The sequence below is a fragment of the Pinus tabuliformis genome, chromosome J (assembly GCF_031772625.1).
Source record: "Pinus tabuliformis cultivar Carrire ecotype Pingquan chromosome J, CPIR1, whole genome shotgun sequence".
Classification (NCBI taxonomy): domain Eukaryota; kingdom Viridiplantae; phylum Streptophyta; class Pinopsida; order Pinales; family Pinaceae; genus Pinus; species Pinus tabuliformis.
This window is the reverse complement of record NC_142295.1, coordinates 1,050,161,328-1,050,233,416: the sequence shown is the minus strand read 5'-3', so window position 1 is coordinate 1,050,233,416 and position 72,089 is coordinate 1,050,161,328. Positions and strand designations below refer to the sequence as shown.

Here is a 72,089-nt window from a genome sequence, read left to right as displayed (position 1 = left end):
TGAGTCCGCCCGAAAACCACTGTCACTATTTCAAACCTGCTTTTTGGAATATAACCACGTGCATTCACTCTTCATCCGTATTCTTGATTTCTGCCTATATTATATACTCCTCCACTCTTTTGGCTCCTCTGTTGACTTCTTTGGATCCCGATATGGCTCCTCCTCAATCTCCCACTCTTACACTTACTTGGCTTTCCTGTGGCTTTCGATACCGCTGTTTATGCTTCTCCGCTACGTGTTCCTCTTTGTTTCTTCCGTTGAACTTCTTCCTCTGGCTTTTCTTTGACTGCTCCTGTTCTGAGCTTCCAATGAGCTCTTCTGATGGTTTCCAATGTCTTTCCAATGGCTTCCCATCATTGTTTACTCATCCAGAATATTGCCATATTGACATCAATGACAATCTAGGTCAACAATCTCCCCCTTTGTTATTGATGGCAATATTCTTCCTCTCTCCCCCTTTGACATCAATGGCAAAGGAGTGCTCAGGGACTCCCCCTATCGAACTACTCCCCCCGTTGATGAGCCCCAATTTTGGTACAATTTGGGCTCATTTTGGCCTATTCTACTTGCTCAAACCATTCATTTTTTACTGCTTATGCATGCATTTCTTAGTTTATTCATGTTGTTTGTAGGAAGAAGGGTAGGCACTCTATCTACGTGACTAATGCATTGTGATTCCAGGTTTTGGCATTAAAAGGGAGCAAAAGACAACGAAAAAGGAGACAATGAGACAATGAGGTGGCACTGCTGACTTTTAGGAGAGGATGTCCACGGTCTTGGGGACATTCCTCGTGATTCCCACCAAGAACTCCGAGCTCCAATCCATCTCCCCTCCGAGCTTAGAAGTAGCCAGCTGTTCTACAGGAACAGCAGTTATAAACTGCTCTACAGGAACAGCAGTTATGACCGTCCTACAGGATCAGCAGTTAAACTCTAGTTGGACAGCCGAGCTCCTAAAATCAAGGGCACTTGTTGGATCATCGTTTTTGTATAAGTGTAGAGGCCTTAGCCTTGGATAGGTTGTTGAAACTCTCGTATTGCTATTGTAATTTTCGAGCACAGCTCAGTTTTTGTTCCTTTTTGTAAGCCAATTTGGCATGTTATCAGATTATGAATAAAGAAGGCAGATTCTGATCTAGTTCTGAGTTTTCTTAAGGAGACTATAGCTCTCAGGTTAGGGCCCAACCTGAGAGCCATAGATCCCCTCTGCTGTAGTGTTGTTTCCATTTCATTTCAGCACTTTGAGCTTTTCATTTGCACATGCAATTCGAATTACAGGTTGTTAAGTTGGTCTTTTTCATGAGTTAGATAGGAGTTGCTTATGGTGAATTTGTTTCGACTTGCTTAGCGTAGCAGAGGATAGATATAATCGATTGGAGCTCCAACAAAAAGGTTGTTAAGGCTCACTGCCACCTCATCTGGGATTGGAGTGAAGTCCATGACTAACCACCAAAAATACGTATTTCTTTATTCCATGATTGCTGCAAACACAGTCACGTTATGTTAGATGTTGTCGCATGATTCACACCTGCACCACACTCCTTTACCACGGCTTCATGCACATTCTCCTTCGCGTTTAGATTGCTGTTCATTGAATTTACAAGCACAGGTAGTTTAGGGTGATGCATCTTCGGTTTGGTGATAGTCACAAGCATTTGTTCCATTTACACTGCTTTCTCTCGTTCCATTACTTCGTCCTCCATCTTGATCACGCATGCAAACACATCTTTGACCCCTGCTCTACTCTGTCATCTCCCAAAGTCTTTCACTCCTCACGTACTTCCATTCTCTAGCCCTTTCGTTGACATAGCCCTTTACCTTCCAACCTACTCCCTACACTCACTTCCCATCCTATTCTTCCACTTCTACAACCATCACCAGCCTCATTCCTACCTTACACATCTCCCTCTACCATTTCATCATCCCTCCATCACGCCAAACACTCACGGTAGGTCATCCTGTAGCCATTTGTAGACATCTTATAGAAACCAGAGTATCATGTAGGATCCCCTGCAGCCATCCTGTAGGAGGCCAGTCTCTCGGTTGCTGAGCATCTGAATGCGAGGAACCTCTGTGGATGGATGTTAAGGATCCCTAGGGACCTCTCCTAGCCTTCCCAACCTGTCACGCGCTTTCCTTCCTTCTCCATCCCATCTGCACAATCAAACCCTAGTTAGCACAAAATCACAATCATTCCACACACTTAAGGGAAAAATACAAAAACATATCTTTCATGATGCAAGTAGTTTAGATCCATGCATTTGCACTTATTAGAGGTAACAGCAGCATTGGTAGAAGTTTCATTCACATGTTTTGCATTGTAGAGGTTAGACTAGTTAAATTAGGGTTTCCTAGGTTTACATGCTTTGATTTGCTTTCAGTCCATTTTGTCAAGTAGAGTAGTTTTCCTTTGAGAATAGCTTTCGTCCATCAATTAGCAAGCTTCTTCTGAGAGCCTATAGAAGTTGGCTTGAGCCCTAGCGGACTTGTGCCAGCTGACCAAGTGACAGCTGCGACAAGAGCTAGTACTTGTGCATACAACACCGTCGCTTCCAAGTTTGTACGAACTACCGGGTTGATAAAATGAGAGACAGGAAGCCCCAGGAGTTGTAGCATTATTGCTACAATACTGGAGCTCACCACCCGTCCTGCAACATCTTTATGAATCAACTTAAATGATGCTAAAGAGATAACTCCCATCTTTTGATGAAGATGTTCAAATGCTTCTCGAGGAAGAGGTTTTGTGAAAATATCAGCTATTTGCTCCTTCATATTGATATATTCCAAGATGATGTTTTGTTCATCTACTTGTTCACGAAGGAAATGATACTTGATTGGTATATATTTGGTCTTTGAGTGCATCGCTGGATTTTTGGTGAGGCTGATCGCACTTGTGTTATCACAATAGATGGTAGTTGGTTGATTTGTACCTATGTTGACATCTTTTAGAGCTTCCTTCATCCATAGTATTTGAGTAAAACAATCCGCAGTAGTTATATACTCAGCTTCAGCTGTAGATAGTGATATGGATGTCTGTTTTTTTGCTGAGCCAAGATACTAAACAGTCTCCCAGGAAGAATGCATTTCCACTAGTACTTTTCCGATCATAGACACTTTCGGCCCAATCAGCATCGATGTATGCAGTCAAGGTAAGAGTTGAGCTCTTAGGCTACCAGAGGCCGAAATCAGGCGTTCCTTTCAGGTATCTGAGAATTCTTTTCACAACCAACAAATGGGATTGTTTAAGAGTTGATTGAAATCTTCCCACCATCCTACTGCTTGCATGATGTCGGGTCTCGTAGCAGTTAAGTACAAAAGGGCTCCAATTATTGACCTATAATGAGTTGCATCTACCGGAGGGGAGTCATCATTTTTGCTCAAATTGAGACTTGTGGTCATAGGCGTGCTCATGGGTGCACAGTCTTCCATTCCATATCTTTTAAGCATGTCTTTAAGATATTTGGCTTGAGATATAAACATGCCTACCATCGTTTGAGATACTTGTAGTCCAGGGAAGTGAGATAACTCTCCTATCATTGACATCTCGAACTCTTTTGACATATTTTGAGAAAACTCATGGCTCATCTCATCATTATTACTAGCAAAAATCAGATCATCAACATAAACAAGTGTGACTAGTAACTTATCCTCATTTGTCTTTATGTAGAGATTACTTCCTGCCACCCCCTTCTTGAAGCTTCCTTGTTGTATATAGTGATCCAATCTTGTGTACCAAGCTCTAGGAGCTTGTTTCAACCCATATAATGCCTTTTTCAACTTACAAACAAAGTCTTTTCCTTTTGTTAGATTAAACCCTTTTGGTTGCTCCATGTAGACTTCTTCCTTGACTTCCCCATTCTGAAATGTTGATTTTACGTCCATTTGATAGATTTTGAATCCTTTTGAGCAAGAAAATTCCAAGAACATCCTAATAGCTTCCACACGAGCTACTGGTGCAAATGTTTCTTCAAAGTCAATTCCTTCAATTTGTGAATAGCCTTAACAAACAAGCCTTGCCTTGTTGCTAATGATTTGTCCATCTTCATTCATTTTGTTTTTGAATACCCACTTGGTTCCTATTATGTTTTTCTCCTTTGGACAAGGTACCAGCTCCCATGTCTCATTCTTCTCAATTTGAGACATTTCTTCTTCCATGGCTTTTACCCAATGAGGATCCTTGCTTGAGTAAATGTTTCTGGTTCTATCATGGATAGAAGAGAAACATCACTTTTCCTTGGTGTACTTATCATTCTTCTTCGTGTCTGCATCCCTTCATCTACATTGCCAATAATCTGCTCTTCTGGGTGATATTTTTGGAGAAACTTCATCTTTGAGATGGTTCTTTTTCCTTGAGTTTTTCTTGATCTATTTCTTCTTTTTCAGGTTCTTCTTCTTCAATGAGAGGATCAACTTCATGTTCTTCAATTTCTTTTTCTGGAAGGTCTTCATCAATCTTTAAATCAATGATTTCCACTATTTTCCGTAGTTGATTATTGTAGCACTTGTAGGCTTTGCTCCGTGTAGAATATCCAAGGAAGATCCCTTCGTCAACCCGAGAATCAAACTTTCCTGGTGAGCCATCATTGATTTTTATGAAGCACTTGCTTCCAAAAATCTTGAAATATTTTACTGAAGCAAGTCTCCCTTTCCATAATTCATGAGTCTTTTCATTATTTGGTCTTAATTGAGTTCGATTCAGGGTATAAACAGTTGTCTCGACTGCTTCTCTCCAGAATTTTGGTTGTAAGTCAACTGCTATTAACATTGTTCTAGCCATTTCTTGAATTGTTCGGTTTCTTCTTTCAACTACCCCATTTTGCTTGGGTGTTCTGGCAGCAGAGAGTTCTCTTTTAATTCCATGTATTTTACAGAATTCATTAAATTCTTTTGATGTGAATTCTCCCCCTCTATCTGTTCTGAGGCACTTAATCTTTGAATCCTTTTCATTTTCTACAAGAGCTTTAAGATTCTTAAAACACTCAAATGCTTCGGATTTATATTTTATAAAATATATCCACATCATTCTAGTATAGTCATCAATAAATAAAGCAAACATTTCTCCTTGGAGTGTTGGAGTTCTAGTTGGTCCACATAAATCAGCATGGATGATCTCCAAAGGCTTTGATGTAGAAAACTCCTTGGTCTTGTGGTTGGTTCTAGTTTGCTTTCCATGTTGACATGGACCACATATTCCTTGATTCGGTTTGAATAACTTTGGAATGTCTCGTACTGCTTTAATCTTGTTGATATTGATCAAGTTATCGAAGCTTGTATGTCCAAGTCGCTTGTGCCACAACCAACTTTCATCTGTTTGACTTAAGTAGCATTTGTCTTCTTGAATCTTGTTCAGAATGTAGATGTTGTCTGGTGTTCTAACCCCTTTCGCCACAAGTTCCCCTGAGGAAGAGTTCCTTATTTCACAGTCTTTGGTGCTAAAGACAACATTATGTCCTTGATCACAAATTTGGCTAACACTCAGGAGGTTGTGTTTGAGCCCGTTTACTAGCAAAGCATTTTGAGTTTTTCCTTTTCCATTAATAAGAGTAACAGTTCATTTTCCAGTAATTTTGGCAGATCCACTTCCAAAGGATGCATTTCCTTCCTTTTTATTCAATGAGATAAACTTCCTTTTGTCCCCTGTCACGTGTCTGGAGCACCCACTATCCAAAAACCAATGATTTTCATTATTTTGAGCACAAAGAGCTAGGCCACATTTATCCGTGTTGGGGTTCTCACTTCTTGTTTTTCCTCTTTTGAGTGGGCAATTTTGCTCACTGTGTCCATTATTATTACATAATGAGCAAATCAAATCAAATTTGGCCAAGGGATCAAAAGGATTGTAGGTCTTGACCCTTTGGGGCCATATGGTTTGTTTATTTGATCCTTCAGTTTTGGTGTTTCATTCTTACGAGCCATGGAATGTCTAGCTTGATGACCAAAATTTTTACAATAGAAACAATGCCCAAAAAAGATAGTTTTGTACCTGTTGTAATAGCCATGATTTGAATTAACATTCTTCCTTGGAGTTACTCCCGCTTCATTCTTTGAATTTAAGATGGGCCTTTGATGAAATATTGTTTTGTATCTATTGTAACACCCATGATTCGAATCAACATTATTCCTTAGAGTTACTCTCTCTTCATTCTCTGGATCTAGGATGAGCCTTTGATGAAATAATCTTTCTTCTTTTGGGTTGATGGAAAGTACGTCGGCATAGCTTTTCGCATTACTCTTAGTACTTGATGATTCTCCTCTAAAACCTATTCCAGATTTGTCATGTTGAGGTTTTCGATTATTTAGGATAGTGTCAAGTATTTGAGAGCTTTTCCAACCCTTTTTAACTTGCTCCAATTCCTTCCTCGGAAATACTATTTCAACTTCACGTTCTTCGCAAGCTTCTTCTTTTTCTTTTAGCTTATTTTTCAAGAGATCTTCCCTTCTTTTTATTTCCTCGTTTTCTACCTTGAGAGAAATAATTTTATTCCGTAGTTTCTCATTTTCTTCAATGGCGCTTATTAACAATTCATCTACATTTCCATCTAGCCCTGAGTCATCATCATTTGTGAATGCCATGAATAATACTTCTTGGCTTCCAGCATGGTCATTTTCTTCATCTGATTCTTCACTACCTCCTTTGCGGTGAGGGAACTGGTTAGTTGATTTCTTTTTGTTGACTACAAATTCATCTTCATCAGACTCGTCTTGCTTAGAGAGGAAATTCTTCTTATTGAACCCTTTCTTTTTGTATACCATCCTTTTAGAATTTTCTTCATCATCACTGTCATGCTTATGAGGGCATTTTGCAGCATAATGACCTATTTTTCCACATTTGAAACAAATAAGAGGGTATTTACCTTTTATCTTAGATCCTTGCTTCAGCCTTCGTACAAATTGCGCCAATTCGGATTCAACATTGGAGTCATCACTACTGACATTCCCTTCTTTCCCCTTTTATGATTTTGAGGCCTTGAATGCTGCATCTTTGGAACTTGGGCAACCTTTTCTCATCTCATAGGCAATGAGGATTCCATGGAGTTCATCCATCTTGAGAGTATCTAAATCCTTCACTTCTTCTATGGCACTTACTTTGGAGTCAAATATGTCTGGGAGAGATCTTAAGACCTTTTGAACAATGGTGCTTTCTTCAATGTTTTCATCCAATCCTTTAAGAGATTTGACCACGTCAGCGACTCGGAGAAAGTCTGATGCAATATCTTCTTCATCATCCATTTTCAGACTTTCAAATTTCCTTCTATGTGTTTGAAGCTTTGCCTTCTTGACTTTGGAGTCCCCATCGTATAAGCTAATTAGCTTATCCCATACTCCTTTGGCAAAGTTACAATTCATGACTTTTGTAAATTCAGAATCAGTGATTCCATTAGTGATGGAGTTTAAGGCTTTTGCATTTGCAACGTAGACTTTCCTCTCGTCTTGATCTGTTGGAAGAGTGGAAGGAGCTATGTACTCATTTAAGACCGAATGCCAAACCTCAGGTCCAAGGGACATTAAGTAATAGGACATTCTCTTTTTCCAGAAACCAAAATTTGTGCCATCGAACAGAGGAGGTCTTCCTGACACTTCTTGATTTCTCGTCATGACTAAGAATCCTTCTTCAAGCTGTTAGGCTGATATGAAGAAGCCCGCTCTGATACCAATTGTTGGAAATACTGAGAGGGGGAGTGAATCAGTGTTTCTTTTCAATTATTATGTATATCAATTAAAAACATTTATATTTGGAACACAGAAGTAGATAACAAGAATAGATGCTTTTATTAATGTGATATTTGCAATAAATCAAGTACAATATATATATATATATATATATATATATGGTTTCAATCAGTTGCCAAGCACCAAATTGGACTCTTTGTGAGGCTCCAACCTCCAGAGCACCAATTTTGTCTTTTCAAGGCACCAACCTTGAATTTAGGAGCACCAACTCCCAAGGACACCAATCCTTTCAATTATGAGGCACCAACCTCAAGGGCTCCAACCCTCTGCTGTAAACAATCTGGATCTGTTTGGTTGTAATTCTCTGCTCCAAACCCTGTTGGGCCTATGACTTACTTATGTCCTCCTGTTCCTTCCACTTCTGCCAGAGCTTCAGCTTCCTTTATTTTATTACAGTTTGCCAGTAACCCAAAACTTTCCTTGTTCTCTGTTTTATATTCTTGATACCCCTAACTTTTGTCTTCCTTTCTCCGCTGGATCTTCGGCTTCCTCAACGCTCGCTTGATCTTTCAACTTCCCCTGTGCTCACTCTTCGGCTTCCTCTATCTCTTAAAATCCATCGATACACACAGGACATGTTAATGTGGAAGAGAGGCCGAATTACAATAGTGTTGCATATTAAAAAATATCAGAGAGGCCCTTTTTTAATATTCATACAATATACATAAATTGTTCACGGAAACCATATAAGAGAGACTATAGCCATATAAAAGGTCCCACATGCCACGTCATCCTTTTATCGCAATCACCGCTTCCAGAGGTTCGCACATAACATAGCTGTTGAAATTTGGTACCGAAGGACAGGTGGTTCCCTTAGGCTTTGATCTTTGGCCTAGGGAAAAGTGTCCAAAAGAATTTAATTTTTCTCCTAAAGTGACTTTATAATTTTATAAAGTTAAATCTAATTTAAAAGTGACTTTAAGTGATAAAGTTACTAAGTCTAATTTTAAAGTGACTTTTATAAAGTCAATGAAAAATTAGAAAGGAAAAGTGACTTTGGAAATCAATGACTAAGTGGGTCTTTATTAAAGTGGGGTGAATTAAAAAATAAAAAGTGAGATTTAAATGAGCATTTAATCTCAGCCATTGATCTAAATCTATTTCAGCCATTGGATTTAGAGATCACCCAAAAGTCACTTGGGTCACCCAAAAGTCATTTGGAGTTATATTAAGGGAGGAAAATGAGGAAAAGATCACATTCGATTCAATTCTTTCATGAGCAGATTGGGAGAAGGAGAGCAAGAGAGCAAGAGAAATTTCTGAGCAGGGAGGAGAAGGAGACAATAGCTTGGCACACATTCCAAGGCAGCAGTTGAGCATATTTGTACAGCTGATTCAGCGCACAGTGAAAAGCAGATTTTGGCACGATTTTCGAAGAGAGGTTTGCACAAAAATCGAGGAACAGTTTGCTGGTTTTTCTACATGCAAAACGAGGGCCATACAGCAGCATTTAATGCTGAAAGTGGGCACGAAAATCGAGGAGACCGTACAGCATTTATTGCTGTCATGTTTGCTGTAATTTCCAGTTTTCTGTGAAGCATGGGAAAAGAGATAAGTTGTAAATTTGCTTGCTGATTTTTTTGTTGAAAATTTCTCACTGTAAAAGGCAACTTTCAGAAATAAAGAAGAGCTCTCAAACTGGTTTTCCCCAAGAGTTGTAGGGAATTTTTCCAGGGTCACATTGACCAAAAATCTCAGTGTTTAAATGTGTTTTAATGGCTGTTTATTACTGCTGATTTTTATTTCTACAATTTCCAGCATTCTGTAAAATTTCCAGAATTTGTGTTTTCAGCAAATTTATTTTTTTCAGCTTGTTAAATGTATGGTTATGGGAAAGGGCATTTAACTATATGGGAAAAATAAGGAGAAACTGAAAACCGGGGTGGGAAAACAGAAATTTCTACATGGTATCGGAGGTTGAGTGCTGAAGGGCAGTTTGGGACAACAAAAAGGAAAAATTACAGTTGCTGATTTTTCACTCAGAAAATTCCAGCAAGCTGATTTTTTCATAAACAGCAGTTTTATCTTTACTACAGCAGTGCTATTTTTCAGTTTTAGGACAGCAGAATGTCATTGGGATTGAGGGTGGAGGATAGGCTGGATGGGCATATAAATTACAACGTTTGGAAGGAGAGAATGCAGAGTATCTTTGAGGAGGCAGAAGTCTGGGATATCATGGTGCATACCACACAGAACCCTGTTGTTGTGCCTACTGATGCTACTCAGTTGACAACTTATAATAAAAAGAACAACAAGGGTAAGAGGCTGATTCTAGACGGAATCAAAGACCATTGCATTCCTCATGTGAGAGGAAATAGCAATGCCCATAAGATGTGGACAGCATTGTCCAATCTCTACCAGAGTACCAATGAGAACCGAAAGATGGTCCTGAAGGAGAAGTTGAAGAACATTAAGATGGGTAATGATAGTGCAACTGAATATCTCACAAAGATTACTAATGTGAGAGATGAGTTGGCAGCGATTGGAGAGGCAATTCCACCCACTAAGTTGGTGCGGATTGCAATGAATGGCCTCCCCCGTTCATGGTTGAACTTTGCTGATGGGGTTTGTGCACGTGAGACCCTTCCCACATGGGAGAGGTTTTGGGATGATTGCATTCAGACAGAGATTAGGAAAGGTCAGCTTGGGGCAGCCAAGCCAGTTGAGCAGGATGAGGATGTAGCACTGGTGGCAGGAGGCAAGAAAGCCAAAGGGAAGAAGCAGGCTTCCACAAGCAGTGGTGGGGGCAAAGGCAAAGGTAAAGGTAAACAGGGGAACACACGGAAGGACTATTCCAAGATGAAGTGTTGGAATTGTCAAAAGATGGGACACTATGCAGTTGTGTGTCCGAAGAAGAAGAAGAAGAAGGGGAAGAACCAGGACGTGGCAGCTTCAGCAGAGATTGAGGACTTTGCTGGTCGTTTTGACCGAGAGTTTGCGTTCACTACGTGTGAATCCTCTAGTGCAGGATCACCTGCCACACAGGTTCAGAGGGAGCATGCTTTTCCCTCGATTAGCAGAGCATCTTCAGGTATCTGGTATGTGGACAGTGGGGCTTCACGTCATATGACAGGAGTCCGTGAGTACTTCTCAGAGCTTTCAGAGAGTGGTACTGATATTGAGGTAGTACTCGATGATGACAGAGTTGTTAGAGCAGTCGGGGTGGGGACAGTGACATTTCAGAGGGAGTCCAAACCTCCCTTGAAGGTGTCAGAGGTTCTTTATGTGCCAGGGATGAGGAAGAACCTCATATCCGTCTCAGCTTTGGAGGACAGAGGATATGAGGTACTGTTCAGGGAAGGACAGGTGTTGATGTATCCCAGGGGCACTCCAGCTGATTCAGCTAGAGTGATAGGTGTACGCCATGCAAAGGTGTACAAGTTTGCATTCTAGCCCCTTTTGGCATTGAGCAGTAGTACCGACAGCAGAGCTAGCAGTTCTGAGCTGTGTGAGATTTGGCACCGCAGGATGGGACATATGTATCATGGAGCCTTGAGGACATTGCGGGAGATCACTACAGGTGTGCCAGATTTCAGTACTGATCACTTTGATACTTGCAGAGGTTGTGCGATGGGCAAATTTGCCAAATCCCCTTTTCCCAGCAGTGACAGCAGAGCGACGGGGATACTTGATTTGATTCATTCCAATGTGAGCGGTCGGATGTCTCATGTTTCCTTGAGTGGATATGAGTACTATGTTTTATTCATTGATGATCACTCCAAGAGGACCTAGATTTATTTTTTGAAGACCAAGAGTGAGGTCTTCAAGCGGTTTCAGGAGTTCAGAGCTCTTGTGGAGACTCAGACAGGTCGAAAGATCAAGTCCTTGAGGTCGGACAATGGAGGAGAGTACACCCTTGGAGAGTTTGTTGACTATTGTGTGGAGGCAGGCATTAGGAGGGAGTTCACTGTTCCTTACAACCCCCAGCAGAACGGGGTTGCGGAGAGGAAGAACAGATCTATCATAGGGGCTGTCAAAGCCATGATACATGATCAGGGGTTGCCATTGTTCTTGTGGGCAGAGGCCTGCAACACAGCTGTTTACTTGCAGAACAGGAGTCTGCATTGTGCCTTGGGGCACATGACTCCGGAGGAGGCTTTCTCTGGGAAGAAGCCTGATATTGGTCATCTTCATATCTTTGGATGCATTACATACTCCTATATACCCAAGGAGAAGAGGACCAAACTAGAGCCCACCGCAGAGAAGGGTATCTTTGTGGGCTATAGTGAGACCTCAAAGGCCTTTCGGATTTACATTCCTGCACAGAGGAGAGTTGTTGTCAGACGGGATGTGAAGTTCGAGGAGGACAGGGCCTTTAGGAGGTCACGGGAGTTAGAGTATCTGGATCAGCCAGACCCTCAGCAACAGTTGAGTCAGTCGCAGGGATCCAGTGGGCAGGGATCAGGAGGATCCGGAGGTACATCTATGAGGATGTCAGGTCCGTCAGTGAGCAGTGGCTCGCCGAGCCAGAGGGGTGGTGCTCCGGGCAGCATGCAGAGCAGTTCACTAGGGAGTCCACTGATGGACAGTTCACACGGTACCTCAGCTTCTACAGGTTCAGGTGCAGGCAGGAGGACAGCAAACAGACAGTCAGGAGTTCAGGCTACTGATGGTGATGAGGAGGAGGAGTTTCATTCTCCTATGGGAGAAGCATGCTAAGGGAAGAAAAAGCCCAAGTGGCTTCAGGACACCTTGAGAGATGCCACATCTGTTGCTGAACCGAAGAGGCCGGTCAGAGAGAGTAGACCACCTGAGAGGTTTTGTAGCTATATGGCGATGGTTACCAGCATCCTTGACTCTGAGCCTTCTAGCTATGAGGAGGCAGCTAGCCAGCAGGTCTAGAGAGAGGCCATGCAGGAGGAGTATTCTTCTATCATGAAGAATGATGTTTGGGAGGTGGTGCCGAGGCCTGAGGGCAAATCCGTGGTTACTTCCAGATGGATTTACAAGGTAAAGCATGCTGCAGATGGCAGCATTGAGAAATTCAAAGCGAGGTTTGTGGCTAGAGGGTTCTCCCAGGTAGAGGGAGCTGATTATGAGGAGACCTTCGCTCCCGTGGCTCGATATACTTCGATCCGCTCCATTATATCGATAGCAGCAAAGATGGGTTGGAAGATCCACCAAATGGATGTGAAGACCGCATTTCTCAATGGCTTCATACAGGAGGAGGTGTACATTGAGCAGCCACAGGGCTTTGACGTGCAGGGAAGGAGTCCCATGTGTGCAGACTGAAGAAGGCCCTTTATGGCCTGAAGCAAGCTCCCAGAGCTTGGTACTCCAGGATAGATACATATTTGCAGGGGATGGGTTTCACAAAGAGTGAGGCAGACCCGAACCTTTACTTTATTGTGATTGGTGAGGAGCCTCTCATTCTGGTGTTGTATGTGGATGACTTGATCATTACAGGTGCAGAGAGACTCATAGAGTACTGCAAGAGAGATCTTGCGACGGAGTTTGAGATGAAGGACATCGGCTTGATGCATTACTTTTTGGGTTTGGAGGTGTGGCAGGAGGAGGGGCATTTCTTCCTGGGGCAGGGGAAGTATATTGTGGACATCTTTAGCAGATTCCACATGGAGGATTGTAGATCCATGTCGACACCAATGATCACCAACTGGAAGAAGCTTCATGCTTCGGATTCCGAGTTGGTGGATCCCACATTGTACAGGCAGCTGATTGGTTCCTTGATGTATTTGGTCAACACTAGACCAGATATCTGTTTTGCAGTCAACACGATGAGTCAGTTTATGTGTGAGCCTAGGAAGGTTCACTGGGTGGCTGCAAAACACATTTTGCGATACTTGCAGGGGACAGTGGATTATGGTCTGGACTACAGGCATGGAGATGGAATGAGATTGGCAGGATACACTGATTCTGATTGGGCAGGTTGTGCTTCTGATAAGAAGAGCACTTCAGGGTGCTGTTTTGGGTTGGGTTCAGTAGTAGTGTCATGGTTCAGCCGGAAGCAGCAGTCAGTAGCACTGAGTTCAGCGGAAGCAGAGTATATGGCAGCCAGTCTAGCTAGTTGTGAGGCTATCTGGCTTCGCAAGATGTTGTTTGGCTTATTTGGTCAGCCGTTGAGACCTTCAGTGATTTACTGTGATAATCAGAGTTGCATTAAACTCACGGAGAATCCAGTATTTCATGACAGGTCAAAGCATATTGGGATCAGATATCATTTCATCAGAGACTATGTTCAGAAGGGAGTTGTGAAGCTTGAGTATATTTCCACTGATGAGCAGGTTGCAGATATCCTTACCAAAGCCTTACCACGGGGCAAGCATGTCTACTTCAGAGACAAGATGGGTGTGGTGAAGAACACCTTCCTCGGTAAGAGGGAGTGTTGAAATTTGGTACCGGAGGACAGGTGGTTCCCTTAGGCTTTGATCTTTGGCTTAGGGAAAAGTGTCCAAAAGAATTTAATTTTTCTCCTAAAGTGACTTTATAATTTTATAAAGTTAAATCTAATTTAAAAGTGACTTTAAGTGATAAAGTTGCTAAGTCTAATTTTAAAGTGACTTTTATAAAGTCAATGAAAAATTAGAAATGAAAAATGACTTTGGAAATCAATGACTAAGTGGGTCTTTATTAAAGTGGGGTGAATTAAAAAATAAAAAGTGAGATTTAAATGAGCATTTAATCTCAGCCATTGATCTAAATCTATTTCAGCCATTGGATTTAGAGATCACCCAAAAGTCACTTGGATCACCCAAAAGTCACTTGGGTCACCCAAAAGTCATTTGGAGTTATATTAAGGGAGGAAAAGGAGGAAAAGATCACATTCGATTCAATTCTTTCATGAGCAGATTGGGAGAAAGAGAGCAAGAGAGATTTCTGAGCAGGGAGGAGAAGGAGACAGCAGCTTGGCACACATTCCAAGGCAGCAGTTGAGCAGATTTGTACAGCTAATTCAGCACACAGTGAAAGGCAGATTTTGGCACGATTTTCGAGGAGAGGTTTGCACAAAAATCGAGGAGCAGTTTGTTGGTTTTTCTGCATGCAAAACGAGGGCCATACAGCAGCATTTAATGCTGAAAGTGGACACGAAAATCGAGGAGACCGTACAACATTTATTGCTGTCCTGTTTGCTGTAATTTCCAGTTTGCTGTGAAGCATGGAAAAAGAGATAAGTTGTAAATTTGCTTGCTGATTTTTTTGCTGAAAATTTCTCACTGTAAAAGGCAATTTTCAAAAATAAAGAAGAGCTCTCAAACTGGTTTTCCCCAAGAGTTGGAGGGGGTTTTTCCAAGGTCACATTGACCAAAAATCTCAGTGTTTAAATGTGTTTTAATGGCTGTTTATTACTGTTGATTTTTATTTCTGCAATTTCCAGCATTCTGTAAAATTTCCAGAATTTGTGTTTTCAGCAAATTTATTTTTTTTCAGCTTGTTAAATGTATGGTTATGGGAAAGGGCATTTAACTATATGGGAGAAATAAGGAGAAACTGAAAACCGGGGTGGGAAAACAGAAATTTCTACAATAGCCAATTCCCAACTGCCGACCGGAGCGGATGCGATATGGTGTTAAACAATGATAAATAATTATGTCGGATACGTACCCTTATCGCAATCACCGGATCGACATTCCTTTGAACATTGCGATTACCGCGGATGCGACATTTGATTTAGCCATGCTATAATGGTGTAGTCAGGTCCGCAATTATATCGCAATCGGCAGATTTTAATGTGGCAAAACTTCAACAAGGCTTGCGATATTGCGACGGACGCGATATTACAATAAAGCATGTTATTACATCGCAACGGGTCCACATACGTATCGCAAATCGGTGGTTCGGGGGTGACAACGCTTTATAACTTGCGCTATGAGAATCCCTATAGGCGGATGCGATATGAAAATACAACATATTGTAATGGTCTCGTGGTTCCATATATATATATATATATATATATATATATATATCACAATCGCATATTTTAATGTGGCAAGGCTTAAAGCCGGAATACAAGGATACATATGAAATACACTGAAAACCCCGCTCCGAAACACTTAGCTGGACTTCAACTATTTATACACCCAGACATATATATCGTCAGGTCCGCACATGCACATTTTCTGATGTTTGCCTTTTTCGGATCAATCCTCCACCGTAGATCTTACCATCCCATTCGACGGTTGATATTACACCTGACCAACAAAGTTGCTCGGTGATCTTGCACATAGATCAAAATGCATTTGATCCGATGCTCGACAATGATATCGGGTGACCTACATGCACGAGGATTACCCGCCCAATAAGGCGGTTTCCTCTCTCCTTCTCCTACCACGCGTCAGTCGATGAATGGTATCAGGTGATCAGCCCTAAATACCACTTACAGCCTTGAGTCTGCCCGAAAACCACTGTCACTATTTCAAACCTGCTTTTTGGAATATAACCACGTGCATTCACTCTTCATCTGTATTCTTGATTTCTGCCTATATTATATACTCCTCCGCTCTTTTGGCTCCTCTATTGACTTCTTTGGATCCCGATATGGCTCCTCCTCAATCTCCCGCTCTTACACTTACTTGGCTTAACTGTGGCTTTCGATACCGTTGTTTATGCTTCTCCGCTACGTGTTCCTCTTTGTTTCTTCCATTGAACTTCTTCCTATGGCTTTTCTTTGACTGCTCTTGTTCTTTCTTCAGTTGAACTTCTTCCTCTGGCTTTTCTTTGACTTCTCCTGTTCTGAGCTTCCAATGAGCTCTTCCGATGGTTTCCAATGTCTTTCCAATGGCTTCCCATCATTGTTTGCTCATCCAGAATATTGCCTTATTGACATCAATGACAATCTAGGTCAACAAGAGGAAGTAGAAGGAGTCATCAAAACTATGTAGAAAGATAAGAGCCCGAGCCTGGATGGTTGGACAGTTGAATTCTTCCAACATTTCTTTGAGCTTATAGGGGATGATCTTACTCGGGTGGTGGAGGATTCCAGGATCAAAGGTCAAATATATGAGCCCTTCAACACCACCTTCTTGGCTCTAATTCCTAAAAATGATCACCCCAAGACCTTTAAGGAATTTAGACCAATCTCTCTTTGCAATTGCCTCTACAAGATAATAGCCAAGATCATAGCTATCCGACTCAAACCCATACTATCAAAGAATGTTTCCAGGGAACAATTTGGTTTTTTAGATGGCCGACAAATTCATGAAGCAATAGGAGTCACCCAGGAAACTATGCACAACATTAAAAAGAGCAGAAGAAAAGGATTGATAGCAAAAATAGACCTATCAAAGGCTTATGACAAAATCAGTTGGATTTATTTACACTTATTGCTCACTCATCTGGGCTTTGATATTGTTTTTATCAATTGGGTTATGGGGTGTATCACAAATGTGAGTTTTGCAGTCTTAATAAATGGAGCTGCTTGCCCTTTTTTTCACACCCAGAGAGGTCACAGATAGGGGTGCCCTTTATCACCACTCCTTTTCTTATTGGTCGTTGAAGGGTTGAGTAAGTTGATTCTCACAACAAAACGCAAAGGAGACGTAAAAGGGGACAACGTAGCGACAAATCTTTTTGTGACTCACCTTTTGTTTGTAGACAATATTCTCCTTTTCGGCGATGGGTCCAAAAGGGACCTTCAACAGATGAAAGAATCACTCAACCTGTTTCTTAAAGATACAGGTATGTGTATAAACGAGCAAAAGTATTCTTTAGTACATGAAGGTTTCTCTCAGCCAGAAATCAACAGGTCTCAAACTTACCTTCCATTTGAAGCAAAATCAATGAAGGATAGTCTCAAATACTTGGGATTCCATCTCAAACGGAATTCCTATAAAAAAACAAGACTGAATGTGGTTGTTGGCCAAGATTGAAAAAAGAATAAAAACTGGAGTTTCAAATGGCTCTCAAGGGTTGGAAGGCTGGTACTGATAAAATCAATTCTAATTGCAATACCTATGTACTTGATAGCCCTCACTTGGATACCCAAAGGAACTCTCTCTCAAATAAGAAAATTGTGCGGACAATTTTTATGGGCTAGAGCAAAGGATGACGGTGTACTCCCTTGGGTGGCATGGGAAAAGATAGCCCTCCCAAAGGCTTAGGGAGGATGGGGTATAAAGGCTCTTCCTATTTTTGCAACATCTCTTGCAGCAAAATATGGATGGTGCATACTTTTGTCAGATAATCTATGGACTACTATAGTCAAAAGGAAGTACATTGATTGTCTCTCTATTGAGGATTGGGTGCGAAGGCAAGATAAGAAAACTCCAAATGCGTCTATAATTTGGAAAGCTATAGTGGAATCTTTCAGGGTTATTGAAGATGGTCTAGTGTGGCATATAGGGAATGGGGAAAAGTCAGAATTGGCATTGACCCTTGGGTAGGATGCAATGAAGGCTATGACCTACCAGGGAATTAACATCAGCTCTAAATGATCAAGGAATATTTTTCTTAAATCAAGTTGTAGACGTTGAGACTCCTCAATATGGCATCAAGGTTGGAAAACAACTGAACAACTTCATTTAGATCCTAATTTGGATGCTGCCTGGCAGGATTATATCAAAGAATTACAAAGAACTCGTGTCAGGATAAGGGATCGATCAGACGAACTCAGATGGGTCCATGCGCCAATTGGTTTTTATACTCCTAAATTTGGTTACATCTATCAAATGGATAAGAGAGTCCAGGGCATACAGGCATGGTGGTGGAAATCGCTCTAAAAAGTGGAATGCCCTGCAAAGCCAAGGCAATTCCTCTGGTGTTTCCTCAGAAATAAAATGTCGACACGGGACACTCTTTAGAAAAGAAATAAACACGGTCCAAGCTGGTGTGTGTTGTGCCAAAATGCAAAAGAGATAGTAAAACATCTTTTTTTAAGTTGCCCATTCACCTTAAAAGTATGGGAAGCATATTTGAGGCTCCTGGAACTCTACTTGAACTAGAGAGGATTAAACATTGAGAAAGTTTGGAAAAATTGGTGGAATGTTGTGCAAGATGAGAAATTAAGAAATGTACCACCAATAACCCTCTGGGGTATATGGCTGGCAAGAAACAAAGGCATTTTTCGTGACATTTCTTCAGCTCCCTCCCTCATAGCTATTGAAATTGCTACAATTTTCTCTTTACTTCCAATATCTTTGTCGACTTCAGCTCCACAAATCATCAAAGGAACAAATTAATCCACAAATCCCATGGGCATATTTTGATGGAGCCTCTGACGCTAAGAATAGATGTGGGGTTGGTCTGGTTATTTACATCAATAGCCACGGAAATCTAAAATCATAAGCAGGCCTTAGGACTGGAACAAACAATTATGCAAAGCTCTTCTCATTGAAATTATTATTATGTTAGGCTCGAAAACTTGGTTTAGATTCAGTGCAAGTTTGTGGAAATTCTTTAAATGTTATTAATTGGTTTAATGTAGTACAAAGATGTCAAAATCATACTTTGATCCCACTCGTTGAAAAAATTTTGACTATAAAACAGGGTTTTGATTTCCATTTTGTTTGCCAAATATATAGGAAATTGAACACAGAGGCAGATCTCTTATCTAAGGAGGGATTTCAACATGTTTTAGGCAGATGGCATATTTGAGAGACAATAGACGAGAGGACTCGAGTTTCAAATCATCCTCCATTCATCATCTGACAATTTTTTGACTCTATACAGGAAGTAGTTTTTTCCAAATTTCTTTGATGCAATTTTATCAACTCTTTATGGTTTTTTATTATTCCCTGTTGACATTATGATACAGTTTAATTATGTGTCCAAATTTTATATTTATCAATTTTTTGTGATACATTGATTTATAATTTTTCTTGATTTTGACTATATGAGGTTTGTTTTCTCTTGTTCATGAAGAGGCTCGGGTCGATATTTTCTTTTTTGGTGCTCGCAACACCTTATGGTTTTGTCATAAATTATTCATGTTTTATCTCTATCTTCTGAGGACACAAAGAAACAACAATGCTTTTGCATCTACATATGTAACTTTTTATTGTCTTAATAAAAAGTTCAATTTTTCTCCAAGAAAAAAATATATATATAACGTGCCATCATACTGAGATCACCGAGCCATGTATTGTGATGCCACTGGATAAGCACAGGTGTGGGTTATTTATGCAAGCTTCAATTAATATACAAACCACAAATTATAATGAGCTATTGTGCAAAAGAGAATAGTTTGCTTTTTTTGTCACAAAGATCATTATATATGCCTAGAATTCTGATTCAGTCTCCAACAAGGAAGCCATATAAATTTGGTAACCTTCAAATATGTATTAGTCCACGAATTTTTTCCAACAAACGTGATCTTCAGCATCCTACTTCAAACCTTACTCCGATACCATATTGAGAAATCGAGAGGCTTGTAGTTTAAATTAGATTTCTCTTTCTTTGATAATTTTTTTATGAAATTTGTTAGCTTCTTATTAATTTAATCATGTTCTTTATCAAACAATTATCAAATGTAAAAAAATGAAAATCACAATACACAAGAAACACAAAATATAGGCTCCAAGTCAAGGCAAAACCCCTCCAAGGGGAAAACTCAAAAAGAAAAAAAAAAAAAAAAACTTACAGAATCAAATCAAAGTGAGATATCCAAGACCCATGACCAACCTTCTAGATGCCAAGCCAAACGCTCCTTTTGCACAACAAATCCATCAACAATGAGAGAACAGCAGCAAATCTTCAACAAGAGATAAGTTAGAACTTTCACAAATCCTTCATCCATTTCAAACTTCGGCCCTCTTGCGAAATTTCAAAACCAATCCAACAAATTGTGTGTGTCCAAATGAGCTCCTACTTCCCCCTATTTATACTGTCCTGAGGGGTTCGAATATACATGACCTTTGGGGCAAGGGCAACTTGACAAGTAGTCCGACTTAGTATCTAGAGGGGTTTTTGACCCAAATTACATATTTAAAAATTCTATTTTTTTTCTTTACAATATGTCCAAATAACGCTAACTCTTTAACTCAACAAATCCTAGAAGCATGAAGAACATGTTTATCTAATAAAATTATTATTATTATTATTATTATTTTTCTTCTTTTCTTTTTTTTACATAAAATATACAATGATATAATACAAAGATCATTACGAAGACCGAACCTAGTTAGATTTTCCAACACTTCCAACTTCAAAATCTCTCCTTTGACCCATCCTATGGATTGTTATTGTACTCATTTGTCATGGCTATGGTCTCAAGAGTTCTTTCTTATGCCACTTCCTAGATCCTACAACTTCCCATAAAACCCCGAAGAAAGCAACTCTAATACCAATATGATATGTAAAATGTCGTGGGTATTCCATTGGAAGAACACAACATAATAGACTATATTCTACAATTTATTATGCAATGTTTTACTTTAGATTTCAAATTTAAAATCACTAGCCAAGTGCACAAGATGCTAAAATAAACTGAAGAAAAAACAAAAGGAGCTAGCACATAACACACCATCAACAAAGTGAACACACGATGTGCCTTCAAAAAACCTAATACGAGAAAAACCTAGCTAGAAGACAAGGCATATGGTTTGCAATTTTTTTATTTATGAAATGCAACAACAAAGAAAGCGCACTATGGAGTTTCCATGTGCATTGTGCCCTAAATGACTACTACAAGATCTTTTATTTCCTTTATCATGTTTCAATATCTCATTCTTAAATGCTTTGTTCAACTATGGAACAATAAAGAAATATGGAACCCCTTCCTTTCCTAATGGCTCAATATTTGACATTGTATGATAGCCATCTAAGGTTTGGGTTAGGGTCTTTGCATGTCACAACTCACGATTAGGGTTGTGATTTTGAACCTTCTAAAATCTTTTGGAAGTTCACATGTGAGTAACGTGAAATAACATGACATCCACTTGATATCATGGTGGCCAACAAGATAGGTCAACATGTGAGAGCATAATTCCGTAATATGAACTCCAATTAACTGGAAAGCTCTCATGGCATCCACTTGATATCATGGTGGCCAACAAGATAGGTCAGCATGTGAGAACATAATTCCCTAATATGAACTCCAATTAACTGGAAAGCTCTCAATGCATATAATAATGTCAAGAGGATGGCTACTTTATTCACAAACTTTTGACACCAAAAGTAGGCATTTGAGGCCCCAAACAAGCCCTAAATTTTCCAAACCCTAAAGTAACAAAGCAGAATCTACCACTAACAGGGCTCTAAAAACCAATAGATCCAATTTTTCCACCTAGAGTACCAAAATTGATGACAAATTATGTTACAAATCCATTGCAGATCAACTAATTCCATTAAGAGAGCTCCCATCAAACATCAAAATATTCCTAGAATCCTTTATTCATCTCTTAAATCTTAATGAGTTTGAAGTAGTATCTCTACCAAATTTTCATCTTAATATTGCAAGAGTACAATATGATGGGCAAATTGATGGACAAAGGCAACAACAAGCAACCTCTACAACACCATTACAAGCATCCACAAGGAATAGCATTTAATCTAACTTTCTTTATTTAACGATTATCAATTTATCTTTGTGGTAGATACTCTTAAATCTTTTATAACAGAATGTTCAGAATCATTGTTTTTGTAAGTTATCACTAATTTTGTAAAACCTTTTGTTGCTAATGAAATTTCAACTCTATAGCATACAAAGGGTGCTAAAATATTTTATGAGAACTTTCAAAAAGGATAAATAAAGGTGCAGCAATGACAATATTCTTGTATAACAAAGTGTTCCAGCTCACTCTTTTTGTAAGTTAACACTAATTTTGTAAAACCTTTTGTTGCTAATGAAATTTCAACTCCATAGCATACAAAGGGTGCTAAAATATTTTATGAGAACTTTCAAAAAGGATAAATAAAGGTGCAGCAATGACAATATTCTTGTATAACAAAGTGTTCCAGCTCACTCTTTTTGTAAGTTAACACTAATTTTGTAAAACCTTTTCTTGCTAATGAAATACCAACTCCATGGCATACAAAGGGGGCTAAGAAATTTTATGATAACTTTCAACAAAGGCAAATAAAGGTGCAGCATAATATTAAAAAACTCAAACTCAAGTAAGCCGGCCGAAGTATGGTCTAAGAAATGCATGTTTTCTTCATGTTTATTAAAACCGATCTCAAACCATTTAAGTTATTATTTAAACAAAATAAAAATTAAATAATGAGTCGAAATTTTGTAAGAAATGATAATAAAAAAAGTACAACCTTTGAATGCCCTCGCACAATAGCACAAGCATCAGAATTAAACTAGTAAAGTCCGGAATATGAAACTGAATTTTTTCACAAATACTTTGACACCCATGGAAGGTCCTTGTCCTCCTTCAAGGCAAAAGATACATCGTCACTGTTACCAAAAGACATGACAAAAAAAGAAAAGTTCAATTACTTTCCATCCATCCAGTAGAGTCCAATTTCAAATGAATTCAAACCCATAGTTGTATGCTTAAATTTAAATTTTACAATTCCCTCCCAGTCCTAAATAAGGCACCTTAATTTCATATCATCTTTACAAATTTCCTAAACACCACAATATTCATCCACTTGTATAACATTCCAACTCAATTGAGCCAATGTAGCAACATGGAATCAATACACCCACAACAATCTGAAATCAAACACCAAAGTAAGCTAGGCAGTTATGTTAATTTGATGGAAAGTATGGCCATATTCATATGATGGTAATTGTTTCTCCCTATTTAGTTTAGGAAATCTCCATGTGTATTAAAAAATATGGAATAACATTGTCCATTAATTAAATGGCCTCTCTTATCTATAGAAACTAATTGGAGACTTAGTTGCATGCAGGCTTATATTTGCATTCATAATGATTCTTCATGAGTGGACATATAGATGTTGCAAGAAAAACTATGGAATCCTATGCGGCTGATTACTTACAATATTCATCTTCTTTTGCGTTGTTTACATATATGTCTTTCTTTGCAAACAATATGTCTTTAACATGCATTTACTTCAATCCTAAATTGTTGAAAACTATAATAAATTGGATATTCTTTTGAGATTTTTATAGAACAATTGTTGCTTGCGCTTACTTATACCTATAATATTTCCATTAGTACTTCTAGACACTTAAGGTATGAGGTGTGAATTGCAAGATGAGATTCACCATACCCATCCAGTGAAATGCAAATAAATGAAATTTATTGAACACGTGACATTTACAACAATCACTAGTTCTAAACATTGTGTAAGAGAAGGAAAGCATTGATTACCTTGGAAAGTTGAGTTGTAAATTTTGCAAACGATGCCGAAAGCCTGGTTCACAAAGAAGTATCCGACATGCACCAAGCCTACAACTACTAAGTCAAGGTGAAAATTTTCGATATAAATTGTGATGTCCAACATAGTGGAAAGATGTGCAGATTACATCTAATGTCATGCAAAATGAGTATTATTTGTTAACAACCTTCTAAATATTTAGTTATATTTATATAGCCAGTATGATGTTGAAAAAGATGAACAAAACAACAAGATCAACTAACCCAACAGAAAAAATTGTGTCCCAATCATGGCACTGCTCTCCATTGTTTCTGCAAAGGAAAGAAATGGATATTGCAAGCTGCAAAAATACAAAATATCCATGTTGTAGTTAAGGTTTTAGTTTCTAAACTAGACAAGGGGAAACAATATTGTGCCAAAATAATCTGGTCATTGGTAGATCATAAAAGCAACCTTTTCAAAAGTCGTTTCTGACATTCTTGTTTTGTATTGTTCATACACCATTGCTACCAAAAAAAATTTGGCTAGTCTTGAGCATCTCCTCATCATATGGGTAGCAGTATCAACCAAGCATTAACATTGATTTCATGCTTATAAATAAGAAAATGCATTTGGAAAAGTTGACATGTTTACAACACATTTAATTATTATACAAAATTTATTAACAAAAGCTAACCAGTATACTTGAATATGAGGAGCTTGGAACATTTCATGTATTGCAGCTTCAACATCTGCCATACCTACCAAAATTTTAACTGTACCTGAGGCATTATAATGATCCATGTTAATCATAACCTAAGATTGTTTGCCATAAAAAAAATTAATAAGATGTAGGCATAACATGCTTTATTGTGTTTCTTAAGTAAAGTGAGTTGTGTTAATGAAATAAGGTAAGCAAATAAAGGCTTAATATTTATTGTTAGCCACTAATTTTAGCATTAGATTCATTCGTGGCATTATCAAGAGAGGTGGATTGTTTTAGTCTGAACTCTACAAGTTTTGTAGCACGTCTACATTGCTCCAATGCTCGACGAGTATCCCCAGACACTGCTACAACCTATAATACATTATTTCCACCATTTTGGTTTATTAAGACAACAATTATGACACCTTTGCAATAAAATGCCATGCATTTTTCACTTTCTGGCCTCTATAGTAGATAAATTAATGTGACATTGCAAAAAACTGGCAAAGCTCTTGAAACTTTTTCATAATCCACATACCTTCCATGATGCAAACTCAATAGTTTGTTTTTCAAATGCATCAATTCCATTAAGATGACTGGAAATTATTTCTTGTAGCTGCTAATGAGAAAAAGGGCCAAAGCACAACCTTTGCATTCCCATGCGACTTTCTATACATGGAAGCAACTTCTCTAGTAGATCCATTGTATTTGATATACCTGTTAAATCCAAATGTAAGATGTGTGAGCAATCTAAACATCAGATAATCACTTGGCTTCATTTCTTCTTAGGAATAAAGATCATATATGGATAGTTGTTTACCTATAACTACCAACCATGACCAAGCTCTGGTGGGCCAATCAAATATGTTGTATAGAACCTACAGGCCAATATACAAGACATTAAAAGGTCGTTATCCCATCCCCAATCTCCAGTGTATAGCAAGCAGTTCATAATCTCAGATGGATATGTGAGTGTCCGTGGTCTGCATCTTCAAAAGGTTTCTTCCTATTTTTGAATTTCCTAATCTGATTTGCATCTATATCTACAGAAACATATGAAGGGAAAATATAGAAGTATTACTGATTGATTTCGAGTGACAAGGAGGTCAAATTCATCTACAAGAAGAACACACGGTTGATTATTATCTTTTCTTGTGTGTTTTGATTATGAAAAGCATTGATTTAACAAATGAAGAGCTTTTTTCCAGCCTACCCGATGTCTAGTCAATGCCTTATAAAGGACCTAGAAAAGAAGAGCACTAAGAAAATGAGAGAATGTAGATATATCTAACCTTATTTTGGTATTAAATATTTATATAGACACAAAAAACATTACCTTGTAGAGATTCTCTGGTTGGGCAAGTTTCAACCCATTGATCTCCACAAATCGATAGGGCTGAACAATTCCAACATCAACTTTAGCCTGGAGATTCTTCATGACTGTAAGAACAGTTGCAGTCTGAACATCATGGTCCATATCTATCAGCATGACTAGTGATATGATCTATTGCAATAAAATTAGCAAAATATGAAAGGATAGATAAACAAGAAGGAAAGCATATTTCAGAAGTGGATATTTGGAGTCTAAAACCATTCCTCATTTTCAGATTTTAAGACCTTTGAACAAATTAAACTACAATCTGTTCATAGTGGATAAACTTGCCTTGCCAGTCCCTGGCACTCCATGTATATAAAGACATATACCCAGACATTGGTTGCCTGCAGCTAGTGCTCCTGTGACAAATCAAGTTATCTCGTCTATTTCTCTGTTTGTGACAAAAGAAACAAGTTACTAATGAATAATAAAGCAAACAAATTATCTACTAGAAATGCACTTCATATTTACAGTTCAACATCATAGCTGCAATGAAAATTGATTCTTCCAGCAAGCATACATACTTGTTTCTGCAAGACAATGATCCAGGAGAGGAAGCTAGCATAAGAGTTGCCTTTGCTTTGTCAAGATCAGTCTTCCTGTGATGTCTTACATCTGGAATTTTTTTTGCACCCACTTTTTCTAGTCCAACAATATGCCCCCTGTATACATTCTGTGTTTACAGAACATCAAGAATATATCTAAAATGAAAATAATACCTATGTAGTAAAATGCTAGAGGATAGGTTGTACCACAACCTTTGCAGAAAGAGGAGCTTTCTGGCTACATGGATTCTTGGCTGTGGGTCTGCTTTTGACATGCTTCTGTTCACACAATTCATCCTCAGAATCCTCGCTGGAATCCCAGTCATTCTCACTCTGCAACAAGAGTTAAGTTCAGATCACCAAACTTTTACTTAATGATAGCAAATCAACATAGCTATGTTATCAGTTCATCAATGCAACAATAAAACAAAAATGACCATTCTAGATAGTTCAGTGAAGTTAACCTCTTTTTCAGCATCTGCATCTGCCAGGCGCTTGAAAGTGTGCCAATGAATATCATACTCATACTCACAAAAGAATACATCATCTCCCTCAGTAGCTTTCTCAAATTCTTTGGGACCCTTCACATAGCAATGTCTCAAGATGGACTCCATCTGCACATACAAGATTCAACATTTTTCCAGAAACCTGTTAAAAGAGTAAGAAGAAAAGTAATAATGGATAGAACTCACAACAAAAATAAATCCTCCAATAAGCAACTTTATAATCAAAATCAATAACTACACATGAAACAAGAGAGAGAATAGGTTGCATTCTAAACAAATGCAATTCAATAAGGTTCAATAAATAGGCATACCTTTTTCCTGAAGAGACAACAAAAGCTTTGGATATCAAACCTACAGTTTAAAGAATCAACAGGCTAAAAGTGACCCTAGTTCCATAACCACATAACTGATGAATATAGAGTTATGAGACAAGCTAAAGGCCATATTTAAGAGATTTCAATTTCTTCTGTCTATCTGTAAAAAGTTAAAAAACTAGAATTATCAAGACCTCCATTAAAAACGGCGTAGTCTAACGAGGCGGAGGAGTTGCCCGGAAAGTTATGGAAATTCCGGTCATATTTAGAGAAAATCTGGCAAGGATTTTTGTAAATCCAAGTTATAGTTGTTAAACTTCAAAATTTTAGGTGTCCTAGACGTTTTTGATGGTGCTGAATCCATTTCCACCATCAAAAACACGATTCAAACACTGCCTCTACAAGATTTTTTGAAATTTTTTTGCCCGGATTCCGGCCACTTTTGGCCGTCCGGGCAATTCCTCTGCCTCGGTAGACGACTCCATTAAAAACAGTCCCAAATGACATGTCTGTATGCAATTCAAACTAAATATCCTGTTACCACAAGGTTCAAGGACAAGGTGACAGGACAAGATTCCTGTGTTGCCGGATACCACCCTAAATATCTTGTTACCACAAGGTGATAGGACAAGGTTCCTATGTAGTCGGACACTACCCTAAATATCATGTTACCAAAGGGTTCAAGGACAAGGTGAAATGACAAGAGTCCTGTGTAGCCAGATGCTACCCCCAAATTTTGAAGGACATGTAAGATGAGGATATTGACATAAAATATTAATTGATATAGATATTAATTTTTAACAATATAAGAAATAAGATGCAAAACAATAAGATGAAATCACACATACAATAAACATAAAATTGAGTTACTATACATGTACCATAATACATGAATAATCAATTTTCTCATAGTAAATGAAAATGAAAATACAGTAGAAACATCAGACAAATCATACACAAACAGAATCATAAATTTCATTGTTTTAAGATCCGGCCGGCTCAGAACCGACTCGGCCGAGTTGGTCCGAGCCAGAAAAAAAATTTCAACTCGGCAGAAGATTCGATTCGGTCAGCCGAGTTATGACTGACCCGGCCGAGTTATAGCATGACTCGGCCGAGTCAGTCATAACTCGGCCAACTCGGCCAGATCCATAACTACTCGGCCAGGTCAGTTCATGCGGCCAGTAAACGCCAAAAACAGCATTTATATATATATATATATATATTTATATATTTTATTATTTTTACTAATGCAGGAAACAGACAAAATCTTCTGAAAAAGCCCCTGGTATAAGGAAGATACCTTGTTTCCAAATTGGATCAACAACAGAATTGGATAAATCAAAAAACTTATAGACATCAATTCAAGTATCACTCAACCCAACCAGAAAATGGAACTAGAGCCATATACATTTCACGTACCCCAGTCAGCTGGCCTGTTTATCAATTACCCCACAAACAGATTTAATATAGCAGAACACCCCCCTCTGTTGTCCCCATTAGAATTACACTTTGCTCTCAACCTGTAGAATTCTAGCATGAAGAAGTTCTTCAAGGCATTCAGAATTTACTCAGTGAATATGTGAAGAGTTGAGACCTGCAAATCTGACAAAGGAAAGACAGTAACATATGCAAGCATTTCCATTTCAATGGAATCCCCTTCAAGTGTCACTTTATTCATGAATATGGGCATGACACAACTGAAGAGAATCTGCATGAGTGAAAGCAACTCCAGCAGAGACATAAAAAGACCTTCAACAAGAAAAATCAGAAAGGAAAGAGAGAATCAAGAGAAAAGGGGTAACAATACAGTAAAAAGAAAAACCATGCCAAAATAGTAACAGAAAATAAAATTCAGTTATTAAACTCAAGGATGGTGAAATGAAGGTAGAACTTCAAATGCTAAATAAGACTACAAAAACAAATACCAATTGGGAAGATCAATTACAAGGAAAGGACCTGAAGCAATACAAGGAAAACAAGGAGAATCAAAGATTATGAGTAATGGGGTGAAAGAAACCTCATATAACACCAACAATGGGAATATGCTGCAAGAGCAAATTCACAGAATGGTGGACAAATTAGAAGCCAATTGGATGGTTACATGAAAGCACATCCCTAGTGAACAAAAAAGATACAAATTAAGGTAAAGAAACAAAAAATAGATCAAATAACTAGGACCGTACAGATGCCTTGTTACCAAATACATCACATGGGATCTTTGCAATGTAGTATCACTCTTATAGCAGCTTACAGAAAAGGCCTCCTTGGTTATGTGTTTTTTGTTTTGAATCTTTGATCATGTATGTATTGCCATTGGACAGTGCACTGGGTGCCATTTTGATATAATGGATATATTCATGAGCCTACTTTGATCATATGTTGTCTTCCATCTATATTATAATGCTGTGTGTTTGGAAACATGAATGAAAATCTTTAAAATTATGTTTTTTTATTAAAAAAAAAAAAATTAATGTATTTTTTACAACGACCGAGTCATTGAAATCGAGCCCGCCGAGTCGATACCGAGTCGGAGTCAACCCTCGGCCGAGTCGGAGTTTTAAAACATTCATCCTCCACACAGCAATGTCAAATTTAAGTTTATTGTGTTGATACATTATAGTACATAATTTATCAAACCATGGATTGTTACAAGGCGAGATTGGGAACAAAAGCTCTATGCTGTAGAGGATATAGATTATCAAGAAATATTTCCCTTGATTGTTTATACATCATCTATTAGAGGGCTTTTGACAATTATAATGATGTTGGACTTGCATATTCGTCAACTAGATGTGAAGACCACATTTCTAAATGGCAAGTTGAAAGAGGAAGTGGACATGCAACAACCTATTGTTATGTCAAAATGAGTGAGGAAAGGATAGTTTGCAAGCTACTACAGGTGTTGTATGAATTTAAACAATCTTCCAAAGCACAGTACCAGCACCTTGACATTTTCTTGATCAAGAAGAGCTTCAAGCATTTAGAAGCATCAAATGTACGCATCAAATAGGTTGTTAAGTTAATTCTGATTTTGGCCTTTTGCATGGATGATGCAATTGTTGTGTAAAGGCTTGTTGTTAATAAAGACGTTTAAGGAAAGGTTGAGTAATAAATTTGAGATGATAGACTATGGTTAAATCCATTATTGTTTGGGTTTGCAGGAGCATAGGGATAGACTGAAAAGGTTGATTCATTTGAACTAGAGTAGGTATATCTATAACAAGATTGCTAGGTTTGATAGGAACATAGATAATCATGGTGTCACTACAATGGAGATGCCCCCCTCCTAAAAATAGGATAACCATATAGAATATTCCAAAGTGCAATGGATAGTTTAATGTATGCTATGCTATGTACCAAACCACGCATTACACATTTTGTTTGACAAATGAATCAATTTTCATGCTAAGTGAAGGGGATTTTCATATATCTTAAGGGTAGGATAGTTCTTGACATCACATTCAATGGGAGTGCCCAAGATGCACTAAATTTAATGGGTTATTATGATGCATATCAAGTTAGTAATGTTGTCCACAGGGTCTTGGATAGATGGTGATCGGGTCCTCTATTAAGGCACTCCTTGATGTGAAGTCACCGGTTCAATTCCCCACCCCAATCGGGGCGATATATCGGACATGATGAAGATGTAGTCCTACCAAGCTTACAAAAAAAAGTCGGTGATGTTAACCCAAAAAATCAGTCAAGGTATTGTCTGATGCTTCCATGTTCGCTAGCAACATGAGAAAGCAAGAGACAACTAACAATTTCTGTCTAATATTGATGCAAAATATGTTTCAACTTGCTTTGCAACAAAAGAGTTGGTCTAGCTAAATAGATTGTCAAAACACCTTGGCATGTAGCAAAAACATATCCCAATCTTACAATGTGAAAGTCAAAGTTGTTTGGAGATGATTAAAACTCCCAAGTTCCATATTCAAACTAACGAGGTTCAATATCACTATGAAAGATCAAGCTAACAAGAAGGTGCTCCAAATGGAATATTGCAAGACTAATCACACCACTATAAGTGCTCATAGAAAAGCATTCCCTAAAGATAAATTTAATTTTTTCCAAGAGTGACTTTGGTATGAATGTCAATTGAGACTTGTGAAAACTTTGGAATAATTAGGAGTATTGAAAATAGCATGTTTAATCTTCATAATTTACTGAGTTTCATGTTAGGGCTATTTAACTTTTTTGCACAAGTGTATGTGAAATTTCCACGAATGTAGTAACTAGATATTTATCTCCTAACCTATGCAGTTTTATTTGTTTTCATAAATATTACGACAAATAACGATAAATTCACTATTGCAATTATTCACAAAATTCAATACTAGAACTAAGAAATAATGCACATACATAAAATTGGACACCAATATTTTTGGACAAACTTCCCTGGAAAAACCCCAAAGGAAAAAATAGTGCAACAAATGAGGGTTTTATTATTATTCTTCAACAAAATAGAGAATACATTTGCTTGCCTATTCATTGGCAAAGCTTCCACCAAATTTATCTCCATTGGCAAAATAAAATAACTAGGAAATCCCTTTTCCCTCTAGCAGATCAACTCAACCTCCTCTTAGCCACTCACACTCATGCCTGCAACTCGCACTGACTAACTGGATTGCGTAGCACTACTCTAAGAAATTTGATCTTGCTCCTAGAAACCCTTTATTACAGTCACTCTACCTCCTGCTACTCACTGAAGCTACTTGCTCTTCCTCCAAATCACCTTCCAACACTGGAACATGATTTGTATATTCAAATCCAGAAATCATATCTTTCAGTTTTGTTTGAACCACCTATAATAAAATTTCATTTCTAACAATTCCAATGACTTTCCAACAATAGTAAATCACATCTCAATTTGTGAAGTGACTTTCCAAAAATAGTAATTCACATCTCAATTTGGAAGTGACTTTCCAAAAATAGAAAGTCATGTATAAATGATCAAGGATGATCTCAACATATGGGGTCCACTTTAAAATCAAATCAATCATGATTACACAAGTCAAGAATTAATATTTTTATCCTTACTAGTATTATTATTATTATTATTATTATACTATTATTTATAAAATAGTCTAAAGTCATTCACCTTTAATTGATTAATAAAAACGTATTCTATCATGAAATGAGTAAATTAAATTGAGAATCTCTTACTTGGCAAATTGAACCTCTCTTTTGGAATAGTAACTCCACACTTAAGAGAATGTAACTCTCCCTCACTAATTCAATGTATAGCAAAAGTGTAACTCCTCCCCATTAAATGCACTTGTAACTCTCTCATTCAATTTGATTTGTAACTCTCACCAAATATTCTTTCATGTTTAAGTGTAATTCTCTCTCTCCTTAATTCAAATTGTAACTCCTCAAGACATGTGTACCTCTCTCTCTATTCTTGTGATAAGTTACACTTCTTCTCAAGTAACTCCTCCCTCATGGAACTTGATTCTCCTATTATTGGCTCAAGGCATGTATGCATTTTGTAACTCCTCTCATTTTTCATCTATTTAAGCAAGAGCAAGTGACAGTTGATGTAAAATGTTCATTGTGAAGAAGGAGAGTTGGTGTTGAGTGTGTGCAAGAGAAGAGTGAGAGCAAGTGAAGAGTAAGAGCAAGGGAAGAGTTGGAGCAAGTGTGAAGGACAAGATCTAATCAAGAGAAGAACGAGATTCATTTGTAACTCATCTCCTTTCTCATTTATTTAAGCAAGGGAAGAGCTGGAGCAAGTGTGAAAGACAAGATGTGTGAAAGACAAGATCTGATCAAGAGGAGGAGATCTTAAAGCAAAGAGCAAGAGCACTTCAACTGCAAGTTGATCAGACATTGATGACTTTATTCATTCTCATTCTCTCTCTCTCTATACTTTGTTGAATAATTGAAGAAATCTAATAGAAGAATAATCATTTGGGTTTTCTCCTTGTGGGTTTTGCCCTAGTCATTGGACCTAACTCTCAGTGTCTCATATTTGTGCTTGGTTGTCTTCATATGATCCTTAAGTTTATGTTCTATATACAATAACTTATCTAAAAAGTTGTGAAGAAATTTGCATTTTAAGTAATTGTAACAACATAGAACATTCAATTTTCTGCAAAGTACATTAAGCTTTCTACCAAGTACAGTTTCATTCAATTTTTGCAAATACATTCAGTTTTCTGCATAGAACTTTTAAGTTCTTGAAAGAACTTTTTAAATTTCTGCATAGAACTTTCAAATTTTAACATGGTATCAAAGCCTTGGTGAAGACAAGTCCAAAGAGACCAGAGATCACTTGAAGAGACCCCACTCGTTGCCAAGTTTTTTTTATCAAGATGGCTTCATCCTACATCAAGGTAAAAAAGTTGAATGATGCTTCAAACTTTGGTCCATGGAAAGCAAAGCTAGATATCGCTCTTGAAGAACACGGAGTTGTGTTGAAGTTTTTAAGTTTACTTAGTTTAGAAACCCTTCATGCACTTTTTCTTATTTACTCCTACCTACTTGTTATTTTTCTTTAACAAGTCATTTACAAAGTAAATACTGAAAATAAACACCAGTGCATGCTCAACATATTACAGATCAGCAACTAAAAGAAACAAGAACAAACACACCACATGACACCATTATTTTTGGACCAACGTCCCTGAAAAAACCTAATGCGAAAAAATCGGTGCAGCTATCTAAGGGTTTTCTTATTAAGCAATATCAGAGTACAATATGGGTGCCGAAACTAGCCTACCCAAAAGAGAATTTCCTTAGCAACTATAATTCACAGTTTGAGAGAAATCTCCTAGCTGAAACCCCGGAAAAATCCTTCCAGCAGCTCCTCAGCACAAAACTGCTCTGCAACCCCAGCGTCTGCCCAATCTGGACTGTGTCAGCCCCTCTCTGTCTCATGCTGGCCCTACGTCAACCCCAAGAGGTCCTGCGTCAACTTTCTGGGCCTCTACGTCAGACACACCGACCTCTTTGGTGCTCTGCGCAACACTTGGCTGCCTCTGCATGGCCCTGTGTGAGCCCTTGCTGGCTCTACGTCACTCTCCTTGGCTGTTGCGCTGCTCTCCCGACACAATCTCTGCCTTCTCTGTTTCTCTGTACTCAATGCCCCTCAGCTGCTCTCCCGACACAATCTGCCTTCTCTGTTTCTCTGTACTCAATGCCCCTCAACTGCTCTCCCGATCACTGATTCTATCTCTCTTGGCAAACCCTGCTCTAGATAATAGAATCATTGATCACTCTGGTGTGCTCTCCAAGTGACCCTCAAGCCTCCTCTTATACTTTTCTTGTTGACATCTCAATGGCCGAGATTAAGTCCCTAATCAACGGCTAAGATTAGGTCTGGCTTGATCCATGTCTTTTGGACCATTCTAACACAAATTCATATTAATACTCATTAATATTTTATTTTCCCTAAGTTTAGACTTAGGAACTCCATTAAAAATATTAATTATTTTAATATCTCTTGATTTGTTTAGAATCTGCCCAAACCCTTTCTAGGTATTGGAGATCTTATGTGCCCCAACCTCTCCACCAAATTTCGTGGCTAGAGCACATCCGATGCTACCCCAAATCAACATTTTGGAGTATGTTGAAAGCATAATAGTTGATCCATCAGAAAATTCAAGCGTTGTCAAATCCAAACATAAAAAAGGTGAAATCAAAGCTAGAAAAATTATCCTTGATTCTCTTAGTGATCATCTCATTACCTATGTTTCTAGTTTGAAGAAAGCTAAACAAATGTGAAGTTGTACCAAACAAAGAAATGATGTTGATTGCACTTGGAGGCCTTTCTCCTATTTGGGAAACTTTTATCACCACCATTGGCAACATCAACACTATTCCCACATTTGATGAGCTCCTGAGAAAGTGTATCCAAGAGGAGCCCAGAATAATCTTCAAAAAGAGAATTTCACATCATGAAAAAGGAAAGCCTACTGCTTTTACAGCCTATGACAAGAGAAAGGTAATAAAAAGAAATCTGCTTTCAAATCAAATAAAGAGAATATAGACATCTCAAAAGTTAGACTTTTAACTCTCAAAAGCATGGTCACTTAGCTCGTGATTGTAAAGAAAGAAGAAAAGTACCTAGATTCAAAAACAAATATGATTATTGAAAAGACTCTTCTGAAAATCAAAGTAAAGGGCATCTTAAGAAAACAAGAAATCCAAGATATAGAAATAATGTAGTAGAAACTCAATCAAAATATTTTTTTGTTCTGCTCTTTCCATTTCTTCTTCTGCAAATTCATTTGATAGTTGGTTAGTTGATAGTGGTGTTTCCAAACATACTGGTTACAAAGAAGCACTTTCTAATCTAGTTGAGAGGGAAACTAATTTAAATGTTATTTTTTTTATAATTCTAATCACCAAGTTAAATGTTATGGTTCAATTTTATTTCAATTAGATGATGACAAATCTATTTTTTTGCAAGAAGTTTTGTATGTACATGGTTTGAAAAAGAATCTTGTATCCATATCTTCTCTGAAAAATAAAGGAATGATAGTTGTTTTTATTAATGGAAAGGTTCGAACCTGGCCTTTGAACTCAAGTATGAGAGAAGCCTTCACTCTTGGATCAAGATGTGAAGGACTTTACAAAGTCAATGGTAAACCCATTCATGCACTGGTTCATGATACCGATCTTCAGTGTAAGTGATGGCACAAAATATTTACTCAACTACACTACAAAGCCTTACCTCATGTAAGGAAGATGGTTTATAGAATGTCTGAGATCATAATGGATCATGAAGGAGTTTGTCGAGGATGTGCAAGTGGAAAGCATATAAAGAGACCATTCCCTTCAAGCATAACAAAAACTAGTCAGGTACTTCAGCTCATACATTCCGATTTATCTGGACCTATGCTTGTTACTTCTCTTGGTGGCTACCTGTATTTCATGATTTTTGTTGATGATTTTTCTCGCAAGACATGGATATTCTTTTTGAAAAAGAAATGGGAAGCATTTGACATGTTCAGAGATTTCAAGGCTCTGATTGAAATTCAAACTGGAAAGTTGATCAAAGCTTTCAGGCCTGATAATGGGGGAGAGTTCACCTCCAATTATTTTAATGATCTTTGAAAAGACACTGAAATAAAAAAAGAAACCACTGTGCCATACAATCCACAACAAAATGGTGTGGCTAAGAGGAAGAATAGAACCATTATGGAAGCGGCCAGAGCCATGATACATGATCAAAAGCTACCAAAGTTTTTGTGGCAAGAAGTTGCAAATACCGTTGTTTATGTGCAAAACATAACTCCTCATGAGGCCTTAAACAATAAGACTCCTGAAAAGAGAAAAGGAACAAGCTGGAAGATTTAGGTAAGAAAGGTACGTTTGTTGGTTATTCTAATAATTCAAAAACTTATAGAATTTATGTACCTGGTCAAAGAACTATAAAGTTTAGCAGAGACGTAACATTTGATGAAGATGCAACTCTTAGAAAAGCAAGAGACTCTCCTCCTCCTGTCGTTGTTGAAAGACAAGTTGTTAATGAAAAAGAGGTTGCATCTGAGTCTAAACTAGAACCTTAGAATGAGCTTGTTGATAATCCAATGGGTTCCATGGATCCTCTAGATCCTCCACCACATGATCCTCCTATCAGAAAGAGACCACTATGGCCGCAAGATACCTTGCAAGATGTTGAACAAAAGAAAGTAAGAAGCCAAGTCGGTTTCAAGGGTATGTTGATGCCATGAGCAACATCATTCAAGAAGAACCATGCACCTTTGAAAAAGCTACAAAAGAACAAGTCTAGAAAGATGCCATGACTAAAGATTACGAGTCCATCATCCAAAATGATGTCTAGGAAATGGTTCCTAGACCTCAAGGTAAATTTGTTCACTTCCAAATGGTTGTTTAAGACTAAACATGGTGCAGATGGTAGTATTGAAAAATATAAGGCTATATTTGTAGCTAGAGGTTTCTCTCAAAAAGAGCGAATAGATTATGATGATATTTTTGCACCTATAGCTCAATATACTACTATTTGATCTATTGTTCACTTCCAAATGATTGTTTAAGATTAAACATGGTGCAGATGGTAGCATTGAAAAATACAAGGCAATATTTGTAGCTAAAGGTTTCTCTCAGAAAGAGGGAATAGATTATGATGATATTTTTGCACCTATAGCTCAATATACTACTATTCGATCTATTGTTGCCTTAGCTGCTAGCCAAGGATGGACTCTTCACCAAATGGATGTGAAAATTGCTTTCTTGCATGGCTTCCTCAAAGAAGAGGTATTTTTTGAACAACCACAAGGCTTTGAAAAGCATGACAGAAAAAATCATGTATGCAGACTGAAGAAAGTCTTATATGGGTTGAAGCAAGCTCCAAGAGCTTGGTATGCTCGCATTGATAGCTACCTGATAAATCTTGGTTTCACAAGAAGCAGTGCAGACCCAAACCTCTACTTCAAGACAGTCCAAAGTATACCTTTCATTTTGGTATTGTATGTTGATGATTTATTCTTGACAGAAGGAGAACATCTTATCCTCTAGTGTAAGAGGGAGTTAGCTTCTGAATTTGAAATGAAATACCTTGGCTTGATGCATTACTTTCTAGGTCTAGATGTCTGGCAAAGACCGGTGAAATTTATCTTTCCTAAAGAAAATATGTTGTTAAGTTTCTTGAAAGATTTGCTATGGTAGAATGTAAGTCCATGCATACTCCTATGGAAATGAACTTTAAGAAATTATGTGGCAAAGTTGCGAGACCTAGTCTAGCAAATCCCACAAAATATAGACAACTCATTGATGCTTTGATGTTTTTGGTAAACATTGGGCCTAATATATGATTTGATGTAAACACTAAGTTAGTGTATGATTGATCTCTTTCATGCCCACTGAATTGCTACAAAACATGTGCAAATACTTGCATGGAACTATAAATCTAGGATTGAAATACATTTGCTAAAAATGTAATACTTCATGGATATATTGATGATGATTGGGCAGGTAACTCTACTGATAGGAAGAGCACTTCTGGGTGTTTCTTCAGCTTGGGATCTACCATGATCTCGTAGATGAGTAGAAAGCATGAGTTCGTTGCACTGAGCACAGCTGAAGCTGAGTACATTGTTGCTAGCATGTCTAGCTGTGAGGCAGTTTGGCTGAAAAAGCTTTTTGGGGAACTATTTGAGCAAGTTCCAGACACGAGTTATATATTGTAACAATAAGAGTGGGATTCGTCTTGCAAAAAATCTTGTGTTTCATGACAAGTCCAAGCATATTGAGATCAAATATCACTATATCCGGGATACGGTGCAGAGAGGAGCAATGAGGCTCCATCACATCTCCATTGATGATCAGATAGCTGACATTCTTACCAAGCCTTTACTGAAAGGAAACTTGTTGCTTTTTAGGGAGCAGCTTGGACTTATGGACGTGACCCTTCTGGGAAGTGGTCACAGCTGATCGAGAACACCGAATTGCCTTCCCCACTGTCAGAGCTCACAGGATTAGGGAATGATGTCGGAAAGCTCCTGAGAATGAGGGACCTCTTGTGTAGTGTGTGCCACAAGAGTAGGCCTCAGTATGAATTTGACCCACATTCTGGGACGTGGGAAGAGCTATCTGGCCAATAAGTGTAGTGAGACTTGTCTGTGTGACTTGTCTAAGATGCAAGTGTTCCACCACTTGAAACTTGGTTGTGTTTGATTCTTGTCTATGTGATCCCTGTGTTCTATCACCTAATTTTCTGAGATGAAAATTGGTTGAGTGTAATTCTCGTCTATGTGTCCTGTGATGATCCTTTCCTTTCCAAATTTGTGTTAAGCAGATGATTCTTCTTTGGATTGCGACTTCATTGTTACAAATGTTATAAAACAAAGTTGAACTGAGATGAATGAAAGAGATCAGAGTAAGCATAGATCTTTGATGCAAAAAGAAATTCCTCCCTAGCTGAGAGGGAGAGTTAAAATTTGACAACACAAGGATGAATTTCTCCTAGAAGAAATCATATCTTTTAGTTTTGTTTGAACCACCTATAATAAAGTTTCATTTATAACAATTCTAATGACTTTCCAAAAATAGTAAGTCGTGTCTCAATTTGGAAGTGACTTTCCAAAAATAAAAAGTCATGTCTAAATGATCAAGGATGACCTCAACATATGGAATCCACTTTAAAATCGAATCAATCATGATTATACAAATCAAGTATTGATATTTTTATCCTTACTAGCATTATTATTATGATGATATTATTATTTATAAAATATTCTAAAGTCAGACCCAAAGGATAGCTCAATTGGTTGAGTTCTCGTTGCTAAGTACCTTGCCAATTGGGAGGTCACGGGGTCAAATCTCCTCGACGCCCTTAAGGTTAGGCCCGACCAGATAAGCCAACAGGTAGATACCTTCAGGTGGATTTGCCCAGATTATTACCCATGGATGTAGCAGCCACTCATGGACTGAGAACCACAATTGAAAAAAATAGTCTAAAGTCATTCACCTTTAATGGATTAATAAAAACAAATTCTCTCGTGAAATAAATAAATTAAATTGAGAATCTCTTACTTGGCAAATTGAGAATCTCTTACTCGACAAATTGAACCTCTCTCTTGGAATAGTAACTCCACACTTAAGAGAATGTAACTCTCCCTCACTAATTCAATGTCTAGCAAAAGTGTAACTCCTCCTCATTAAATGCACTTGTAACTCCCTCATTCAATTTGATTTGTAACTCTCACCAAATATTCTCTCATGTTTAAGTGTAACTCTCTCTCTCCTTAATTCGAATTGTAACTCGTCGAGACATATGCAGCTCTCTCTCTCTTTATTCTTTGGATGAGTTACACTTCTCCTCAAGTAACTCCTCCCTCATGGAATTTGATTCTCCTATTTATTGGCTCAAGGCATGAATTCATTACGTAACTCCTCTCCTTTCTCATCTATTTAAGCAAGAGCATGGAATATCTATTATGCAATGGAATGGAGTCAAATAACGTAACAACGGAGTAGAGATATGCGTGACTGTGGTACCGATGTGTGGGATGTAAGGCCAGGAGTGTTATTAAACGTAACACCAAACAACAGTTTCATATGAGGTATGGAGCGTTCAATGTAACGCAATCACTCAACATTCAACGTATCACAACCAGGTAACACAACATTCATTCGCCATACCAAAAAAATCGACATACCACATATCATTTGTCATTTGCGCAGTATGGAGGAGGCTCACTGCACCACAACACTTCCAGGAAGCATAGATTCGATCCTCCAGCGACCTCCAATAACACATATTTAGGAGTAGATTAGCGCTTAAGTCAGAGAATGGAGCAATGGCAGATGTGTTCCTTCTGCAAACGGAAATAAATATATGATTACATTTATTGATGACTACACCAGTCTAATGTGTTGGGTTTATTTATTGAAGAACAAATTTGATGTTTTTCATACATTCAAGAACTTTCATACATGGATTGAAAATGATGCACAATCTCATATTAGCTCTATTCGCACTGATAATGGAAAAGAATACACTTCAAATGAATTTGAAAACTATCTTCGTCGGCATGGGATCAAACATCAAACAACTGTGCCTTATAATCCCCAACAAGATGAAGTAGTTGAAAGAATGAATAGGACAATCTTAAATATGGTATGTTCCATGATGTTTTTCAAGAATGTAAAATTGATGTTTTGGGCTGATGCAGTTCTATGTGTTGTATATGTAAAGAATAGATGTCCATCTAATGCTATTAGAAACAAGACTCCTTATGAAATGTGGTATGGCCACATTCCTTTGGTAAAGCATCTCAGGGTTTTTGGTTCCACCTGTTATGCCTTGATACCAAAGGTACAAAGAAACAAACTTGGTGCAAGGAGTTGTAAGTGTATCTTCTTGGTCTATTCAAATACCTCCAAAGCATATCGTCTCTATGATGAAGTTAATAAGAAGTTTGTTGTATCTAGAGATGTAATCTTTCTTGAATCTTCCAAAGCTGACAATGTTGTTGAGCGGCAGCTTGATCGCTTGGATAGATTCGGACATGCAAAATCATTTCAAGAATTTGATAATCAAATTCCACATCTTGAAGGGGGGGTCCTATACTGAATCAATTTGTGGAATCTTCTTCTGAAGCACTCTCTCCCCCACATGAAGTTCTAGCCACTGATGATACTTTGAGTGATGTGATTGACAGAATTGGGAGACTCAATCTTGATTTAGTCCCAACTCAGTCAATTGAGCAGCCTGGGCCATCTCAGAAAAGTCCTCCAAAATGGCTGACAAAAACACTTGAAAGTGTTCATCCTGATGAGGTTGGAAAGACAGGAACAAGAAATTCAACCAGACAAAATGGAGGTGATGTAGATGATTCTGATTCACCTGTTGATATGGATGTTTCTTATGATTGTGAACTGAATTTGTCTATAGATTTTGAACCAAGTTCCTTCAAAGAAGTCACTTCTCATGATGAATGGAAAGAAATGATGCAAAAGGAGTATGATGCCCTGATAAAGAATGGCACTTGGAAGTTGGTTGATCCTCCATTGGGAACCAAACCAATTCGCTGTAAGTGGGTCTATAAGAACAAGTATAACGTTGATGGCTCACTTGACAAGCACAAAGCTAGACTTGTGGCAAAAGGTTTTGCACAGAAAGAAGGGGTCGATTATGAGGAGACTTTTGCCCCCACAACAAAATGGGCTACCATCTGGACACTCTTTGCCTTGGCAGCTCAGAACGGTTGGAAAGTCCATCAAATGGACGTAAAAACTACTTTCTTGAATGGAGATCTGAAAGAAAATGTTTTTATGTGCCAGCCAAAAGGATTTGTTGTGAAGGGACATGAACATAAAGTATGCAAACTTGTAAAATCTTTGTATGGCCTCAAACAATCACCGCGAGCCTGGTATGAAAAGTTAACTGAGCATATTCTGAAACTCAACTTCAAACATTATGATCTTGATAATGCAACTTTGTTTGTCAAGAAAGTTGATAAAACAGTTGTATATCTTGCGGTATATGTAAATGATCTTTTGATGACAGGGAACAATGAGAGCTACATTGCATCCATAAACAAAGAATTGAGGAAAGGTTTTGAAATGACTGACTTGGGCTATGTTCACTACTATCTTGGTATTGAAGTAACTCAACATCTGAAGTCTATATTCCTCTCTCAAAAGAAGTGCATTGGAGATCGGTTGAACAAGTTTGGCATGGCTTAGTGCAATCCTTTGACTACTCCAATGGAACAAAAATTAAAGCTCATATCCATTGAAAGAAAAGAATTCGAGGATGCAACAAAGTATAGACAGCTTGTAGGAAGTTTCAACTACCTGACTACTACCAGACCAAACATTTCGTTTATTGTTGGAATCCTCTCCAAGTTTATGCAAAAGCCTTGTGAGGGACATTGGTCTGCTGCAAAAAGAGTTCTAAAGTACTTAAAGGGAACCCAAGACTTTGGACTCAAGTATACACAAGTGGGCGACTTCAACTTGATTGGATACTCTGATTCAGACTTCAATGGAGACAAAGAAACTGGGGTATCTACTTCAGGTTATGTTATGAGTCTTGGATCAGGAGCTGTCTCTTGGAGATCATGCAAACAATCAGTTCCAACAGATTCCACAACAAAGGCAGAATATGTGGCAGTAGCTGAGGCAACAAAAGAAATTGTGTGGCTCAGGAAAATTCTGGAAGATTTGCAGGTAAAACAAGTACATTCAACTCCACTCATGATTGACAACACCTCTGCAATAAAGTTGGCCAAGAACCCAAAGTTCCATGATCAAATGAAGCACATCAATACAAAATACCATCTGATTTGACATCATGTTGAGGCCAAGACAATCCATCTACGCCATTGTTCCACTAATGAGCAAATTGCAAACATCTTCACCAAAGCGCTTGGAAGAGAAAAGTTTGAAAGATTCAGAACGATGCTTGGACTCACCAACATCCCTTCAGATTAAGGGGGGAATGTTGACACCTAATCATTGGGATTGGGTGAACACTTGTAAATAATGGAAAATGAAGAGTCATCGGGAGGTGAAGCCCAAGAGTCACTCCCTCCTGTATATAAACATGAGTAATCTTAATGAATAAACAAAATTCATTTGACGAGTTACCTCCTGGCCTGACAGTGAAGAAGGAGAGCTAGTGTTGAGTGTGTGCAAGAGAAGTGTGAAAGCAAGTGAAGAGTAAGAGCAAGAGAAGAGCTAGAGAGAAGGACAAGATCTGATCAAGAGGAAGATATCTTCAAGCAAAGAGCAAGAGCACTTCAGCTGCAAGTTGATCAGACATTGGTGACTTTATTCATTCTCATTCTTTCTCTCTATGTACTCTGCTGACTAATTGAAGAAATCTAATAGAAGAAGAATCATTTGGGTTTTCCCCTTGCGGGTTTTGCCTTGGTCATGGGACCTAACTCTCAATGTCTCATATTTGTGCTTGGTTGTCTTCATATGATCCTTAAGTTTATGTTCTATCTACAATTGTTGATCTGAAAAGTTGTGAAGAAGAAATTTGCATTCTAAGTAATTGTAACAACATAGAACATTCAATTTTCTATGTACATTTAGCTTTCTGCAAAGTACATTTAGCTTTATGCTAAGTACATTCAATTTTCTGCAAAACACATTCAATTTTTTGCAAGTACATTCAGTTTTCATCATAGAACTTTCAAGTTTCTACAAAGAATTTTTTTAATCTTTGCATAGAACTTTCAGATTTTAACAGTGTAGCCTCTACAACTCGCACTAGGTGACTATCTAACTTGCATTGCTTGCTTTGGCCTCTTTTGCTAGAAATCTAGACCTCCCTTCCTCACACTGGCATGCTAGAAACCTCCTGGGAACTTCTTCAAAAATTCTCATTGCTGGAAAACGCCATTGTTGGAGTCTCTTTGGATAGAACTACGCTTGGCTCTCTGCAACTGGCCAATTCGCACTACCTTCCCTTGAACTCTCATTTCTAAATGGTGTCTCTGATGCTACAAAAAACTAGCACTCCCCCATAGCGAGGAAGGTGTTCTCCACTACTCCCATCTTATCCTTGAAGTTGACAGACTTTGCCTTGCCCAAGGCCTTTGTGAGAATATTTGCAACCTACCAATTTATGGGAACATGTTGTAGCCGAACTGATCTATGTTGTTGGTGTCCAAAATATGTGATTGGAAAATATTACAATTGGTTGTCGTAAATTAGTAAACCTCCAATAAATTTATTCCTTCACTTCTACTAGTTGATCTAACCACTTGGAAGCTACTCGGCCCCTCCCAATCAATTCAGTTTCCCTCTGAGACTCTGAATCAACATTTGTAGTTATCCTTTCCGACAAACTGGCACTGTTGGAAAAATAACTCAGCCTCCCTTGGAAATCAAAACATCAAATTGGGAATTGCTTCGCCTTTGCAAATCAATCTAACTAGCAAAGAACCTGTTACCCAAGCAACTCCCTCTACCTCAGTTAATTCGCACTATTGGACCAATCAATTCAGCCTCCCTCTGAGACTATGAATCACATTTGTAGTTGTCCTTTCTGGCAAAATGGCACTGTTGGGAAAATAACTCAACCTTCCGTGGAAATCAAACCATCAAACTGGGAATTGCTTCGCCTCTGCAAATCAATCTGACTAGCAAAGTACCTGTTGCCCAGGCAACTCCCTTTGCCTTAGTTAATTTGCACTATTGGAGAGGCTACATCCTCCCTGGAGCAACTTGCACTCCTCTCCTGCAAATAAAATCGATCTCCCTCTGTCACTCAGAAACTGAAAATCTTTGTGAAGAAAATCCTCCGACAATCACTATCCACCATGCTATTGTTGCGCTACTCTGATCTCACAATGTTGATGCCCATGTGCTACCTCTGCATTATTTCTATCACTGCATTTAGTGAGTCTCGATTTCACTGCTCCTTTAATACTTGGACTCCCATAGCAAGGATAATGGTCCAACTAAGGAATCACATACTAAGCAACTTGATCTAATCTATTGATCAAGCCCTCCTTGGCTATGATCTAGATCTCCTTATTGCTCCTTCCTTGGGCCTTGTGCAACCTGGAATACAGGAGTGTCATACTCCTCCTACTCCTCCTGAGGATACTGCAAACTATAAGTGTGAATTCCTCTTCCAACCTGGAAGATAAATCGTCAACCTTCGTTGAAGTTGATGTCTGCTTCTCCTTTTGTCCTTCTTCTCATTAGGACATTAGTTGATGTATTGTCCAACTTCACCAGAGTCAAAACACTTGACCTTTGAGAGACCCTCCTTCTTTTCTCCTTTTGAGCCCTGTCCCTTACTGGAACCCTACTTCAATTTTCCTTTTCCTACAAGGGCAATGTTTTTTTCCTCCTCCCCCTTTGGTACCTTACCACTGCTCGCATCAACCAAGTTGAGCCTGAGCTCCTCTTGAGTGAAGTAGCTCCAAAGGCATTCCCAATCTAGAAGTTTATCCCACCCATTAATCACTTGGATGAAAACACTCCACTCCTTGGTAAATCCATTGAGTGTTATTCGCACCATCTCATTATCACTAGGCTTATCACCCACTACAGCTAGCTCATCTCTGGCAAGTCGAACTTTGGTGAGATATGAAGTCACGTCTTCTCCCTTACTCTTCTTGATGGATCCTCGGTTTCTCCTTGAGAATCATCTTCCTATTCTCTGTAGGATCCTGGTACAATTTTACGATCGCATCCCACATTTCCTTCGTTGTATTCTTCTCTGCGATATGTGGAACAATATGATCTCTCACTCCATCGAAAATCATCCTCTTGGCTTTGGCATTGTCCCTCTTGTAATCATGAAACTGGATGGGAATTGTTGGTACAACAATAATTGTTGTTGCAAACTCCTTCAAACCATGCCCAACCTGGCCTTCCAAATCCCAAAGTTGGAGGCTCCGTCCAACCTATCCTGATCTCTCAACCTTGTTGCGAACATCTCTACAAAATTGCGAATATATTAAAACTCAAATAACTGGAGAAATTAATAACTGGGTTATAAAACCTTGTGTGTTTTCTCTTTGTGTGCTCTGTGTTGATTTATTCCTGCAAAACCTTTTTGTAGCAAACCTTCTGCACTAGATCTACACTAATACCATGTGAAATTTCCACAAATGCAATAACTAGATATTTATCCTAACTTATGCAGTTTATTTGTCTTCAGAATATTATGACAAATAATGATAAATTCACTATTGCAATTCTTCAGAAAATTAAATGCTGGAATTGAGAAATAATGCACACACATAAAATTGGACACCAATATTTTTGGACAATCGTCCTTGGAAATACCTCGAAGGGAAAACCAGTGCAGCAGATGGGGGTTTTATTGTTATTATTTAGAAAAATAGAGAATACAATTGCTTGCATATTCACTAGTAAGGCTTCTAGCAAATTTATCTCCACTGGAAAAATAACTGGGAAATCCCTTTTCCCTCCAGCAAATCAACTTAGCCTCCTCTCAACCACTCACACTCATGCCTGCAACTCACACTGCTAACTGGACTGCGCAACATTGCTCTGATAAATTCAATCTTGCCTCTAGAAACCCTTTCTGGCAGTCACTCTGCCTCCTGCTGCTCACTAAAGCTACTCACTCTTCCTCTGAATCACCTTCCAACACTGCCACACAATCTATAGCCTCTGCAACTCACACATGCAACTCACACTGCTTGCTTCAACCTCTTCTGCTGGAAATCTTGACCCTTCCTCACATTGGAATGTTGGAAACTTTCTGGGAATTTCTCCAGAAATTCTCACTACTAAAAACCCCGATGTTGGAATCTCTCTGGTTGGAATTGCGCCTTGCTCTTTCAACTAGCCAATTTGCACTACCTACCTCTGAACTCTCGTGTCTTAATTGTGCCTCCAAAACCCCAATCGATTTGCTATTATAATCTCCTATTGAGCAATCAACAACCATGATCGAATCACAATCGATGGCTAAGATCATCTTGACTCCATCAAATGACTTTTACGGAAATTTCTAGAGCTAAATCAATTTTCCTCAATTAATTTGATTTAATTAACCAGTTTTCCCAATAAGTTAGACTTAGGGAAATTTTAATAATTGGTCAATTAATCTAATTGAGGTGTTTCTAGGGCGTTTCTAGAAAAACCTTTTATGGTCATGAAGATAATGTGTTCCTTAGCCTCATAAACACCATAGAGACTAGAATGCCTGTAAGATGCTACCAAAAATTAATAGTGTATTGGCAATTTACCTACAACCTTATTATCACAATTAAATTGATTCTTCAATGAATAACAAACTTTGTTTGAATTGTTATTTCAAGGAAAACATTGGCATATGTTGGCATGATCATCCAAATGATGTAGATCAAGGGGTTAGCTTAATTGATTTTTCTACCAGCAAGTGCTTGATTTGGATCCCCTTGGGCTAGGCAAATCGATTTACACTAATGAATTTACTAATGATGTCAACCACAAATGTGGGGAACCATCCATTGAGTTTCCCCATGATGTTTTCCTTGGAAAAAATGATCTCCCAAATAATGTTGTAATCAATTCTCTCATTGTGAATAAAAAAATTTCATTCCCGCTCGTATTATTCTACGTATATTCATATCAATTTTGCATATTAATTTGACTTGAGATTTGTTATTACAAGGACATATTTCCGTTATTGAAGTCATATCTCTATAATTTGAGTTGAATTGATTCCTATGTTTGTCACACATCCATAATTCTTGTCTTTAACATCAACAAAATCACATAATTTGACCTAAAATTCACACAATTTGACTTGAAATTTACACACACAAATCTTTGAATCAATTGAATTTTTGGACTTCAATTAGGCAAGATTTTGTAAATGACAAAAAGGCAATAGTAGGATTTACATTCGATCTTGACTTTACAACAATTTCTTGGAACAATAAAAAGCAACCACACATATCCTTATTATATTGTGAACTATGATATATAGTAGCAATTTTGGATTATGTAATACATTTTTGTTGAGATGAACTCTTAAACACATGCACCAACAACAAAGGAAAGCTACACTTGTATATCGTGGTTCAAAGGATTATTGAAACTTGTTGATTCAAAGTAATCAAGGAGAAAACTAATCTAGTTTTGGCAAAATAATAATAATCAAAGCCCATTTGCACAAAAAATTTTCGAACTAGCTGATTCAAATCCCAAAACAACTTATCTACAATTGGCGAAATGCATAGCCCACCAAAAAACATAAAAAGGAAAAAGAAAAATAGCATATAAAAATTAAAATCATTTAATAACCCATGCCCTCGAATGAAAAACTTTGCAATTCATATATTGTTAATTTTAGGTATGTTCTATGCTAAGAGCAATTTATTTCAATTTTAATAGTTAGCTCAATATCTTGTCTAGATTAGCAATCACATTAGCATTAAAGTAAACTGCAGATAGAACATAAACATAAACCACAGAAGACAAGCCAGAACAAGAGGACACAAGATGTGGCGCTAGCCAGGGACAAACCCCAATGTGGGAAAACACTTGATCAATTCTTCTTATATGTTCTTCAATATTTCAGCAGAGAGAGAGAGAGAAATAGTACATTTACAACAAAAGTCAACACTTAGACTTTCCAGATAAGAGAATAGATCATCTCTACATGAGATCAGTTGAAGACATGCTGCTTCAACTAATTCTCCAAGGCAACTCCTTCACCTATCATTGTGCTGCATCTCGTCATCATGTTGCACCCATCACCACATTGTTGAACCTCATGACCATGTTGTACACATCATCATGTTGCACCTTACACTGCCACTATTGTCCCATGTACCATACTGCACTTTGCTGCACCATGTACTAGCTGTCCCCTAAGTCACCTGACACGGGGTTTCGGAATTCGTAGGATTCGGGATTCGTGGTGTCGAATTCAAACATGTTGACCCCCCAGAACAGGACACGTAGGATTCGTTATATATTATTTTATTATATATATATATATATATATATATATATATATATATATATATATATTAAAAATTAGATATTTCTTACACAAATTTTAATTAATGATACAAATTTATTGATTTCAAATATAGATCTTCATCTATAGCTATTAGCATGCATAGTACATACAAAATTCAAATACATGTCAATCTATTATCTATTTCTTATGCTTGGCCCTCTTGCCACCACGAGAAATGTCTAATTTTTTAGTCTTGTTGGAAAATCAAGATCTTTGTCATTAATATCACCCTCTAAGCATTAATATCCAGAAGTATCTTTGTCATTACCTCTATATCTATATAGGGATCTTTGTCATTAATATCACCCTTTAAGCATTAACATAAGATAGAAGAAGCATAACATGTCAAGTCAAGATTTTGTTTGAGTGATGCATACATTTTTAGGAGGGTCATGATACAGGAGTTTGACAACCAATGTCACTAACATCAAGGTACGTAGAGGGATTGGTGCTCTTGATTAAATACGAGTTCCATACCCTAATACATGACAAAATTCAATGGAAACATTGCAATCCCCCAATCCTAAAATCCTGAAAAACTGATAAGTCTACTAGATTTTGAATGAAATCTAAAATTCTACTTTCTCCATATGAAATCCAATGAGGCCGGAACCACTCTCAAACATCCTGAGTCATTTCATGGTAATGTTAAAAATTTAAGTAAAAGGAAGTGACATTTTCCTTAATTTTCATTTTCTTCCTTTTACTTTAAGAATTTAACATTACCATGAATAGCATATCAATACTAGGGCCTAGAATTGATCATTAAGCTGCCAAAACGCTTGCCAAATGAAAATGTGCATCGTTGTAATGACCAAATGCGGCCTTTTCATACCCGTGCAGGTCACTTTTGCCGCCTAATGAGTCCTGGAAAACAAGACACGTTGCCAAAATCGTGACACGCAGTCAGATTCGACGTGTCAAAATAGGACACGACGTGTCATGGTTTTTGGACACGAATCTCGAGAGAATCGTGTCGGACACGATGGATTCGGGATTCGTGGGGCCTATAAGACGAACCCGATTATCTAGGTTGTCCCATATATTGTTTCATGTACTATTGTCCATGTATTGCATCATGTACATGTACTGATGTCTCATTTACTTGCTCCATCAAGCTTCATTGTTGCTCCATGCATCACCATGCTTGCAGCTGTCCATGCTTCACCAAGTCATTATTGTCCCATGCATCACCACGCTTGCAGTTGTCCATGCTTTACCATGCTGTTGCTATCCATGCTTCACCAAGCTTCATTGTTGTCCCATTGTTGCACCATGTACTAGCTATCCCATCTAGACATGATGTACCTCGCTGCCATGTACTAGCTGTCCCAATCACCTCAAGGCCCCCTACAGATCTCAGATCTGCTACATCAAGGATTTGTTGTCCAATGATAGGCATCCAAATCTACTATAGGGTATGAGGCTCCTCCTCCACCTATCCTACAGCCAACTTGTACCAACCAACAACATAAAGTAGCCCCAAACAATAAGGAAGAACCTCTGTCCTACTGCGCTTTGTCCTGGGCATATGCGGCCTAGAGAGAGGGCCTCAACTAGCCTTTCGGCCCTCACAAAAGCTCCTCCCACGTAGTTGTAGCAACAGCGCTATTTAGTGGCCCTATGACAGAGATAACCCACACATAAATACTTCAACTTACCTCTGATTTGTTGCGGCCTGATCTGACTAAGAAGACATACCTATGCTGCCCATAAATCTACCCTTAAGCACCTTCCTAGCTGCTTAGAGCTGCAGCTTTCTTCCACAAAGAATCTGCACAAAAATCTACACTTCAAACGTTGTAGCTAGGGCTTTCTCTTTACTGTGGCTAGAGCATGGCCTCTTCTCTTGTCTGCAACTAGGGCACCTCTTCAACTACGACTAGGGCTTGTTTGTGGCTCCATTTAGATCTGCAGCTAGGGCTAGGTCTCTTCTTTAGGACAGCAGCTTAGGTTTCTTCTAGACCAGCGTTGAGGGCAGTTAGGACTTCTCCTTGCTGCGCTATAGTAGTCTCCTTCATGACTGTGTTAAGGTTGATTAGGGCTTCTTCATTAGGGCAGCGTAGAGCCTTTCTCCATTAGGGCAACGTTATCCCTTAGGATCTCTCCTCCTACTAAAACCCAAAGACAAGTAGAGAGGAAGAGATCCCAAGTGAGTGTGTTGAAATGACTTGAAGGCCACCTCTATTTATACTAAAACGTTGAGAACAAGTGGGGTTTATTGGTTTCTAGCCAACTTTGACGAATTGTCCCATAACACAAATAAATTCATATTTCCATGAATACTTATCGAAATCGGATGATCTTTAGATCAATCCTACACCTCTCAATGAGAGGGATCCAAGAAAAATATCAGCTGCCATTAATAAGATGACCCACATGGAGTTTGGCCCTAGTTGCCAATTTTAACACTCCCTCTCAACTAGAGAGAACTCCATCCATTGATCCATATGTTCGACTGTACTATCTTTGTCATCAGTGCCTTGCACTGCTCTGTTTCACTGAGCTCTACTCTGCTGAACCATGAAGAAGAAGAATTGATTGAGAATGTCTCATACCATTCTCTACTGACCCGAAGTCAGTTTCATATGAAGAGAGTGTGTCATATCACTCTTACTGACCCGAAGTCAGTTTTATTGATCCCAGATCAATATCACAAGAGAGTGTCTCAAACCACTCATATTGATCCCAGATCAGTGGAGGTCATCCTAGCATAGGGAGTACGGTAGATACAACGATGCGTCCATTGATAGTACTACTATGGTCCCTAACCTCATTTCCCTACTCATTAATCAGATGAGAGGTACTTCCCATGAGTCCCAGACTGCATGGGTAGGATGCCTCGACAGGAGAACTAATCATCCTGTCCCAAAGTCGCCTCAGGGTATTACAGGGGAAGGTTGAGCCATTCAACCTGTACACAGCGCACCATTAAAGGAGGGTGAGTTGCCCTATGGTCGGGTGTTGCTCCAGTAAGTACCCCAAGCCCCCCAGAGCTCCCAGAGCTCAATGCATACAACATGCAAGACCCTTATAAGAAGTTCTCTCAACGACTCCAAGTCGTTCGGGAAAGTCACAGATTTGACCTTTCCCCGGGGCTTTGACAAAATGTCTGTGACATGTACATCAGTCTCAATGCGATGGAGCCTCCTCGCTCATCGACTTACCATATCCCAAATAAGGTAGTATCTGATGTCTATCTGCTGGAGCAATCATTGAATACAAGATTTCCTCAATAATCAAATCCCCCTAGTTGTCATAGAGGATCACGATGGTATTCATCATGTGTACAAACAGCTCACTGAAGAGCTTCCACAACCAGGCAGCGTCATACAAGATCATACTCGTAGTATGTATTTGGTCTCGACGGTGCTTATAGCAACCGACTTCTGCTTCCTGCTCATCCATGATATCAAAGCAGAACCCAAAGAGAACCAGCACTGAGAACTGCTCTAGTGATCCTCCACACTGCCTGCCCAGTCAACATTCGAATAATCATGCAGCTTCATATTTCCGGCAATGAATCCATGAGAGATTGTGCCCCGAAGATATCTCAAAAGATTCTAGGCACCAACCCAGTGTGGCTCAATCATATATGAGATCACCATGCTAACTGCAAATCATATGTCCGGACGGAAGTTCACCAAGAACATCAACACGAATGAGTTTATGAAACTCAAAAGTATTTTCCCAAATCTGGTCCGACATCACTACCATATAACTTCTGAAAGTTAAGATCCTCAAGGTAGTCACGGGCTTACAGTTTATCGTTCCACATCTGGAATCCAACTCCCTCTTACTTCTATAAATGAAAAGGTCTGCACCTTTTAGAAATAGGTCGTCCTCAGAAGGTGTCGATATGAGAGGTCTATCATCCACAACCTTCAAACAAAGGTTTGGATTGGTTTCACTCTTAGTGAATCTCAGCTTCATCTGACAGCTATCCTCTCATATCAAACCCGGGTTGTTTTGCTTCAAGCCATAGAGGGCTTTCTTCCACCTGCACACATGAGATTCCCGATCATGAATCTCAAGCCCCTCAGGTTGTTCCAAACTTGTAGGTATGCTACATGAGGGGAATGGTCCCCTTGTAAGATTTTCCTTCAGTACATCTCAGACATGTACCTTCATGCTCTTTTTGAATTCAAGCATCCCAGTCACCATCTAACTCACATTAGGTAGGGCCCCACAATAAGTAGACCTCCGGTGCTATAAATGAGATGTCTCCACTGACATGTTCCTTAATGGACCATCCTGCAACTTGATACAAATTGCCAACCCTAAACTCAAAGACTTTCAATGCCGAAGTGGACACCAGGTTCTTCTTGCGATCAGGTACATAAAAGAGATTATGTAAATGAATCGATTTACCCTCATTCAACTGAGGGGTAACATTCCCTACACCCTTTTCGGGATAGGTGGCATCAGCTCCAAGTATAATCCCACGATTGTTTCCATCTGTACCAAATTAGAGAGAGCACCCTTCTATCCGATGGAGTGCGTTGAAGCACTACAATCAATAAGCCAGATTCCCAAAGAATCTGAAGGAGAGGGCCAATACAAGATAACGCTTCTTTATCTTATCAAAAACAACATTTGATTCTTCATACCTGTGGTTCCTTGCTTTCTCTGAAGAGTCGGTTGTTACCTGTCATTCCTCTGATCATTGAAGATGTCCTTAGAATGATTGTTATCATCATCAAGTGACGTGTGCCTGCCATTCGGACACTCCTTTGCATAATGGTCGAACAAGTCATCTGCCTTGCTTCCACCCTTAGATCTGGACTTCCCAATGAAGTAATCTCTAGGTAGGCCATCATAAGCTTCTACTGCGCCATTTTGATAATGTTCTCTGCTTCGATTTCACCCTTGGTGAATTTGAAGAGGGATGAGGAATCCATTGATCTTTTTTCCTTTCCCATCTGTCTTCGGTGATTGCTCTTTCACTCTTGTTTGGGCATTGTCTTCACCTCAGCTCTGATACCATGTTAATTTTACGTATGTTCTATGTTAAGAGCAATTTATTTCAATTTTCATAGTTAGCTCAATATCTTGTCTAGATTAGCAATCACATCAACATTAAAGTAAACTGCAGAAAGAACATAAACATAAATCACAAAAGACAAGCCAGGGAAATAGGACACAAGATGTGGCGCTAGCCAGGGACAAACCCCAATGCGGGGAAACCCTTGATCAATTCTTTTTATATGTTCTTCAATAGTTCAGTAGAGAGAGAGAGATAGTACATTTACAACAGAAGTCAACACTTAAGACTTTCTAGATAAGAGAATAGATCATCTCTACATGAGATGAGTGCAAGACATGCTGCTTCAACTAATTCTCCAAGGTGACTCCTTCACCTATTATTGTGTTGCATCTTGTCGTCATGTTGCACCTCACCGTGCTGCACCCATCACCACATTGCTAGACCTCATGACCATGTTGTACACATCATCATGTTGCACCTTATGCTGCCACTGTTGTCCCATGTACCATACTGCACTTTGCTGCACCATGTACTAGCTATCCCATCTATTGTTTCATGTATTTTTGTCCATGTATTGCATCATGTACATGTTGTACTGTTGTCTCATTTACTTGCTCCATCAAGCTTCATTGTTGCTCCATGCATCACCATGCTTGCAACTGTCCATGCTTTACCATGCTGCTACTATCCATGCTTCACCAAGCTTCATTGTTGTCCCATGCATCACCATGCTTGCAACTGTCCATGCTTTACCATGATGCTGCTATCCATGCTTCACCAAGCTTCATTGTTGTCCCATTGCTGCACCATGTACTAGCTGTCCCATCTAGACATGTTGTACCTTGCTGCCATGTACTAGCTGTCCCAATCACCTCAAGGCACCCTACAGATCTCGGATCTGCTACATCAAGGATTTGTTGTCCAATGATAGGCATCCAAATCTGCTGTAGGGTATGAGGCTCCTCCTCCATGTATCCTACAGCCAACCTGTACCAACCAGCAACATAAAGCAACCCCAAACAATAAGGAAGAACCTCTGTCCTATTGTGCTTTGTCCTGGGCATATGCGGCCTAGAGAGAGGGCCTCAACTAGCCTTTTGGCCCTCACAAAAGGTCCTCCCACGCAACTGTAGCAACAGCCCTATTCAATGGCCCTGTGACAGAGATAACCCACACATAAATACTTCAACTTACCTCTGATTTGTTGCAGCCTGATCTGACTAAGAAGACATAACTATGCTACCCATAAATTTGCCCTTAAGCACCTTCCTAGCTACTTAGAGCTGCAACCTTCTTCCACAGAGAATCCGCACCAAAATCCGCACTTCAAATGCTGTGGCTAGGGCTTGCTCTTTACTGCGGCTAGGGCATGGCCTCTTCTCTTGTCTGCAGCTAGGGCACCTCTTCAACTGCGGCTAGGGCTTGTTTGTGCCTCCATTTAGATCTGCGGCTAGGGCTTGTTTGTGGCTCCATTTAGATCTGCAGCTAGGGCTAGGTCTCTTCTTTAGGACAGCAGCGTAGGTTTCTTCTAGACCAGCGTTAAGGGTAGCTAGGACTTCTCCTTGCTACGCCATAGCAATCTCCTTCATGACTGCGTTAAGGCTGATTATGGCTTCTTCATTAGGGCAGCGTAGAGCCTTTCTCCATTAGGGCAATGTTATCCTTTAAGATCTCTCCTCCTACTAAAACCCAAAGACAAGTAGAGAGGAAGAGATCCCAAGTGACTGTGTTGAAATGAATTGAAGGCCACCTCTATTTATACTAAAACGTTGAGCACAAGTGGGGTTTATTTGGTTGTTGGCCGACCTTGACGAATTGTCCCATAACACAAATAAATTCATATTTCCATGAATACTTATCGGAATCGAGTGATCTTTAGATCAATCCTACACCTCTCGATGAGAGGGATCCAAGAAAAATATCAGTTGCCATTAATAAGATGACCCACATGGAGTTTGGCCCTAGTTGCCAAATTTAACATATATTCAATCAAACTTGTAGTGCTTTCATGTGTGAGTGCAATTTGTTTATCTTTAAGTGCATAAACACCAAGAATTAAACCATTAGTAAAAGTTAAAACAACAATCAAATGAATTATTCTCCGTGCAATACAACCTTCAATCAATGTGGAAAAAGTCAAACTCAGGAATAAATCGACATGGGTGTAAAAATTGAAAAAGTCATAAAAGTTGGGAGAAAGAAAAAACGGCAAAAACTCCACAAAATTTTAAAAAAAAAAAAAACATATTTATTTATTTTTAGTTTTTAGCATCTAAAGTATCCATAACATCAAATAAATGCATTGCCACAAATATGAAAAGAAAGCTAGTATATAAGATGTATAAGAAGTCTAGTGCTACTTCACATATTAACAGTGAATCAAGTCCTAAATCCTGACTCCTGACTCAGTCTCAAGAGTTAAATATCAACAAAAATATAATAAATGTATAACCATCATGAGTCATCTACATGTCATAAACTAATCAGTCACTAAGTTCCTCTGCCCCTTTCACGAGAATAAGGAATGGCTTTGCCTTTTCCTCTAGAGGAAGAAGGCCTTGCCCCTGGGGCTACAAATGGACTTTGTCATCCTCTAGAAGCAAAAATAAGAGGTTGCCTTTGTCCTCTGCCCCTACCCATGCTAGACAGTGTCACCTCCTCCTCCACCTCCTGCTCTGCCTTTTGTCCCTGCTCTAGTTTCTCCATATGAAATCCAATGAGGTTGAAACCACTCTCAGACATCCCAAGTCATTCCATGGTAATGTTAAAAATTTAAGTAAAATGATGAAAATGAAATATAAACACAGCCCCAAATTTCCCTCAAAACCGCTTCAAAACTCACAAAACCACATTTTTGGGGGTTTGTGGCCAGCCTGGCAATAAACTGGTCGATTTATGCCTGGTCAGACCAAAAAATCGAGGGGTATGCTTAGATAACCCAGTTTTTCAAACAGTTCGGTGGCCTGGGCTAATGAACCGACCGGTTTGGCTGGTTTACAGTTCAAACCGGCCAATTTTGATACTATGACATAAAAAATTAACTATTTAGTATTTACTAAAATTTGAATTTTATGTATTTTAAAATGATTGATTATTTTCTCGATTTCTTTCTCAATTTCAATTCAACTAAAAGTTTCAAGCCTTTCAAATATAACCAATTTCAAATTCAGACCCATTTCAAGATTTTGGCTTTGCCAAACTTAATTTCAATTCTAATTTTTGATAACTTTGATTGTAAAAACCAAAGTACAAATTAACTCACCAAAAATTCAACGTATCATGTCAAAACCAAGACTATTTTAGGTCATCATTTTATTGGAGCATTGGTCCAAAAGTTGCAGATATTCTTATAAAAACATTTTGTAAAAACAAGATTGGAGGTTTCAAAAAGTTATTGGATGTCAAAGATACAATGAACATAAAGGGGAGTGTTAAAATATAATGTTGAATTTGTGTTAAAATATAATGTTGAGTTTATATAACTAAGGAAAATTAGATTATAAGGTTAAGGATAAGCATATCATAACTTAAAGTATAAATAATGTATGCATTGAGGGAAAGAAAAGCTTTGTAAGATGTTGTATTATAAGCAATAGTTTTTTATTTTTGTATAGATTTTATGTACCGATGGCTCTTTGTTTTCTTAAATGTGGCATTTTTTCCTTGGCATTTATAATAGACAAGGGCATTAAGAGACAGGCATAGAGCAATGCCATTACAACCTTTAGATTTGTCAAACTCCAAGAAGCAACCCAACTTTCAATGGTGAAGTCCATGTAAAGCTATCGACTAATATCATAGTAAAACTTACGATAGACTAACAAGATATTCCCTCAACCAACTCTTCACAACAAGACACCTCTTTTAAACAGATGAGCCAAATCCAACTCTACTAGACAATCATCTATCCGAAGACTCTTCCCTTAAACCTCAAATGGTAGAAGAGCCACACATTCGACCATGGATACTTTGATATCTTCCACATGTATAAGAAACAACTTATTTGATTTAAAGATCGATAGGTCTTGCATTTGCCTCGACACTAAATGTCATTGAGCTCTTTGCACACTACAAAGCATGATTTCTATTAATGGCCACGTTGTGACTCTATGTAAAGCTTTGCTTGAGTTGGCAAGTGATCATTATGTAATTAGGTTTTAGAATTGGCATTGAACAATGTGCCACTCAACATGTTTAGCTATAAGTATATAAAAGAAAGCTTTGTAATCCTGTGCAAACCTGTTCTCAAAATTTTCATAGTAAGTTATTCCAATATAATTGTTTTAAATCGACTTAGGCAGATTAATGACAAGATAGCAAAGAAACATAGACATAGGTAGACTTTAACCGAACGGAACTAAACCTAGAAGCTTCCATTTTAAAGCATGTAGAGTGCAAATAACCTGTTTCTAAGGAGATAATGTGAATTTTGTTATTCAATCCAAAGTAAACCTGCCCGATGCAGAACCATTTGAGATACAGCCAACATACCTCATTATCATCAACATGATTAGTTTGAAATAGCTCTCTCTTCAGATTATGCGGTTGTCTTCCAATAGATGTCTCTTCAGGAATAATAAACCATCGTCCTGTAAACCAGTAGGATCCATCTTGATCTTTCCACAACCTGCAAAAATTTTGAGAAACTTACATTCCTTGTGCACAAAATGCTGCCCACGGAACTCTGAACCTCTAAAACCCAAGCCATTACCTCTCAATCCGAGCAGCCCACATTTCAGATGAAAGAAGCCTTTCTCTTGCAGTTTTCCGCACCTTCCTCCTCTGCCTACGCTGAGGCCTCTGAACTTTCTCCCCTTCTTTATCTCCATCACAGAACAAGCACACCCACCTGTCCTTGGGAACCGACTTCAATGGAGGCTTCAAGCAAGATAAATGAAACCCTCCCAAACACTCGTCGCACTCCACCATAACCGCCTTTCCGGTCTTCCCACAGATCTGGCACTCGTCGAACACCGAGTCATCAGAATCGGAGCTTGATTCCTCCCGCCTCACATAAACGCAATCCCCAACCCTAAACTCAACCCCATCAAATTCCACCTTGGTGAAAACCTTTGGCTTCTTCTGTTTCTTCTTGCCATTAAACTTCTCGGCAGGCGTTCGATTCTGCTGAGCAATGCACTTCTGTTTCCGGGACTTGGAACTGGGCTTCGATGTAGTGTTTCTGCTGAGGGTTTTAGTGCAGGACTTGGGCTGTTTTCTTGCAGGTCTTTTCGAGCTTAAAGGTTTCCTCCTAGTTTCTGTACGGGGTGGAGAAGGAGGAGCCCGGACTTCTTCTTCTTCTTCGGCCTTCTGCAGGCGAGAAGATCTTCTAACGGACTCGCTACCATTGGCGATTTCAAGGCCTTTTTTAAGTTTTTTTTTAGGCTCTGCGATGTGGTTATTATCGTCATTTTCATTGCTCCTGGGCCGCTTTCGAGCTGAATGCTTTGCTGGCGTTTTGGGGGCGGCCTCTTCTCCTTCTCCTCCTCCACCTGTTGTGAATGTGAGGCGTTTAGATACGTGACGAGATGCCCTGGTGACCTCAGGCGTGCGGGGAGCCCTGGTGGAGGATTTCTTAACGGATGATGACTGAAATCCCGAGTGCTTCTTATTATTCTTTTTTTCTTGCAGTGGGGTTTGCAGATCGCATTTGCTTTCTTCTGCCATGGCTGGGTGAGAAAGATAAAACTCTAGAGACGATTTACAGAGCCACACCGCAAAATGGCCGTCGCAGGCTCTGTGCTTACACAATGTGGAGCTGTTTGTAGTTGTTGTTTGGTTTAAAGAAAATGGCGCGAAAAAGTTCCCTCCGCCCGAAGATGGCCGGGTGGCGTATACGATCATATATTTGGTTAGATTTAAATTCATCGAGTAAAACTGAATTATATGTTTTCTTTGATGGCACGCACTCGAATTATTTTTGTTTTACGTGGGGCCATGGATGCTACACTAACGTGGAACTCGGAGGGTGGCTATGGATAGTGAAGTTAAATTTTATTTTTGTTTAAGAGTTTTGAAGAATTGTTCCATTAGTTAGTTATAATTTTTTAATTATAAAAATTCAATTAATAGATGAAATGGTTTTTTATGAATATTTTTTCTAGTTAGGGGTGGGTAGGAAAGGAGGGATATTCTACAATCCCGAAGGAATAATAGTGAATAAGTATGTTTGGGGTTTAGGTAAAAGGACCAATAATCAAGCTAAGGTTTATGGTTTGTATATGGGGCTGCTTCTAACCAGGAAGAGGGAAGTTAACAATATTACAATTTTGGGAGACTCCTACCTTGTAATAAGAAATTTAAGAACTGTCTCCCTTGCTTAAGACAATCATCTAAATCAGACTCTCCAACGTGTTCAAGGTATTCTCCTCACCTTTGATAGTTCGCAAATCTGACACATTCTCAAAAACCTCAACTCAAAGGTTGACATGATGGCAAACATAGTTTGTCGCTTAAGTGAAGGCCAATCGGAAATTAATGGGTTCCCTCAACTTTTTCCCACTCCCTAACTATCCCCATGATAAGCCCCTTTATGTATCCCTCCCCCAACCCCACCCATCCAAGGCATTTAACGTTTATTTTCCTTGATCCTAGGGTAACTAATTTTACCCCACCTATCATGTTGGTAGGTACCATTATCAGGTCACTCCACCGTCCCTCCCACCTCGCTTGTATGATGAAGCACTACCCCTCTCTCGACACGAGGCCTTTATTCTCTCCTCCACGTGATGCTCCTTGGGTTGGATTCACAATTAAGCATGGGAGTATTCTTGTCTAGTTCTTTGTTCAATGATTATCTCAAGAATTTGAAGATGTTCACCATGTGAGCCCTCTCATCCTTCGTGCTACATTTACTCCTCTTAGCTCAAACTAGACAATCTATTTGCTCGAGCTCTTGGCTGCAAGTAAAGGAAGCTATCTCTCCTCTCAAGGAAATGATGGCATCGCATTAGGATCCTAGAGGCTCTAGTTCGTCTCTGCTCCACACAATGTATTTGCATGGCAACTATTATAAATTTCATTTAGGTTGTCTAAAATTTCTCATTCTGCTCATTGTTTACAATTCTAGTAGGATTGGGTTCCATCCTCTTAGTGAGGAGAACCTGAGAAAGTCTCAGAGGTGTGATTTTGCAGCTTTTATTTTGGATTGTGTTTCCCTACTTGGGTGCTTTAGCTCCCTCCAGAGAGCTTTGTAGGTTTCAATAAAGGATAAGCCCCATCTTGAGGTGTTGAATTTCCTTTGCTCCGCCTTTTGTGCTTGCTCTGCATTGCAGTGACGCTCTGAGAGGATGGCTACGAGAACCTGGTTTAGTCAGCGTGCATGCTCAGGCAGGGTGGTGAAAAGTGATGTTAAGAATCTGGCAATGGATCAAAAGCAACCTCTCTCAGTTCCCTCGGCTCCTGCAGTATATGTTCAATGTGCCCAAGAGCATGCAAAGATTAAAGTGAAGCTCTTCAACCTTCAGATTTTGGTGCACTGTCAAAATGTGGTGGCTTGTGAAAACTCTAAAGTAATAGAGGACAAATGCACGCAGATTGTCACGCTTGAGGATGAGGTTGGGATGTTGTGTAGCATGATCGAGGATCTTCAACTCCATATGGCCAAGTCGAGCACCCTCCTAGAACAATAAAGCACCCCTTTAGAAGTTCATAACTTGACCATTGATCTAAACCACCCTGTTGATCTTGATGCTTAAACTTCAAATGTATTGACTGGTTTTGATTGTGTTTTCCTTCTCCCTCAATTTTGTTTGGGTCTATACTAGTGGAATAAATAGAGTATTGTATCTTTTTGTAGTGACTATGGACAATTGGGCATGGATTGGTTGTCTGCAACTGTCAAAATTGAAGCCCGGGATGTATATGAATTGTAAATCTCCCGTGTATTTTGTTGCGACCGAGCGCAGTACTAATACAAAAAGTACTCATTGATGTTAAAAAAAAAAAAAAAATCCTAGTTCAAAATTTGGTAAACATTTTTAAAAATTATAAGTCTAAATTGTTTGCAAATGCCTTAGAGGTGTTTTAGGGTTTCGAATCCATTTATATATTTAAAAGTGCATTTTAAACAATAAAAAATCACAATTTTATAAAAAAATTGTATTGTCAAATTCAACGAAAACATCATTTCCTCTATTAATTAGACTAACCAAATTGGTTTCATATTTAGGTGATAAAGAGTTGATATCGTTGTAACTTATAAATGTTTATGTACACTTTGTATATAGAAAAAGGTTAATTATTTAAAAAGAAAAAGAAAAAAACTTTACATTTCAAACCTTACATAATCACTTTTTCGAAAACTTGGTCTACTATTAAATTAGCTAATATGATGATTTGGTTCATTTTAAAAAGTTAATCATAAATATTCTAACTTTTCATTTTATGATATACTCTCTTCTTTTTTTGTAATATGACAATCAATTTAATTGTTTGTCTATAATTCCTACTATTAAATTATGTAATATAATGATTTTGTTTATTTTAAAATTGGAGAATAATTTTATGAAAAATGTTTCATCTTAAGTGAGATTTTGTTGATAATTTTAATTGTTTAGAGATTTCTATGGTGCAATTTTTGGGATTGAGAGATTGGTCTCATGGGGATGATGAGTTTAATAACTTCTTGGACCATCTCAATAGCATATCTGATGATATCAAGTTTACAATGGAGGTTGAAGAGAATAATTGCATCCCATTCCTTGATATCTTTCTCATAAGAAACAAGATGGATCTCTGGGGCATAAGGTGTTCAGAAAGAAGGCACACACCGATAATTACCTTCATGTAGATTCGCACCACCACTCGGCTCAAAAGATGGGTGTTCTTCAAACCCTTTTTACTAGAGCCTACAAAATATCAGATGAGAATCACACCAAAGAGGAGATTGCACACTTAAGAAAAATATTTACAAGCATAGATAATAATAATAAAGACATAATCAAAGCCATCCAGAAAGCCAGATCTGGAAGCAGAAAAGATAAATTTGAAAATCCCTTAACTGTTAATGCATACCTTCCATATATACGAGGAGTCACTGATAAGTTGGCCAAGGTTCTCATGAAGAAAGATATCATAACTTCTTTCAAGCCCATGACGACTATTAAACAAAGGATGAAATCAGTCAAGGATAACCTAGATCACCTCCAGCAAAAGGTGTTTATATGATCAATTGTTCTTGTGGAGAATACTATATTGGGGAAACAAGCAGGTCTTTCAAGATTAGGCTTAAAGAGCATGGTGCAGATATCTGAAATGAAAGAACTTGATCTTCAGCTTTAGCAGAACATGCGGACAAGACCAGCCACCATTTCTTCCTTGAAGACACTAAGGTCATTGCCAATGAAAAACATCATTTTAAACGTAAAGTGTGGGAGGCTCTTGGAATCATCAAGCGCCCTCAAAACCTCAATAAGGATGGAGGCTTAGAAGTTAGCTAAAATTGGATTTCCCTTCTCCCCCACGATACCAAGGAATAAAGATGTTTTTCCCTTTCTTATTAACCTTACCATTCTTTATCGCTCCCTCGTATCCTCCCCCTAACCCTCCTCCCAATCTTTCCCATGGATGTTTTATCACCTTTTCCCTTATCCTCTCAAATTTCCCTATCACCCTCTCACACTTTACCCTAGTGAATTTTATTAACCCTCCTCCTTTATTCCCCCTTTTGTCGTGATTCCATTCATTAGCCCCTCCCTTCTTTGGCTTTAACCCTAGCATATTGTTACCCCTCTCTAGCCCTAGTAATAATAATAATAATTAAAATCATATTCATAATTAATATTACTTATATCTATTAATAACATGATCTATTAATCAATATTAGTTATTAATAAAATTTATATTGAAATGTATTAACAATAATTAAAAACATAGGTTTATTAAAATTATCATAATTTATAATAATTAATAAAGTGAAAAATTAAACATATACTTCTATTCTAAATTAAAAGTAAAAAAATATATATAATTAAAATTAAAATTAAATTTATTAATAAAGTGTAAAATTAATAGATACTTCTATTCTAACTCAAAAGTCAAGAAAGATTTATTATTAAAATTATAATTCTAATTAAATAAAGAGATTCCTTTCCAATGAGCTCGTCGACTCCTCACATCCTACAACATTGCATCTCATATTTATAGCTTTCATCTTTTTCTCTTCTTTGTAGATTCAGTCCTGAAGATGATTCTTGTTCTAGACTTGAAGCGTAGACATAAAAATGCAGACTGTGGATTTTCCGATCTCTCAATCCCAAAAATTTAATTATATTTAACAATATTTTAATAATTTTTTTTATTATTAAATTTAAAGTTAAATAGGGGTGGCAAGAGCAAGAGAGGTCTTTGTATAGCCCCGGAGAAAATTTGGTCAAAACGTTTGCATGTGAACATGGCTAAATGACAAATAATAAATCATAAATGCATAGCCTGTTGCAAGGTTTGATCTTGGGCAAAACTTCACGTGTCCAATATCAAAATTTTGGGTGACTCTTTTATCACCATACAACACTTATTCAAAGGAACATCACCTTGAGAGAAGCACTTGAGGACCCTATTAAACCGAATAAGGAAGCTCTTTGAAGACATCCCACAAAAGGGTATTTCCATATCTTTAGAACTCAAAATGAAAAAGCCAACAAATGGGTTAATCAAGCCTACTAACTTCAGGCAGGGCCTTTAAAGGTCAATGATGGTTCGGGATGGTGGTCTTCACAATAATTCAAATGGTAAAGTTTATTTATTAAAAAAAAAATCAATCCTAATATGGATCAACTTAGTGATTGGTAAGATTTCCAAATTAAAAAGCGTGTTCAGCGATGCAGAAGACCAACAATTACACCGTCCTCGCATAGAAGACATAGTCCAAAGGACACAATATCGTTATGCCATCATACCCCTGCACCAGATGATGATTACAGTGGAAGGCAAGGTCATTATGTATCGATATGCCGCATTATCCCTAGGATCATGTGGGATTTTGGAGAAGCAACATAAATTGCAGTGGATGGAGAGTAGTAGAATGTCATGGGTTGTCATTTTGAGGGGCACATTGGTGATGGGAAACTGGGGAAAGGTCACAAAGTCTAGCAGGACTTGTGGAGCCACAACTTGTTTGGTGTGTCCTCTTTCTCTATTAACATCTTTCACCTCCAGGTTGGTCCTAATCCTTATTTATTGCTTCGCCAATTTTGTGTGTATGCCTAGGTATAAGCTATCAGAGGAATTGACCTTGGACTGGGTGGGTGGGTGATCCATCTTGTGTGTTTTAGTTGCAAATCTCTACGCCATTGCATGGAATAGATATGGGCAAGAATATATTGGTCTGAATTTCATTACGTGAAAGATTATTGAGTCTCAATAAAGCGTTTGGTATCAGACCCAACAAATATGAAATTTACAGCACAGTGTGGAATTCTAACAGTTGTTGATCTACATTCAAAAGCATACATATTTCGACCAAACGAATCATTGAAAGGCCAACGGAAGTTGGGGTCGCTCTACTGACACCACTGGGCATAGTAGTCCAAAGACCGAAAAAACAATTGGCGTAGATAATAATTGATTCTTTACGACGAAATTTCTCTATTGTCGACATTTTTCCTGTGATAGTTATGGGTTCCATATCGTCGCATGACTGATGTTGGCACCCGTCATAAGACCGCCGAGTTGGAGTTCTTTAAAAATATATATAAACTCAAAAATATTTATGCCCACTACAATAAATAGATGAATATTTACATCTACAACGTTCATCGGGTATAACAGGGTATGATAAACTATTATATGAGCGTGTACAAGGTTTTGTTTGCAGAAATTGTGGATATTGAAATGTTGAAAATATTTGTTAAGTATGCTGAAATTTGAAAGATGAAAAGCACTTACCGATATTATTTCATTTGGTGTACTACCCTCAAATTGAATCATAAGATACATTAATCCACAAGTTGTTGTTACCCAACTCCAATCTTTGACTGCATTGTTCTTAACATTGTAGATTTGTATGTCTGTTATCCATCAATCTTATTTTTTCCATAGCCCATAGATTCATCTTATCCTCTCCCCAAATTTTAGGTTTGGCCCTGTTTACACCAGCCTTGGTAACTTCTCAAAGTGCCAAAAATGGGGAGAATAAGTAGAATCTACTACTTAAATTCCTTTGCTCAAATCAATCTATGCTTATCATTTTGGGTTTTGCATCAATTTTATGTCATTTTTTGGTGCTATAGTATCTAGAGAAAGGTACGAATCAACCATCGTGAATGATGTGCCTGCAATTTGATCAATTAGCTATATAATAAAATAGAAATTTTTATTGCATCCTCTTGAGACCATGTAGGATCTACAGCAAGAGATAAATTTTTATGGTTGGATGAGAATAGGTATCTAGGGGGTAGAGTTTCAAGTTTGCCAACAAAATGAATACAAAGTCAAAATATTCAACCTCTAACCCCTAAGAGATTTAACATTTTCCCATAGCAATTCTTTGCACATATTCATTTGTGGGCCGTTAAGTGTCTCCTCATGGCACAAATGACGTTAGTATTAATTATCATAATCATGTTTTTCTTCCAAGAGATACACCATCCACTTAAAGCGTACTGAAAATCACACCCTTAAGAGAAAAAAATACCACAATTATTGATTTGTAGCCCCAGGAGAAAAAAAGTGAGAGGGATAACTTTAGGTCAGATCGAGGGGAAAATGCAATTGTATCATTGCATCTAGGATCTCCTAACAGCTTGTCTAAGAAGTATGAACAAAACTTGAAGAGTATTGATTCCAGCGAGGCAAACAATGAGCATAATGCAACCCATAGGTGAAGAACCCTCTTGCAATGCACCCTTCACCAGATTTGAGTATATTCATAAAAAAAGATAAAATTTTTTATTAACGTTTATTTAAATAAATTTGACTGATAGGATATGACATAAGCTTCTTTGTTAACAAAGGGGAAGTAAGTTACACAAAAGGGTTGTATATCTATTAGGATTTCAACTTGAGCTTCTTGTAAGTTTGTGTAGTGACAACATTCCATCTAACCACTAATCCATGTTTTAACCAATTCATAACTCGAATGTTGAAAGAAAAAAATGAATTATTCATGAAAAGCACGATTCAAGGTTGTATTGTTTTCTTAACGTGTTAAACTTCAAATGAACATCCTACTTAGCATTTTAGATGCATTAACTTTTAACATGCATGGGTTCTTCATGGGAACGACCTATAGCCGAGGCCCTATGTGTTGGGGTTCGTCCTCACGATAACTTTAATACTTATTTGTTTAGATAGAAGATCAGTTAATGGTGAGTCTCTATTCATGTTGATTTCTCGTAACATAACAATTGGATAACCAACAAATTTTATAGTGGGATTTTTTTTAATGTTATTAAACAAACATGCACTCTCATGTTATCTTCCACAAATAAATATTTTGGCCAAGTAGGATTTTGAGTGCTAACTTTGATATGGATTGATGTAATTGTGTGAGCAGATACATTCAATTAATTGCAGTAAAAAACAGAAAACATAGGAATCCCTTGGCTTGGAAGGATTTCAGGTGCTAAGTTCGATATGTATTGAGTTGTGATTGTGTGAATACGCATATGTCAAGTAATGAATTGCAAAACAAGAAAGGGGCAGAATCATTGTGAGGCACACAACCTACAAAAATACTCCTTAAGATTCCATGCTACTATTGTACACAAGGATGTAGGAATAACATAGAACATCATAGGGCCAAACCATTAAAGGACTTCCACACTCTTCACCCATTACAAACCAAGGCACCAAATCAAGCCTTTCATGCGTTGGAAGTGCAACAGAACGTTTGCTATTGGGGGTGATTGGCACGCCCGTGAAAATAATTGCAAACAACTTCGGTATTGCAGTTGTGGCTTAGATTTCAAGCATGAGCATCTAGTCATAGATAATACAAGAGCATTCAGCATAGTACATGCCCCATAGACCAACATTCTTTCAAATATGACAAGGATTTCGTCTCTGATGTTTTGGTTGTAGAAACCCTTGGAATCCTAAAATATTGAAAAAACTGTTAAAGTATGCAGGCATGCTGAAAAACACCCCAAATTCTAATTTCCAAACATGAGGGCTAGTGGGGATGAATCCATCAACAAACATCTTAAAACCTTAACTTTAATGTTAAATTTTAAGTTGATGATAAGTTCATTAACACAAGTTAAATACCATATGGGATGTTTACGAGATTTCTTTTAGGTCCTTTTGATGTTTTCTTAACCCTTTTGTGTTAGAAACATGGGCTTGTAGGCTAGAATCATTTTAGACTCATGTAACATTTCACTTTTTTAGTGGGAACAAGAGATTTTCAAATGTTGGTATGGAAATTTCAAAATCTAGATACAGTCGCAAATAATTTAGTGGCATTTCCAAGCCATATTAAATCCATTTCAAACCCCAAATGGCATTTCAGGTCCAAAATAGGTGTTTTATAACACGGGTTTAATGACTTATATCTAGTGAAAATCAGGAGACAGGGGGATTTTTATTTTTCTAGACTAAGAATCATGGTGGTAGTTTTTTTGTGCCTTTGTTTTCTATAGTATGCTTTGTTTTTATGGCATACTAAACAAATTATTAGAGACTCCTATTGCCAAAATTAAAATCATGCACAAAAACTATAACATATTAGTTTATGTTTTCTTAATGTTATGAAATAAAAATTTGCAACCCATTATTTACCCTTCCCAACACTTAAAAGCACTGATCTATTATTTGTATCAAAAATTTGTAGGACAGGATCACCAAGTATCTCCCATGCATTTACAAATGTATAGAGACTCCAAATCCAGGAAAAACATTAAAACATTAAAACATAAAGAAACCCTAGAAATTAGTTCCTATAGCTTACTATATGACTAGACAAAAGGAGAGTCCAAAAGAAAGTCTACATGAATAGTTGCCTCTGTTAATATAAATATGTGTACAATATGAATATAGGGAACATAATGTGCTTAAATTTTTTAATATTTCCATGGGGTTTACAATAAAGCTAGCATACCTGATTTGTTGTGGAAACTTTGGAGGATTTGTTGTAGAAACTATGAATTAACCCTCTAGACCCTTTCACAAGGAGTGGAGGGGGCAAAGGCTAATCCTGGAGAAAAGGGAAAAATAATAGGTGGTAGATCACCTTATCGTCCCAAAAATAGAGCACCTTGGGTCCCAAACAAGGTTAATTTATCTAATGAACAACCACCTTCTAGTTTTTCAATACCAGGACCTCATGACTTTGTCGAAGATCTAGTGAAGGTCCTAACCCATATGACTTTATTAGATGCTCTTAAGACATTTTCTCAATTTGAAAATTTTTCTTGGTTCTTACAAACCCCTCCTCCTGAAGTAGAACAGAGAGCTCTATATTCCAAAGAAGCCTCCTCTCAGCCAAAGGAGGAATATAATATCATTGAATTAGGACAAGACTTCCTCATTTCTATTTTTTAGTAAATATTTTTACTTTGTGCTCCATAACTATGTCATTGATACAGGAGCAAGGCACAATGTCATGCCTCTTCAGGTTACGAGGAGATTGGATCTTGAGTGCATGGGCCTTTCTAAATATGTTATAGCTTTGGATTCAATAACTTTAGAAACAATTTGTTATATTAAATAATTATCCATTTCCTTTAACCCAACTCTTGATGTAGGAATGCTAATACACATGACTGTAGCTAATATATTATTGACGATGTTGGATCCGTCGAAATTCAGGGGATCTCCTCGATATGAAGTCTTGATTACACCTCACATCGTTTGGAGTAGGAGCCCCATTCGGGTTACATCCCGGTTGCTGAAATAGTTGGTTTTGGTGATATGCCTTAGCTGTGATAACACATAGAATGATGTACTTATGACTTTTGTGAAACAAGTGTATAACTTTGTGAAGATTCAAGCTCAATGCATGAGAGGTTCTAACACAACAAGGGGGAAGTGAGTGAGGTCCTTAGAATCCTGTAATAGTGCGCAACTTGAAAGGAACACACAAGCATAAAAGGAATCATGAGTTAGCCTACAAAATAGTTCACAAGATAATCATGATTGAAATATATAACAACACGTATTCAATAAGATTCGTACTAATGCAAACAAAATAGTTCATAAGCATTAGCGTAAATGAAATAACATATATTACAAACATAACAACAATAGTCGTACTATATTCACAACATATGCATGAAAATGCGTTGGCTCTGAGCTTTTTATTAAAGTGAAAGTCCCAAACATACATATACAATTGACAAACCACTAGTCCCAATAGTGGAACATGAAGCCAAAACCTGCTCCTCCAAAGAAAGATACTCATTATATGTTAAGGAGAAGCTAAGGCTCTCAACGAAACTCCCAAGCTTCTGATCCTAAGCCAAAGCCCTTTTGATGAAAATGAGGGTATATTTATAACAAATGGGATGACTATTCATCTTCCTTTATGACTCTTTGACTTCCCTCATGACCTTTTGACATCTTTACAGAATGACTCTTCATATTCCAATTTTGACACTTGTACTTCCACTTACAAAAATGTTTAAATACAAAATTACGTGTACCCATATAAGACAAAATTGAGTAGAGTCAACTAAACAGCCTAATAAGACAAATACCATATCAAGCCTGAGTTTGTGTGAACTCTATCTCAACCACTTCAACTTGTAGCTTTTCGGTTACATAATGATGCCAAGATTTGTATTGTGTGATTATTTCCCCAAACTTTAAGATGGGATCAGGGTGGAAGCAAAATCTAGTCTCCATTGCATATGGGTAGACTACCTTGGAACTAGTTTGAGTTTCCTTCTTCAGTAGGAGCAACATGGTATTGATTTGGACAGGGCCACCAATGTACTTCTGCATATTATGCCTATTCACCTCTAGATCTTCCTTGGTAGCAATTTGCCTGAGTTGGTCCAAGTATTCTTCAACTTCCTGTCTAATTTTATTCCTACCTTTGGCTTTAATGAGTGAGCCAACTGAAGGGATATTGTGTGACTTCACCATGAAATACACATTGTTTTACAGCAGTGTGTATGAGGCTTTAATGTTGGCAATGAATGAGCTGAGTTGTTTGTTACTCTAGATAAGCATTTGAACCCCTTCTTTCTCCAACTCAACTTGTTGCATTGTCTTCTTCACCAACTAGGGAGGTGTGCCTTTGTACTGTATTCCCACTCATGCATAGTAGCGGTGGATGTATGAACAACCTTGAGATATTTAGCATTGTCTTTGCACTTCTGCTACATGTCGTGCAAGTAGAAAACTGCTTTGTGCATGGTGACAAGCTCCTCATAGAGGCTTCTCATGGTCTATCCCAATGTCGATACTTCACCGAGTATGGTTTCCTTAAGTTCTTCTATGTACACCTGCATGGGAGCCGCTTTCTAGACCTCTGCTTGGAGTTGTTCCACATTTTTCCTTACAGCTTGTAAGTTCCTTGCCATATGTCTATTCTCGGTCATGAGATACTTTGTGTTTGACTTGGAAGCACTTGCAGAGGCCAAGTTGGTTGCACCAGTGGCTTTCTGATTCCTCCTAGTATTCGTCACAATCACCGTTTCTCTAATGAATGAAGGAGATGTGAGATCATCCAGAAAGTGTTTATTTCTCACTTGTACAATGTTTTTTCTGAAGCTCATCATAAGTTATATTATACATATCCATGACTGGACCATCATCAAGAGGAACAATTTCCTCTTCTTTGATTGGATCTTGCTCTACTTTCAGAGGAGGGGGAGACTAAGTAGTGATCTACTCTGTGCTCGACATGAGATCAACATCTTGGTTTAGATGCTTT

At 38.2% G+C, this 72,089-nt stretch overlaps 1 protein-coding gene and 1 non-coding gene across 2 annotated transcripts; both read right to left on the bottom strand.

Moving 5' to 3' along the window:
- Window positions 1-22,752: 22,752 nt before the first annotated feature.
- On the bottom strand, window positions 22,753-60,025 carry LOC149230525 (origin of replication complex subunit 1B-like). The gene is given in 16 exon segments (XM_089379007.1): window positions 22,753-23,026; window positions 23,913-23,996; window positions 24,183-24,259; window positions 24,373-24,460; window positions 24,596-24,680; window positions 24,844-24,976; window positions 25,143-25,321; window positions 25,425-25,482; window positions 25,686-25,847; window positions 25,941-26,063; window positions 26,268-26,370; window positions 26,504-26,652; window positions 26,732-26,857; window positions 26,962-27,138; window positions 58,760-58,895; window positions 58,980-60,025. Coding segments are annotated over 16 exon segments (2,700 nt in total). The 5' UTR covers window positions 59,936-60,025; the 3' UTR covers window positions 22,753-22,962.
- On the bottom strand, window positions 27,004-27,082 carry LOC149230526 (small nucleolar RNA snoR28). The gene has a single exon (XR_016248565.1). It is a non-coding gene; the product is annotated as a small nucleolar RNA snoR28 (small nucleolar RNA).
- Window positions 60,026-72,089: the final 12,064 nt, after the last annotated feature.